We start from the raw sequence: 60,948 nt of genomic DNA on the forward strand, positions 1-60,948 counted from the left end.
GCTACAGATATGTATGGAAATACACTTTTGGAACAAAAAACTATAAAAAATAAGCAATATATAACAAGTATCATGCATAAACACTAAAATGGATAATAATGTATAACCAGACAAGTGCATTAAATTGAAATTGTTATAAAAGATGAGGTTTCTTACATGTTGTAATAGTCTATAGACATGAAAAGTGTTGGATGATGCAAAGGATGACGTTGTAGCACTCCTTTATTCGTTTTTTAGTCCAACAGTGTGAAAAACCAAGATTAAATGCAAGATTTTAGACTCTTGGCTGAGAGTTTTCCTTCATTTTTTCCGCCAGAACGGCAGCTATATCGAGTTTGTGAGTGAAAAGGGATTTTTTATGGAATATATCGACCATATCGATGGTATCGGTATGTATCGAGCCATATCGGCCAATATATCTCAATACCTATCGATATGTATTGATACGTATTAATGCACCCACGAACCCATTTATCAATCGTATTGATGGTATTGACTACATCGTATCGGCCGATACAATTCGATACGATTGGATAGTGTATTTAAAAATAAATTTAAAAGAGAGAGAGATGTATCAGTCTATATCATATTGGTACAGACCAATACTTTAAACCCTAGATAGAATTGTGTAACCAACGACAAATCTAAAGAAGAAATTAAAAACGAACTCTCCAACGAATGGTGTGTTCAAAATTACAGCTAACTTATGTAGCTAAACTACCATTACAAAATTTTAATAGAATTCTAAAACAACTAATTAACTAAAAGATAAATAAACAAATAAAACACCAAGAGATGCCCCACGATTCTGGTTTTAGTGACCAGAAAACACCTAGACCAATGGTCAGTTGAACCGTAAGGTTCCAAAAGAGGAACCATAGGCCACTTAGGTGGCCCGGTTGCCTTCTTCCTTTGACTATAGGTTTACTGAAACCTATTTGCATCACCACCTACGACCGATCTGCATTCTTCCCTAGGCAGCACCCCCCCCCCCTTTTTTCTCCATCACAAGCTACTGGAACATACAAACTAACAAGCTTCTCAGCCCCTGGTTTGTCAGGAAAATAGCCTAGACCTGGGCCTATGTTGCAGCCAATCAAATCCTTGGTACCTAATCTAGGATTAAGATTGGCTGACTGCACCATGAGATATTAGGTTTGCAGTGTTGCTTGATTGAGTTCGCAATAACAGTAGTACGCTTGGAATTTTCCTTTTTAATCCTCTTCTATTGCTTCTGGATTGATCGAAATTTCAGATTATCAATAGATCATACCCACAACTCCTAAGCATTTAGAGGAACCCTAGATATTAGTTTATTTAACTTATTCTTTCTTTCTGACACCCAACCAAACCCATAAATATTTTTTTGTCAGTCCACACCCCTGAGATACACTAACTTATTCTGCATCACATCCTTGGATCCAAATGAACATGAATGGCTTAGTTTTGGGGCACTAATATGGAAAAGGACCAAGGGATAACTTAAATGCAAAGGATAACTCTGGAAAGAAATTAAGGAAGAGGTTAGGCAGGAGGCCACTAGTGTTTTAAAACCTGACAGTCAAATACCAGATGGGGATCTGGATCAGTTGAAGGGGGGGGGAGGTTCAGAAAACTGACACAAGATGCTCTTATTACAGTTAAACCATGTATCAGTTGAAGGGGATAGGGAGAAAAAGAGGCAAGGGAGCAGGTATACAGCAACCATAGGAGTACTGAATAGTAATCCTCTACATCCAAATGAGATCCCAATTGATGTAGATCACAGTCCATATGTACCCGCAGGAACAAGCCCCAAAACCAGCCCAGCAAGGTTGTGGGATTCGACTGCTGTGAGAGGCAGCCTGATCTGATGATGTGACAAATTTTTATTGGTTCAATGGAGCATCACCTAAGGCAGCCCTAGCCCAGAGAGAAGCATGAAGAAGATAAGAGACCAAGACAGAATTTTTTTTTTAAAGTTACTGTTCACAGGAACGTACTCAAGTTACTGTTCACGTGAACAGTGAATTGGGGGCTGATATGGACAGTTGGTGTGAAGATTAGCTGCTGGATGTTGGTGGAATATTCTATTAGAAGCTGCTATTAACTTAGTTTCTATTTTTGTAATAGTTTCTTAGTTATTAAGTCTAGGTATCTAGTACTTTCTAATTTTGTTTCTTTCTTTTTAGTAGTAACTATTTTTACTAGTTTCTAATTTTGTTCCTTGCATATTGGCTGAACTATAAAGCCTAGTTTCTACTTTCATTAGGTTTCTATTTTTAGAAGTTACTATTTATTAAGTTTCTAATTCTGTAAGCTGACCTATTCCATTAGATAGGCAAACCCTCTTGTAATAGAAACAGACTTTGGGAGAATATCCTTGTTTCAACAGCTGAGATAGCCTACTATCCCTATCCCCCCTTCTCTGTATCCTCTTCTTCTTCTTCTTATCCTTTTTGGTTCTTCTTTCATATGTAAACAGAAAAGAAAAAGCAATAAAAGTTTCAATTGTTCAATTTGTTCATCCTGGGTGCAATCGATCTCCCGCTGGTTTTTCCGGTTCGAGGTCGACTCTTGCATTATTTATGTAGATAATTATAAAACAAGGTATCAAACAGAAAGGGTCCACCAGGCACACAAACATTCAATGTAGTTGGAGCATAGTGTTTTTGATCGCGTTAGTTATGAAAATGTTAGAGGGGGTTGAAAAAATCCTGAATTTTTCTTTTGGGACAGCAGATGGATTCTAACTCCTAACCATTGATCTGGCAACAATCAGATCTTCTACAGAAATCTAATCACCACTTAAATAACAAACAGAATTAGCAGGGGAGAGAATTGAAAATAGAATTTGAGAACTCACCTTTGCGTCCAAAACGACCTGCCCTACCAATCCTATGCAAGTACACCTCATAGTCAGGTTCAGATGTTCCATGCTTCACCGGAAGATCATAATTGACAACCAAATTAACCTATTCATAGAAACCATATCAGAACCTGAACATTTTGAACATCAACAGATGAAAGACAAACAATTTGAAAGATTGCAAAAGAGCATCACCTGTGCTTGATCGAAACCTCGGGCAAGAATATCAGTTGATATGAGGACTTTAGTTAAACCATCCTTAAACTCCTTGACTATCTTGTCCCTAACTTCTTGCGGAAGAGCACCTTGAATATTAGTGCATGGCCAACCGAATTCAACCAGTGACTTATGCAACATGTCGGCACTCTTTCTAGTACGGACAAATATAATGGTCTGCCCCAACTTCTCTCCCAATTCAAAGATTTTGTCCTTGATCACTAGTACCTTGGCACGTTCGCCTGGACAGTGCACCTTATACTGCTTCACTGCCTCCAGTGACAATTCTTCTTTCTTTACAAACAGTTGATTTCCATCTTTAACCACTCTCGATACAAAAATTTTTACCTCCTCATTGAAAGTAGCAGAGAAAAGAAGCACCTGAGGTAGAATGCAAATGAAACAAGTCAATAAGTGTCAAGTTGAGATGAGAACCCAGCATACAGAAAATAATTAATGCCACAACGATACGTGTTTCGATAAATAATAGGCAAAAGTTTCTCCGGACTGCACACCTAGTTGTGCAACATGAAAGGGATGTGACAAATCCAACCATCGGATATCTAGGAAATGTTCTCGATTGGCCTTGACCATGTGTAAAATTTCAGAGTAAAAGTCAATCATACAGCCTCACACGTATTGGCATATTGCAATTGTATTTTCAGCTGTCCATTCTTTTCAATAAGCTTCATGTTTCCACTGGATTTTCAACTCCGTTATTTTAAATTTTTGCTCTCTCAGAAACCTAATATTTGTTACTTTCTTTTTTTTTGGGTTCAACTTATCTACTTTTCATCAGCATTCTAATACTCCGGGGATTCGAGCACTTGTATATAATTTTTCCTAGCGCAAGAATGGGACTGAATAAGAATATGCAAGTAAGTGTACTTACTTAGCTTAGAATAACTAAGTGTTGTACACCAGCCTCGGCGAAACCCCTCTTCGTCGTAATGGGGGACCAAAGGGGAGCGCAGTGGATGGAGGGAGCTTCACTTACCAAGAGGAATGAATTCGAGTAGTAGCCAGGGAAGGAGTTCTTTGAAAAAGAATGCAGTAGAGCCCAAATGCGCGAGCAAGAGCTAGAAAGAGGCCCTAGCCCGTCAACTACAGCAAGAGCTCAGTAACTAATAGACAAGGATGGTGGGTGTAGTAAGGGGAAGGCCCTAGATCCGGGAAGGAAGAGTGAACAAAATGATCTAAACCAGTCAACAACCAACCAATAGTGAGAGCTATCTGTGCAAGAGCACAAAACATGGAGCAGTACTACTACGAATAGAGGTCGATAACTACGAATAAATATAAATTTCTAAATTTTTTTATTTTTTATAGTAGGGTTTCAAAAAATTGCGTACATAGTGCTGCGCTAGTCTGGGTTTCACAAAAGCATTCCTGAGCTGTACGGACCTTAAGAATAAAGGCTTCAAACATATTTCCAGTCTTCTGTGCCACTATTCACCCCACTGCCTGCCAGCACATTCAAAAGGTGCAGCAGACCATCAAACTTCCAGTCATTAAGACTTTAACATATAATGGTAGTCCACTCTATATTTGAACCACTGCAGCAAATATAATTGGCTAACATAGCATCAGTATGGAAAGATTAAAGAAACCATTTGAGCAGGTCTACACTAGAGGTTTATAATCATTCACCATAGCATTTTTGTTCCCTCACCTACCTGGAATAGTGGTAACTGATCCCTACAAAAGGAATTTTTGTTCCCTCCCCCTACCTGATATGGTGGTGTCTGATCCCTACAAAAGGAATTTTTGTTCCCTCCCCCTACCTGATATGGTGGTGTCTGATCCCTGGAGGAACAGAACTATATTGGCGAACTCAATGGTGCTAATTTTTTGATGCTTTATTTTTCCATTTCATCAATCTCCATTCGAGGTAATACATGACACATGTGAGAAGATGGCCTCATGGCCTTAGTATGGACACTGAGGTAAACCGTATTAAGAGCCTGATAATAGTTCATTTCTTAGGTAAAACTAAGTCTCCTCCCCCCCCCCCCCCCCTTCTCTCTTTCAAACAAAAAAATGAAGGGATAAGATGTCTTAGGAAAGCCCTTCATACTGCAACCAGTTTTCAAATCACCATGATTCTCTCGAGGTAAATTCTCTGTGGGTAAAATCCCTATTATTGATCCACAATGGTTAAACCACAAGCTATCACTGTTATTGACATCACATAGCTCCTTTTCATAGCCCAGTTCCATGGATACGCTATCCAAGTCATTGCCCATCAATACTAGATGCCAACCCCCTTTTCCACAAATTCCCTTGCTCTGTCCCTACTTCTCCAAAGTCATTTGCCAAAAATGTCTTTACTCATTGATGCGGGTGAAAACTGTTTATTCTTGGTATATCACTCATTAACCAGATTTTCCACAGACCCAAAACTTTCTTATGGTGCTTAATGCTCTGTTCATTTCGATGTAAAATGGACAGCAGAAATAAATAAAGAGCATAAATATCTAGTTATGGAGTTTGTTTCTTAGGAAGTAAAAATAAGGAACACAGAGTTTAATAGTGGATAAAGTCCAAATCTGTAAAATAATGTAAGGGAAGGAAAATAACTCCTTACTTTATTTTACTTCATAGCATTTTTCCTCAAAACAAATGGAAACTAAAAGGGAAATTTTAGACCAATCAACTAGGTAAATTTTGGCTTTATTTTTGCAGCTTTTCATATCAAGCCCTTCTGGATGAACTTTAACTCTCCTGTCACGATGATTGGGATTGGAAAGAGGGAAAGGGGGTAGATAGGATTATTAACAGCAGCTACGTTAGTTACTCTTGATGGAGAGATACCCAGATCTTCCATCCATCTCATATATGGTTCCCATTTTTCCAATCAACAGCTCCAAAAACTCGATCAGTTACAGTTAACACAAAGATAGTGAAAAGTCCAAACAAACAAAGGTAAGAGTTCCCACATGACACTGAAGGCATTGTAGACAGGATCTGAATTAGAATACTAGGCTTGGATGATTAATTCATCCCAAGCACATCGTTATTTATAAGAATAATGATACAGTAAAATATTTACATGAGCAATGTGGGATTAAACCACATACAAAAACAAATAAAATAATAAAGGGAAAAAGTCCAGAATACCCCCACGGTATTCTGGCCCATATATCTAACACTCCCCCTCAAGTTGGAGCATATATATCACGCATGCCCAACTTGACTAAGATAGGATGAAACAACTTGCTACTCAATCCCTTAGTGAACACATCAGCCAATTGATCAGTAGACTTCACAAAGGGAACACAAATGAGGCCAGCTTCAAGCTTCTCCTTGATGAAATGTCGGTCAACCTCCACGTGTTTAGTGCGATCATGCTGGACAGGGTTATGAGCAATGCTAATGGCAGCTTTATTGTCACAATAAAGCATCATGGGAAGATGGACAGCAACACCGATATCCTGCAATAATCCTCTAAGCCATAGAAGTTCACAAATGCCTTAGGCCATCGCACGAAACTCGGCTTCAGCACTGGACCTTGCCACAGCATTCTGCTTTTTGCTACACCATGTGACAAGGTTCCCACCCACAAAGAAACAATAGCCAAAGATAGATTTCCTGTCAGTAGAACTAGCCCAATCGGCATCAGTATAAGCCTCAATCTTAAGGTGACCATTGGGAGATAGAAGGATTCTCTTTCTTGGAGCAGGCTTCAAATACCTCAAAATACGACGGACCGCATCCATATGAGAGGAATAGGGATCATGCATGAACTGGCTCACCAAACTTACAGCAACTGCTATGTCAGGTCGTGTGTGAGAAAGGTAGATTAGTTTGCCCACTAACCGCTGATAACCACCCTTGTCAACAGGCTCACCCTCTTTCTCCCTAAGTTTTGTAGTAACTTCCATAGGAGTATCTGAAGGATGACAACCTAGCAGCCCTGTCTCAGTCAATAGATCAAGGACATATTTTCTTTGAAAAAGAAAGATGCCCTTTGAAGATCGAGCAACTTTTATCCCAAGAAAATATTTTAAAGGGCCAAAATCTTTGACCTCAAACTCATGGCCAAGGAGAAGCTTCAAATCCCTGATTGCAGCACCATCATTACCAGTGACCACAATATCATCCACATAGACTATGAGAAGAGTAACCTTGTCACCAACTCGTCTGATAAACAAAGTGTGATCAGCATTGCTCTGCTTGTAACCTGCTGAAATCATAGCCTTATGAAATCTGCCAAACCAGGCCCTAGGTGACTGCTTCAACCCATAAAAAGCACGCTTCAATTTATAGACCCTGCCCCTAGTCCTGTCATCAGAGAAGCCTGGTGGAATGTCCATATATACCTCCTCCTCAAGCTCCCCATGGAGGAAGGCATTCTTCACATCTAACTGCTGAAGATCCCACCCAAGATTTGCAGCACAAGATAATAACACCCTGATGGTGTTGAGCTTTGCCACTGGTGCAAAGGTCTCCTGATAGTCAACTCCATAAGTCTGAGTGAACCCCTTTGCAACTAAACGTGCCTTATACCTATCCACCGAACCATTAGCCTTCTGTTTGACCACGAAGACCCATTTACATCCCACTGGTTTTTTCCCTGGAAGAAGAGCCACAAGATCCCACGTATTATTTTTGTGTAGTGCTCTCATTTCTTCCAACGTTGCTGCCTTCCACTTTCCATCTGTAGATGCTTCTTGCCAATTTTTAGGAATCGAGATAAAGGAAAGAGAAGATACAAAAGCACGAAAAGAGGGAGAAAGAGAGCTATAAGAAACAAAATGAGATATGGGATGTAAAGTGCAAGTCCGAGTACCTTTGCGATGAGCAATAGGTAGGTCGGAAGAAGAGGGATTACCAGGAGATATAGGATCCGGGTCGAGAGCCGGCAATTGGATGGGTACTAGTGCTACAGTGGGTTGCAACTGCCCTCTGCTGGATCTACCCCTTGTATATGTGAGTATGTTGGAGTTGTCAATTCTCTTCTGAAATTCACCAATAGTGCTCTAGACTGGAGTCAGCTCCCCCTGGATAGGAACATTAACAACACTATTTTCTATGGTCTCCCCCTGTAAAAGATTCCCATCAGGTGAGGGAGGAACAGCCAGAAGACGTTGGGCATTAACCAAAGTAGGTTGGGCAGCATCCAAAAGAGGTTGGGCAGCAACCGTGGGTGGTCAAGAAGGTTGGGCAGCAGCCAGAGGAACCTCAGGTAGAGGAATCTCAAAAGACACATCTTCACTAGAACTCTCCCCCTGAAGAGGTGGTGAAGAATAATAAGAAAGGGACTCATGGAAAATAACATCCATACTAACCATGGTACGGCGGGAAGGGGGATGGTAACATTTATAACCTTTCTGGGTTGGAGAATAACCCAAGAAAATACAACGGAGCCCCCGAGGTTCAAGTTTGCCTGGAGATTTGGTATCTCTAGCATAAGACACACAACCAAACACCTTCGGAGGCACAATAAATGAGGAATTTCCCATTAAAATATCAGAGGGGCTACGGGAGTTAAGAACCCGAGAGGGTAGCCTATTGATGAGATAGGCCGCAGTCCGCATCCCCCCAACATTGAGATGGGACATTCCTCGCAAACATCAAAGCCCTGGCCATCTCTAACAAGTGGCGATTTTTCCTTTCTGCCACACCATTCTGGGCAGGGGTATCAACACAACTAGTTTGATGAATGATGCCATGATCAGCCAAATATTTTTGAAATTGTGATTTTGTATACTCTGTTCCATTATCACTTCTCAATACTTTGAGAGTAGCCTGGAACTGAGTTTGGACCATTTTTTGAAAGTGCTGAAAACATGAAAAAACCTGATTTTTTGTATGCAAAAGATACACCCAGGTGTTCCTAGAATGACAATCAATGAAAGAGACAAACCAACGATGACCAGAAATAGATGTTTTACGACTAGGGCCCCAAACATCAATATGCACCAATTGAAAACAAGAAGAACTCCTTTTATTTGAAATTGGATAAGTTGAACGTGTCTGTTTGGCCAAAACACAAGCCTCACAAAAAAAGTCATCCTTAGTACGAAGGGTGACCAAACTAGGAAATAAATGAGCTAAAATTCCTAAAGGGAGGTGACCTAACCTAGAGTGCCACTGGTAGAGTTCAGAAGAGACCATGGAGTTTTGGTGTAGCGGAGAAGGCAATGGTGGTGGAGAGAAGCGACCGTCATCAAGCAGGTACAGCCCACCGTGCACTTTACCCAATCCAATCGTCTTCCCAGATTCTAGATCTTGAAACACACAATGAGAAGGAAAGAAAATGACTTGCAGTTAAGATCACGAGTAATACTACTAATGGAAAGAAGGTTAGTAGTAAAGTTAGGAATGTGCAAAACAGAAGACAAGGGAAGAGACGAAGTGCAGTTGATGATTCCTTTTCCAGATATGGAAGAAAGGGAACCATCAGCCACCTTGACCTTGTCTTTCCCAAAAGTAGAAGAATATCTATGAAACAAACCAGAGGAACCGGTCATATAATCTGTAGCTCCAGAATCTATGATCCAAGGATGGGAAGCTACAGAAGCACAATGACCTTCAAATGGAATACATGACCGGGCAAAGTGTGAACCTGGAGGAGCAGAAGAACTGGCAGGAGCTGATGTAGTAGAGGCAGCAACAGCGGAAGACCTTAGCATACGTAGGAATGCCTGTAGATCATCCTGGGATAGACCAGTGTCAGTAACAGGGGCTGCAGTAACAGTCTCAGTCTGATGGGCCTTGGTCTTTGTCTTTGTCTTTGTCTTGGCAGCCCTTTTAGCTTCAAAGTCAGGCAGTTTCCCATGAAGTTTCTAGCACTTCTCTTTGGTGTGATAGGGTTTGTGACAGTGCTCACAAACAACAGTCCCTGTAGTAGAATCACCTAGAGAAGCAGTGCCACTAGGTGCAAGAGAGGCCGGGGCAGCAGCCTTGAGAGCTGATCTGTCAGTAATAGGAGGGTGCAACATGGCAGCCCTACGGTTTTCTTCAGAGGAGACAAGGTCATAGGATTGTTCAAGTGTGGGAAAAGGCTTGTGACCCTACACTTGAACCCGAATCTAATCATACTCCACATTTAACCCTGCCAGAAAATCATAAACTCGGATCTTATCCACATGTTTCTTATATAAAGCAATATCCGCAGCTGTACTTGGGTAAAAGTCAAAAAAGTGGTCCAGTTACTGCCAAAGGCTGCGTAAAGTAACATAGTATTTGGAGACTGTCAACTCTCCCTGAGTAGTGTGAAGGACCTTCTTCCTGATTTCATAGACCTGGGCATCATTGCCAAGCTGTTCGTAGGTTTCCTTGCAAGCAGCCCAAATTTCCGAGGCTGTGTCAAGGAGAAGAAAATTATGCTGCAGATCTGTAGTCATCGAACCGATTAGGTAGGACATAAGAACTCCATTGTTGGCAAGCCACTTGTCCTGAGCAGCTCCAATTTCAGTTGGCATAACACTGGTTCCAGTAATATGACCAGTAAGGCCACGGCTAGCAATGGCAAAGGAAGCAGACCTAGACCAAAGCAAGTAATTAGTGCCATCCAACTTGATTGGATTAGGAGGAAAGGTATGATAATCTGGCTTGCTTTGTCCATCACCAATAGAAGTAGCAGTCGAATCCATAGTGTCACCCATGAAGACAGGAGAGAACCCCAAATCGCAGAATGGGGCTGTAGTGAAGAGAAACCCAGAAAATCCTTCAAGTTAAGGGCTGAAAAAAGGATGAGAACCCTCTAGTAATGAAGGAATAAATGTCTCCAAAAATCAGCAACAATAGATAAGTAGAACCTTGAGATCAATTTTTTCAGGGTTTTGAAAAAAAACCCTGAAAGTGCTGAAATCGATAAGAGGAGAAGAAACCCAAACAATGAGTAGATGATGCTGAAATTGCAGTCGAATATGCCTTGAATAGGGGAGAATCACTCCTCAAAAAATCAGAATCAACTGACAGGTGGAACCCCAAGATCGACTATTGTCAGGGTTTTGAAAAACCCTGAGATTGTGAAAAAAAAATCGAACTTGAGGGGTCTTCAACTTGATGTAGATGCTGGATTACCAATCTGCCGCAGTTCCTGAGCTCCAAAAAGTGAACAAATCCCTTATAGTAGAGATGGAATCTGTCCAAGGAAGGCTGAAGTCTTCAATTTTCGCAGCAAAGAGGCAAAACACCCTATCGATCAGATCTGGGTATCATGGGAAGAGGTAAAAAAGGAGGGCAGCAACTGGATCAACAGATCACCTCATCAGTGCTGCCCTATGGGAAAAAGAAAAGCAAAACAAAGGGAAAAAGAGAAGAGAAGAGAGATCGAGAATTAGAGAGGGGAGGGGGATCGAGAATGGCAAAAAAGTTCTAATTCATAACCTGCTCTGATACCATGTAGACAGGATCTGAATTAGAATACTAGGCTTGGATGATTAATTCATCCCAAGCACATCGTTATTTATAAGAATAATGAAACAGTAAAATATTTACATGAGCAATGTGGGACTAAACCACATACAAAAACAAATAAAATAACAAAGGGAAAAAAGTCCAGAATACCCCCACGGTATTCTAGCCCATATATCTAATAGGCATCTAGCCAATTCTTCCAAGCACTTTAATCACTCCGCAAACAACATTTTTTCCCAGATTGTATCTGAGGCAACTTCAAGGCATCAATCTCAGATGCCTTAGCTGATGATGTGAAGCTCCACAAATATCAGTAACATCAGAAAAGTTGTTGGTGATGGTACAAAATCTGCCATTAGCATTCCAAATCCAACCAACATCCCACGTTCTACCTCTCTGTTAATTTAGCACATATACAACTTGAATAACCAATATAATTTTGATAAGGAGATTGGAATCATCCTTGCAAAGAACTTTACTTCAATTTGGGCAAACAAAAAGGGTGAAATAAAATAAAGCGACAACAATACAAGTTCCAGTCAAATAAATCAACGAATATAAGACACAAATGCCCCAAGGTACAATCTTCCACCAATATGTTTAAATGAATTGAACATAATGAAATTAAAGATAAGAAACAACAATATGCTTCTCAAATACTCAAGATGCTGCCTTGGTTAAGTTAATAATGAGTTTCTATTAAACCATAATATAGAAAAAGACACAGCATTTTAATTCAACAATTAACCCCTACTCTTAATGTTACAGAAAAATAGCTCCATAATGATTAACCCCTACTCTTAACATTAGAAAAATAACTCCATAGTACTGCAACAAACCTGGCAGTGAGCACTGTTTCTCTCAATATCCTTCATAATCCTTAAAGAATCATCCTGAAAGCCATCCTACAACCAAAAAAGAGAGTACTAAAAACAGTGAGAGAATAGTTAACTGTTAAATTATAAATAACTATGGCAAAGGATTATTCTCTGCTATTGGGAAACTGTAATCAGTTCTTACCTTACGTCCAAATATATCAAAATTGAAAATTTGAAAATCCTACATAGCAATTTTTCTCAACTTTCAAAGTTTAGAAGGGGCAGCATGAATTAGCTTCAGGGCTAAACAAAATAAGCTCGGACAAATATAAAATAAAAGAAAATACATGCATATCCCCACCAGAAGTTGAATGTGATAAAGACAAAACCTACACTTGCAAGTGGAAATAAGAATACCCTAGTAAGCTCCTCAATGCAATTTACCAAATATAGGAGTTAGTAAGTCACTGAAATGTCATTTCTCTCACATTGAATGGGAAATGTGAATTCAGATAAGGATTCCTCCACAGGAAACAGCGTAAATAGACGTTCCCACCATCAGATAGTCCCATTCATGTCAAATACATAATTACACATTGATACATACTTCTTTTTTTTGGGTGAATAAATAATTTATTACCAAAGAGAAAGAGGACTACAACAGCCACCGAAGAAGGGGAAAAAAGAAAAAAATGCACAAATAAACAAGCAGGCCAGCACCTCAAACAAGGAGGACAGAAGAGAGGAGGGAGGAAGACCCCAGGATACAACAATATGCCTGTTCCTTGGGGTGTTAATATAAGAGGAGGACACAGCCGAGAGCTTGGCTTTAATTTCAAAAGAAATGGAATCCCAAATCTGACAAAGAGGCCTAGAGTTGGTGGTCCATTTCCTGATATTGCGCTCCATCCAGATGTGGTTGATGGCAGCACAAAAGTCAGCTTTCCAAAAAAATCGCAGATCAAAGAACCAGCAAAAGTCATATCTACCCACATGGCCACATCCACTCCCTCGCAAAAGAAAGAATTCTCCGACTCCTTGGCCAGCATTTGGCAAGGACACCTTTCCAGATGAACGAGGAGAGGGGGCAGGCAAAGAAGAGGTGATATATACTTCTTACTTCAGCTTTCACTCCAATTAAGCCAGTCCTTGAGCAGTTGACATCCAACCATTACAAAAGGTTCACCACGAACTCAAGAATTCAGCAAAGTAGTGCTGGTAATTTGGGAAAGACAAATCCCTTTTTTAGGACATGCTTGTTGCTCAATCTCATGACAAAACACAAATCACCAATCAAGAAGATCAGTACTGGTCCATTGTAGTTAAACTCAAGTAAGATAACTTTGAATGATAATGGAATTTAATAGATTCAACAGAGAAACACAACAATCATCAAGTGGAATAAGTAATGCCGGGCCAAGGATATTCATGCTGAAGTTTGCAACAAGCATATTTATCACTACGAATGCCTTACCTATATATCTAAAAACAGTGAGTTCCCCACGATGCTAGTGTGGGGTTAATTTGCACACCACACCAATGGTAGTGCCGAGAATTGTATCATCCCCATGGGAGCCACATGGTCAGAGCAGGAGAGAAAAAATAATGAACCCCATGTGAGAGGGAAATAATACTCTGGCATCATGACGATTATTTTCCCCTATCCAAATGAAACCAACGGAACTCTCTGAATTCTGTAAATTTCTTGCATGCATCAACAAGGAAGGTAATTAGGTAAATGAGTTTGGGTAACCTGACCTCTTACGTTCCTTACAGCTCACTTTAACAAGTTCACGAAATCATAGTGGAAATCAGGTTTACCAATCTAATGTAAGATTTTACTGTTTATAATCAAAGAATGATCCTTATCACCATGATTATGAAACAAATAGTTTTGGGAGTGCTTGACCCACAAAGACAGTTTGCCATGAATCTGTAAAATGTTGTCCATAGCTGAGTTGCTCTTATTTCCACGCAGAATGATTTATTAAAGAATCAAAATTTTCTACAACTGGCGAGGGAATAGAGGCCAACATTATTCAAAGAACCACGTTAGAATAGATACACAAGTATAGCATTATAAATGAATCAAACTCCCAACTCGGTAAACATAAATGGAGTTGGGATAAATATATGGTATGATGATAAAACATGAGAAAATGTGAGTTGCGATAGAGAAGCAGATACGAGGAGACAAACTTAAAACTCTAAATAGGAAACAATTACTTATACATGTATCTCAAGCACTTAAAGTCCCAAAATGATCACTAAACCAGCAGAATAACGCATGGAGCTTGAAGCACCATAAGGTACAAAAAAAATTAGGAAGAGTCAAATGCTCAAGAGGTTATATTAATTAAAGAATTAAGATTTTGAAATATTTTTGAAACTCAATTATCAACAATTACCTGATCCAACATGTGATCAGCCTCGTCAAAAACAAGAATTTTCATATCCCTTGTGCTAAGTTTCTTTGCCGACATCCATTTCTTTATTGTACCTGGCGTACCAATCACAATTTGCGCAGTGATTGGTGGCCGTTTCGCAATGGGGATTTTATTAGTGCTATCCATGGGAACAGCACATTCAGAAGTTATCCCTGTATATTTCCCCATCTTCCGAAGAACTTCCAGGTTCTGCAACATGTAGTCTACCATTAAATTCTAAACCTAGATTATACTCAAAAACAAGTAGATAAGATAAAGTTAAAAACCAAAACCTGTATTGCCAATTCTCTTGTAGGACACACGCAAAGAGCCTGTGGTGCTTTCAGAGTTGGATTGACCCGACTCAACATCCCAAGCACAAAGCAAGTGGTCTTACCAGAACCATTGTGGGCTTGAGCAATTAGATTCTTATAGGGTGGAGTCAAAACCATTGGCAAACTAATTGCCTGAATCTTGCTAGGCCTCTCAAAATTCATGTCGACATATAATGCTTGCAGCAATTCATGCGACAGCTTCAAGTCCTCGAAAGTAGAAGCAGACGTATATGGTGTATCACCGGATGTAATCTATGTCAAAATTAAAACCCATTAAAATCAAACAAATTGTCAAGAGTCAAGACAGTTTAATTGGAGAACCACATTGGTTCTGCTACTAGAAACCTCGGTTAACACCTGCCTATAAATCATAAGGGTTCAAACAGAGAAGAAATCACTTACTGCTTTAATGTTTGAATCTTCTGGATCATCCAGAAACTTGTTGATATTCTTGTTCTCATCAATAGCTAGCGAAGCAATATTTAGCTCCTTCTCTCCGTACCCAGATGGGGCAGTTTCTGATTCTTCATCGTCTACTTCATCACCCCAACAACGTTTAACTTCCGGTGTATTCACTTTAGGCAGATTCTCGATTCTAGAAGCAGCCCCGTTCTTGTCGTCCGCCATTGAAGAGAAATCGTTGAGGTGAGAAAAGAAACTAAGACTGTGCTGCTACTCAATCACTGTAACAGTGAAGTTGGAACAATTGGTGAAAGAAAGAGAAAAAAAAAATACACAAACTTGAATTTAATGAATTCAGGGAAGAAGGAAGCGTGAAATATACGCTCAAGGAAGAAGAAGGAAGCGTGAAATATACGAAGAAAGGTGGTTCATGGTCGCAAAGCTGAGGCAGGGATTGAGATATCGGTATCGGTTTCCGCCGATATGGATCCGGATCAATTGGTCGGTTATACCCCTAGTTTTCAGTTTTCAAGTACACGTCCCCCCTAGAATGCACCCGATATTCCTCGTACCCCCCTAGCGGCTCAATATTTCGTGTACCACCCCTCAATATTCCAGGTAACACCCCTGCTTTACACCCCAAATGCCACATAGGTCCAATCCGTTAAATACCACCGTTAGATGACAATTTTTTGATCGTTTTACCCTTTGCTTCAATTTTTTAAATCTGAAAAGACCTAATTGCCCTCACTTATATATTACCTTAACCTAATTTGAAAAGACTGTTTTACCCCTAAATAATTTGTTCCTAAAAACCCCAAAATGCCCTCATCTTCCCCAAATCATCATCTTTTTTTACATACCCACCACCACCACCATGCTTCGATTTTCCCAACCGTAAAGCTTTGTACACTTCGGTGATGGAGAGGAAAATCTCCTCCACCTCCACCAAGAGATGGCTCTCTTCATGGAGAAAACCCTTTTCTAACCCACATAAGAAAGTTAAAGAAAGTCTGCAAATATAGGGATGTTTAAGGTAGAAATTCAAACCCTAACCATCTCAGCAAGAAGCAGTGTCATGAGGGAAAATGAGAAGGACATGAAAACGTTAGGAAGAAAGAAAGCTTAACCTGCAAATAGTGAAGTTGATTAGCTGAAATAGAATACATAAATCAAAGATTTAAGCGAACACTAGTGAGAAAAAATCAATTAAACCGATTCTCATAGACAACAAACTGCGAGAGAGAGAGAGAGAAATCCGTACCTAATGGTAACTGTGGATGCAAGAAATCCCGCCAATTTGTCTGCTCGGCTTGAATTGTCTACCCAGCGTCAAGGGTTATCGTACTCCTCTCTCTCTTGCGTTTTCTTCTCAAGTCGTACCAGAGAGGAGTAAGAGGGTTTTGGAAGATGGACGGTTTTCAAAAATTTCAGATTTGGACTAGGGTTTGGATTGAAGGGCCTCGAAGGCTTTTTTGTTTTGATCACAGAAGAAGAAGGTGAAGGAAGAAAGTCCTTAGTGGTGGTGGAGGTGGAGGTGGAGGAGATTTTCCTCTCCATCACCGAAGTGTACAAAGCTTTATGGTTGGGAAAATTGAAGCATGGTGGTGGGGGCGGTGGTGGTGGTGGGTATGTAAAAGAAGGTAATGGGCATTTTGGGGCTTTTAGGAACAAATTATTTAGGGGTTAAATAGTCTTTTCAAATTAGGTTAAGGTAATATATAAGTGAGGGCAATTAGGTCTTTTCATTTATGAAAATAAAACGAAGGTTAAATTGGTCATTTTCAATTAGTTTAGGGCAACAAATAAGTGAGGGTATTTAAGTCTTTTCAGATTTAAGAAATTGAAGCAAAGGGTAAAACGGTCAAAAAATTATCATCTAGCGGTGGTATTTAACGGATTGGACCTATGTGGCATTTAGGGTGTAAAGCAAGGGTGGTACCTGGAATATTGAGGGGTGGTACGCGGAATATTGAGCCGCTTAGGGGGATACGAGGAATATTGGATGCATTCTAGGAAGGTACGTGTACTTTACCCAAAAAACATTGGGTTTTTTTACGAATTTACTGTTGATTTGATAGCAATACATATATCGATATCAGCCTCCACGGATACCAATCGATCAAGCCAATCTCATACCGATACGGCGATACCTCATTCTATGGGTAAGGATGCTCCCTTTTGGTTTTGTGGTTCGGTTTCGATTCAGTTCAAAATACAACATGTGTAAATCGATACCAAACCTAAACCGATTAAGAATGTCTTGTGCAATTCAATCAGAATTGAACCGGATTGATTCGGTTTTTATTTGGTTCTTTATTCGGTTTCTTTAGTCGGTGTTAAACAAACTATATGTACACGGGAGAAAGAAGGCCACCAGGTCGCACAACATACGCCGCTCCTATGCTTAGACACAAGGGCAGCATAACAATCGCCTGCACCCCGCGTAAAGATGGAAATGACCATCTTTCCATCCTTAGTGAAAACTATGATAAAAATCGACTGATTGATCCAGATCAATATCGGTAGTCTATGCACCACTGCCTCCCACGGTTCCTTCTTCCCTAAACCAGTTTGTTTTTTCACCTCATAAACTTCTCTTCAATGGTGGACCACAAGAATAGGGTTGTTGCTGGAATTGAGAATTTACCTAAGATGAATCCGCCAAAAATTAAACATTCTTAGGGTGACGAAGTAGACGTTGAAGAATTAGAATTGCCCCATCTGGTCCAAAGACGATCCTAAGGAGCTAAATATTCTTCTCTGTTTGATCCCTTGTGATTTATAGGTGGTTTGATCCCTTATAATTTATAGGTGGGTGTTAACTAAGGTTTCAAGCAGCTGTAATAATGGGTTTCTCCAATTAAAGTATCTTGATCATGGGCTATAATTTTCAGATAGTGTTGCGACAAGATCTGTTCCGAGCTCTCTTGGGTCCGAGCTGACCTGCACAGAAGAACATAAGAGGCTAAGGAGTGTCGGCCTGAGCCGGTGGAATAGCTCCATTGCCTAAATTAGATATCGCTCAACAGATAATCTCCAAGTAGAGAAAAGATGAGCCACTTTACCTGTATGGTATCTGACTATTTATAGGGTTGAGCTTATAGACCGTCATAGGTGTTTACTCTATGTTAGATCGTTGTTCTGATCTCCAAGTGTATAGGTGGAGCTCCTCTGGTGCGGACACCTGTCCCTAAGAATCATGCGGATGGCATGACCTTAAGTCATGCAAGATGCATGACATAGGTGAAGTGATTCCATCCTTAGCTTATTGACTAATCTGGAGTCGTGATAAGATCGGCTCGGTTATGGCATGACCGATCCGATCATATATAGGCGGGCCTTCGTAGAATCTTACTGATGTTGTTCAATTCTGACTTGCACTTTGTTGTTTTTAGCTCGGCTTTAGTTCGGCTCTAGTTCGGCTCGGGTCGGCCTTACATCGGGTTTACCTAGAGTTTGATAGTTGTAATGAACTAGATGGATGATTTGAGGGTCGGCTCATGTAAGATCAGGTCGACCCAGCATCTGACAGGTATGAAGAGCTAGGTGGATGTTCTGAGATAGTTCAGATCAACTCATGTCAGAGCTAGGTGGATGATTTGAGACAATTTGGGTCGGCTTCATCCCAGATGTTGCCACAGGTCATCATCTCACTGGTCGATAATAATTTGGTTATCACATAGGTTACATCTGGGATACACCATATATGTATGTTTCTATTTTTGAGGACTTGTTGAACTGTCACATGAATTGTATGTTGACGTGAATTTTGAGAGGCCTAGCAAGATTCATGCAATTAGTTTGCCAATGATTTTGACTCCACCCTAAAAGGATCTAGTTGCTCAAGCCCACAATGATTTAGATAGATGGAATTACTCGATCTGTATCAATGTCGATGTCGGCAATGCTAAATCTAAGGCGATCATGTATCAGTGGATTAGGACGAACCAAGAGTAAACAGGTAAAAAAATGATGAAAATCAGGGGCAAATCTGTTTGATACTTGCGATTTCGCATCGATATCAGTCAAGACCAATCCCATATCCAACACTGATTCCTAAAATAGTGAATTTGCCATTTCAGATCAAGTTTTTCGATACAAAAAACAAAGCCAAAGATCTTTGGTCTATATAGTTCATAAAATTTGATCAAAATCAAACAAATTTAGAAATCCATTCGATTGATGAGGTGCAGTCACTGTTGGGAGGATTGTTCATAAAAGCATATCCTGATGCTTCTTTTTTTTTGGTCCAACATAATATTCTATGGTGATTCATGGTGCACTAACTAGAAATTGCCAGTTAAGGCTTTGAATTAAGAGCTGGAGAAAAAATGTAAATGAAATATAGAGACAAAAAGAAAATAACCGAGTTTCCCTCTACCCATGGTTAATAAGTATCCCGCGTCAACCACTTTTTAAGTATTTGTCGTATCAGAACATTAAATCTAGGTCATTGAAATAAAACACATGCACTTTTATGATATATAATGTAATTGTACTCTATACTACTATATATATATACTATGCATTGGGCTCCTCTGTAGCGCGACACAGTGTGTGGTGCACATCCAACGGCCATGTGTGCTCGGGCATGTAGCCCAATACTCTGCCTATGTGTTGGGCTGCGTGCCCGAGCACACAGGGCTGTCGGATGGTACACTATACACTAGCGAGGGAGGACCCTGGCGTAATGGTAAGGTTGCTCCATTGTGACCTAGTAAAGGGCATACCATGTATTTTTTGGAGATTTTTCTTAAATGTTTTGTATTTTAAGTGCAAAAGACCAAATTGCCCTTTTGGGGGCAAAATTGAAAAATATATTTGAACTATTTTCAAGGACATTATTCCTCAAACCAAAGCATTAAGATTTATTCTATCATATCCACCAAAAAAAAAAAATAAATTTGGATTTGGACCTCCGGCTTTTCAGAAATATCAAAGACAGCGTGCACCATCACATATAAAATTTTCAGAGTTGTTTAAAAACTCTAAGTTTTTTTTTTTTAAATAAGATTTAATATAAAACATCTAGTTTTGCACCTATATACAAGAAAATAAAAAACTTACGCTTGATGCGTGGGAGAAACTAGGCTCAGTTTGTGTGCTTCCGATTTGTTGAAATCTGCTACTGGGCCGCTGAAAGTGGCTTGGAAAGTTATTCCGTTGTGTTATTCTGATGTCTCTAATAATATCTGATGTATGTTTATAGTTTCTACACTTAGAAAGTAACAAAAATGAAAGCCCAGCCGTTACTTAACGGTGGATTGTGAGGGCCTGTGCCCATATCTTTAACCCGGATTTAGGGGCGTTACACCGCATATCGCCACGAAGCTCTCTTTGAGTATTTTCCATCCATATGATGACGATGACCGAAATTTGCCAAGAAGAAAAAATAGGGACAAGCAGCCATATGAGCTCACAAGTCTCTTTTAAGGATCGAGGACTCTGTAAAATGATGTTTCACACCGATTGGGGTTCAAACAATATCATATCTTTATGAATATTCACATTTGAGCTTACAATAGCCAAACAAGGCTTTTTGAAGAGTTTTAAACCAAATCAGGGATTTAGATACCGATAAAAGTACCATAGCAAAATGGTCATTTTCGTAAATGATGTCGGATTTTGATGAAATTTACACACATGTAAAAATGTGTAAATAAGACTATTCTAGGAGTTTTGGCTCCTATCTGGAAAGGTTCGGGGTAGGAATAGGCTAAAGAAAACATGACAATTTTTGCAATCCAGTAGTGTCACGTGAGTCAGTTGGGCCTTGATCATCATCGTTGAGAAGTTCTCCCAATGTGTCAAAAATGCAGTGTCTACATAAATCTTGAGGCTAGTCTACCAAAATGTCATAAGCCAAGGTATACCAATATGGATTGTTTTAGGCTTTTGGTCATAATGTAATAAGTGCTTTTGGTATGAGAATCACCTTACATGGGATTTTATGAGATATATAGGTTACATAAAAAATGAGGGCGTCCTCAATGCAACAATAAAGTTTTTCTATTGCGACCTAGTAGTCATGAGTTTGAGTCGGGAAACAACCTATTCACATAGCGGGATTAAGGCTACATACATTATGACCCTCCCAAACACAGTGGCGAGAGCCTCGTGCATTGGGTCCACCTTTTTTTTACAAAGTTCATAGAAAATCTTAAGTCTATAGATGGCTCTGAATATGGTATTTGATGAATGTCTCCTATGAAGATATAGACCGATTGTTAGAATGGTACAGTTCAAACAAATTTGGTCTTACACAAGGCACATGATCACCATCGAGTTGTTACTTGCTGCCTTAGATGGAAGGTTAAGAACATTGACCGACTATGAAGAATTGCTACAAACCATTCTTCATACTTACACAATACACAACCAGGATAAATAATCCATAAATATAAAATATGGGAGAATGTTCTTTGTGCCGTAGCGTAGGCTGTGCTCAGGCACATGGGCTTGCCACTCAGAGGGGCAGGGTGGTCATTGCACCCACCCCCATGTGCCTTGGAGCAGCCTGCGCTACGGCATAGAGAACAACGCCCCATAAAATATATACCCATGGTTTAGTTATCACCCAAACCCAAATAGACATTTCCTCAACAACTTATATTCTTGCTAAAAGGTGCCTATAGCTTTTCCCTATCACATGTTTGGTAAGAGTGTTAATTGGTCCGGATCCGGTTATTCGGGCCAGTTCTAGTTTAATTTATGTTTGTGACAAGGTGCAAATCAAAACCGAACTAGTTATGAACAAACCAAAATCAAAATCGTTTTGTATTCGGTCCGGTTTTACCAGTTTCTATTTAGTTTTCATTATTAGGTTTACAAATCGGTTTTACATGTAGTCTGTAGTGCCGATTTTGGAAAATGGTTTGCAATTCCGATTTGTAATGTGTTTAATTTCAGTTCACATTCGGTTTACATAGAGTTTAGAGCACTGGTTTACATTCAGTTTCACCTTTGTACCATTTAATTCGATTTCTTTTCCAGTTAATTTGAAAGCATGAACAAATAAAACAGGATTCAACAAAACTAATTTCTGATTTGTAATGATTGTAACAAGTGGGATTTCCTTTGGAGCTGTAAAGATGGGCAATTTGACTCTCCTCCGGTCGTGGCAGGAGTTGGAGGATCCAGTGTAGCAAAAACACCCACAAACAAGGGTAGTTTTGGTCATTTCACAAGTGGGCCCTGTGAAATTACCTTACCCCCTACTTTTGGGTGATTTTGCTAGGCTGGACCATCCTACTCCTGCTAGAGTTCGGTTCTTTTGCATGTACCAACAGATGAACGTACATGTGAGAACTAGTCACATTTTATTTTATTTTTTTCATAAAAACCCCTCTTCTGTTTGTACATGGCAAAAATAGGACAGGTGGTTGGCTCTCACAAGTATGTTCACCTGTTGGTACGTGTAGATGATCCATTCTCCTCCCGCCACGGCTGGAGGACAGAAGGAGAGCCAGATCCACATATGAGATGAACGGCATGAACGGTTGATAATGAGGAAGCTACCAACCACAATAACTCTTAGTTGCACCGTGTATTTCCCCCTTGGTTGGGTTGCTCATGGAGTCATAGTCATCATCTGCTAATCCCTCAAGGTCACTCCAAAACTAACTCCCACTCTTCCCGCCATTTTGTTTGTCGTTAGCCGTCTCTCGCTCTCTCTAGCTTCTCACCCCTTCGACTCTGTGTGTGTAAAGCTGCGAAAATGCTGTGGGTCGACAAGTACCGACCGAAAACCTTAGACAAGATCATGGTTCACGAAGATATCGCTCTGAATATCAAGAAGCTTGTAACTTTATATCCCCCATCCTTCTTTTCTTGAAATTTTTTTTTGGTATCCCTTAATTTAGTTTCTCATTTTGGTTTTCGTTTGTAGGTCACTGAGCAGGATTGCCCACATCTGCTGTTCTATGGACCTCCTGGTTCTGGAAAGAAAACCCTAATCATGGCTCTACTCAGACAAATGTTTGGCACCAGTGCTGAGAAGGTTCGATTCCCTCTTGGTTCTTCACTGCCTTTTTCTGTCTTTGGCGTTTTATTTGTTCCATTGATTGGTGTTGTTGATGTTGACCGCAGGTGAAGATAGAGAATAAGACATGGAAGATCGATGTAAGATACTTATCTTTTTTCTGTGATTGTTTCTGCATTGACAAGATGTGTAATTTATTCTTCAATGTAGTGAGTGGGTGTGATCAGTATCTACCTTTCAGTAATGAACTGATAATATTAAAATTCTTCATGAATGAGGAATATTTGAGTGATTGAAGAGGTTATATTTGTGTGTGTGTGTATGGAGAGGCTGCATGTTTGATCCTGCTAAACTATCAAGTTTTCACCCAAAAAGTACCGCAAAAGTGAGTCGTGTTTGAAGACAAGTTTCACATAATTTTAGAATCTCCTGAAAGAAATTGGTCCATTTGGAAATTCAAATGTTTTCATGATATAACTTTAGATCAACATAACTGGGAACTCTTTATATTTTGGATTAAAGTCATCTCTTAATCATTTATTTAGGTATGAAATTATTTAAAAAAAAAATGCTTGGCTCATGCTTCATATTGTGCCTTTAGGCAATTGGAATACCTGGTTTTGCCTTAGCATTTCGAAACACTGACTTACAACCAAATGTACTAATTAATTGTTGGCTGAAATGTTCGAAATTCTTTAAACATGTGGTTATTAGGGGTGTGTGTTAAATATTAATAAATGTAATCTTTTTTTTCCCCCAGGCTGGAAGCAGAACTCTTGATCTAGAGCTGACTACATTATCAAGCACCCACCATGTCGAACTAAATCCTAGTGATGCAGGTTTTCAGGATAGATACATTGTTCAAGAGATCATCAAAGAAATGGCAAAGAATAGACCAATTGATACCAAAGGGAAGAAGGGGTTCAAAGGTAAAAACTTATTGTGTTAATTGCAAGTGTAAGATGTCAGCCATTAAGTTTAGGGATGAATAAATGATCTGTATTAGTTGATCATATCACTGTCATTACCACAGGTTAATGTTAGATGTCGGTACAGTAAGTAATATATAGTGATATGACAATCTGAAAGTATTTTTTCTCCTTCCACTTTCTTATTCCTTGCAAGTCCTGCATTATTTTTGGATTAGCAATCAACAGTCAACTGTTTGTGATGATGATTCAAATCGTCCCACCAAGACACTATAAAATCATTAGTCAAGTGTTAAACAAGAATCATGAGGACACAATTAAATGATTTGACCGATGCAGGGGGTGTTGCCTCTTAAATGAGAGGTCTTGATCTAGGGTCTTATACTATTCGATCAAATACTATTAGCTCTTAATTTACAGAAACAGTATAGTGCTGTTCCGTGGTACTGGTGTAGTCCAACTATTATAACTAGGCAGTTCATGGGGCGGTTAACAATTTGACCGACGCTGATACTTTTTGGCCCAGTGCTCATGAATTTCCCAGTCATTCTTTGAAGGTCCATGAAAAGAGGTTTGTGTGTGCATTTTTCGTGTCAAATGTAAGTATATAGCCAAATAAATATGTAAAGTGCTTCTTGAAAGCTCACCTGAAATTAGGACAAGTAAAACACCTCATCTTGAAAGTATAGGTTCAGATCCTGTTTTGCAATGCCAGAATTTCTAGCTCTATGTCTTTTGTTAAATCATAACTCATCAATGTATATTCTCACTATGTCAAACCAGGTTGAGGATGTCTGCCTGGTTGCTTCTTTAATACATATTATTACATTAGACACATCAGAATAACAGCAAACTGCTTTTTTGGTTGACTATCAATGTAGTCGTATTTACATTATGTTAATGCATTCATGCGTTTGTGCATTTATATATTTTTCTTTCTAATCACAGTATTAGTGCTGAATGAGGTTGACAAGCTCTCAAGGGAAGCCCAGCATTCACTCCGAAGAACAATGGAGAAATATAGTTCATCATGCCGGTTAATTCTATGCTGCAACAGTTCCTCGAAGGTCACTGAGGCAGTTCGCTCTCGTTGTTTAAATTTGAGGATAAATGCTCCAAGAGATGAGCAGGTTGGTAGGTTATTATTTTCGTCTACTCGTATTGCGTTGGAAAAATGATGCAATCCTTATGAATTGGTCATTGCACTATGGATACTGTATAGCTTTTGTTCATAGCATTTTTAGATACACTATTGGCTGATTTTCTCCGAATTGATACCACGTAAGATTTTTCTGAATTGAATTATTTATTTTTAATTGAATGATTTATCTTTTTTATTTTTATTTTTATGTCAATTATTTGGGTTTTGCTTTTCAATTTCATTTGTTCTTGTCAGTATTAATACAATTTTGTTATTTCATAATTTACTGTTATTTTTTTTTCTTTCTATATCTTAACTCAGAGTCTATTTTTTAATCTTTTTCTTTCTTTCTTGTTCTTTACTCTGTATTGCTTAGTATGTTTTAATTTAAGGTATATTTTCTAATCTTCCTCTCATTCTTTTCATTATTTAATGATGGAGAGAAAGTAATGCTGGGATTTTTGAAGCTAAGGGGGATGTGGGCAAGGTAGGAAGGGAGTCAATGAGGTTGATTTCAGGTTTGTTGTAACAGAATTCAAGGGGGTAAATATATTGTGTATATGGGATAGTTGGTATGATATTTTAAGTGTGTAAAGGGGTTATTTGCTTTTTGTAATTTTTTGTTAAGATGGAGGAAAATTTTCTTTTATTTTTGGGTGGGTTGGTGGGGGTAGAGAGTCCTTTAGGGGACTCATTGCAACCATCATGAGTGTGCAAGTCAATATTTTGCTTATATTAATGCCAATCTTACGCCTCTTTTTTCCTTTGAAAACTGAAAGTTTTGGATACTTGCAAAGTTAATTATTATTATTATTTTTTTAAGTATTGTATTTGTAAAAATTTTGTTTGTTTTTCACTTTTTCTATGACAGGCATAAGTGAAACTTGTGTTAGAAGTAGAATCTGTAGAATTGTCAGACAATAAGGTGAATCATGTAATCAGACATACGATGCCAGAACAACAATCCCAACTCAATCCATATGACTTGCAAAACAGACTAACAAGGATCTGAAATTGCAAAGAGAGAGATCAGATGTCAATAGCACCTGTAGAATTGCCGGACAAGAAAGTGAATCCTCATGGTATCTGTGTCAGATGTAGTATTTCTGACAAAAATCGTGCCTCAATCTGTATGAGTTGAAGAAACCCTGACAAGGATCTGAAATTTCTAAATGCGTAGATCTGATGTCAATACGATCTAACCAGTAACCACTAAAATTTTAATCCATTTGGAGGTAGAAAGTGACTTAAGTCTGGAAAAATAGGTTGAACTTGATATTGTAATTTGTAACTCTTGAACAATCCAGGAGAAAAGGTCTAAGTCAGCCCCAATTATCTTCATATGAGTCCACTTCTCCACTTTGCAGTGTTTAATTTATGGGTTGTATCTGTTGGCTTGATCATGGAAATTAAATATAGACCGCTGGTCATACACTTGCTATTGCTCTATATTTCTAGCACTTTTTTATTTTTTAATGGAGTGGTTGGTGTCTCACTCTGCCAGATTATTAGGGTACTGGAATTTATTGGCAAGAAGGAAGGCCTACAACTTCCACCTGGATTCGCTGCCCGTATAGCGGCTCAATCAAACCGGAGTTTAAGAAGGGCCATAATGTCATTTGAAACTTGTCGGGTTCAACAGTTAAGTTTTGTAACACTTCTGATTTTTAGAAGCATCATGCATTATGTACTTTTTCACTGCTCACTGTAGTGTCCCAGTTTTCCTGATGCTCAGTTTATTCTGTAGGTATCCTTTCACAAGTAATCAAATAATACCACCCATGGATTGGGAGCAATATATTTCTGAAATAGCATCTGACATAATGCAAGAGCAGAGCCCTAAAAGGTTTGTCACTTAAGCATGTTATCTGTTGATGAACTTATTCATATTTGATTGTTTGACATTCCACCGGCAATATGTTTAATTAGGCTCTTTTTACAAAATGGCGGTTTGGAACACAAATTGGATCAGACTGGATAGGCTGGTAACTGGTTAAATAGGTCTAATGTTTCGGCTGGAAAATATATATGAACTTGGTTAGAATGGGATTGCCAATTTATTTTGATTTCCTAGTTGCACAATGTGGCTGCTGGGCATGTGTCTAGTTCATAGTTATCAAGGCGTCACCTAGGCTTCCAGGCTTCTTGGTCGCCATGGACGCCTAGGCGGGCGCCTTGGCCCGCCTTGCTGGTGTTGCCTTGAATTTGGACCCTCTCCAATGCCTCGGTCGCCTTGCCGCCTTGATAACTATGGTCTAGTTGGTCAACTTGGGATTGGGGTGGGGGAGGGGGAGGGGGCTGAGGGGTAATAATTGTTTCTCTCATTGGGACTTTCTCCCAGACTCTTTGACCGTTTAATGAACTGCACATTTTCAAGGACTTATACAACCATCAATGGGCTGACTTACATTTTTGAGGACTCACATAACCATCAATGAACTGACTTTTTGGCAGAAATAAAATCTTCTAAGACTTCATATTATAGTTGTTACTAACTAGATAATGTTTCTCAAATTCTGCTGACATGCATTAATTACTTTTGATCCTTCTTTGACTAAGACTTGGACTGGATAAATTAGAACTCGTTTTGGGTGAACCAGAAACACCCAGACCTGGTTGGTCTTGCCTGAAATAACTGAACCTGGTTCAACTGAACCAGAACTTGGTTCCTCCCTTCTTGGGACGGTAGTGCTTGGAGTAGAACGTCTCTACATTAGTTTCCCCTCTCTGTTTTAGTTTCTTCTTTCCTATTTTTCAGTCCATGTCAGCATTATCTAATTTATAAATACATGTAAAGGCTAAGTGCCTCCGGACGATTTTGATTATTGAATATAATTTGGGATTGTGTTTGAGTAGAGATTGTAGTCTCTCTCCTCTCCCCCTCTCCAACAATTTGGGTTTCCCCCTTCTTCCCCATCCTTGCAATCTCCCTTCTCTCTCTCTCTCTCTCTCTATATATATATATATATATATATATATATATATATATACATTATTTATTTATTTATAAAATGAATTTTGAATTTAGGATGGGAAAGTTGAATGCATTGAGATCATTGAATTCAGGTACTTAGGTTCTATCATGAATAAGGAAGGTGATGCAGGTTCATCATAGATATTGGCTTATTTATTTAGAAATAGGCCTAGGGTTGGGTTATATACATGTTGGGCCTTTGTTCCCAAGGGTTTTCTATGTATTAGGCCACTTTAATGAGCCTAAACTAGGGGTACATAGGTTGCATACGGGATTAGCCCAATACTTAGTTTATTTTTATGTTTTCTAATTGAACCGGTTCAAATTGGTTGCATCCAATTGGTTCAATTTAAGTGATCATGTGACTTGGTTAAGTGGTCATGTGACAACTTAAGTGGTCATGTGATGTAAGTTGGGCTGGATTAGGACTCTATAAGTTCACCCATGTTTTGAGTCTATTTCCTTTAGTATTTTAGTTTCCTAGTCAATTTAAAATACCTAATAGGTTAGGGATAAGATTAGGCCATTCCTTTTTAGTGTCTTAAGTCTATTTTTGAGTCTTCTATATAAGTTTGTAAGGGAGGCCAACATTGTACACGAATTTGATTAATGAAAAAAGCTTTTGCTTGTTGGCTGCCATTGTTGCTAGTCCTGTGCTCCTTGTGAGTGTTCATCCTTGTGGTTCTATCAAGGTGGAAAGGGACTGTTGGAATCCGGTTGACTCCTTACTCCGTGACGGCTGGGAGGATCTTCTTCAAATTCGAAGGTGGCTTTATCCTTCTGGCTGTCGAAGCTTGCTTGCCGGTGGAATCTCGATAAGTTTGGCCAAAATTCTTCTTCTAATCCTCTAATCCTTTCCCCCAATTGATCCCCTTTATTTTTGGTTTGAATCCCATAAACCCTAGATCTTGCTGTCCAGCCATATTTAACCATTAGACTTACTTCAAATTGAAACCACAGCCTCTCCTTAACACCCCCTACACTCGACCCAAGCTGCTGCCCATATTTGTCTTTCAAAACCCTAAATGTGACCTGGGCAGCCTCTAATCCTTTCAAATTTAGGGTTTTGAAAGACAAATATGGGCAGCAGCTTGGGTCGAGTGTAGGGAGTGTTAAGGAGAGGCTGTGGTTTGAATTTGAAGTAATTCTAATGGTTAAATATGGCTGGGCAGCAAGATCTAGGGTTTAATGGAGTTAGGGTTTATGGGATTCAAACCAAAATAAAGGGGATCAATTGGGGGAAAGGATTAGTGGATTAGAAGAAGAATTTTGGCGTCAAACTTACTGGAGATTCCACTGGCAGCAAGCTTCGACAGTTGTGAAGGGTAAAGCCACCTTCGAATTTGAAGAAGATCCTCCAAGCCGTCACGGCGTAAGGAGTCAACTGGATTCTACCAGTCCCTTTCCACCTTGATAGAACCACAAGGATGCACACTCACAAGGAGCACAGGAGCAGCCAACAAGCAAAAGCTTTTTTCATTAATCAAATTCGTGTACAATGCTGGCCTCCCTTACAAACTTATATAGAAGACTCAAAAATAGACTTAGACACTAAAAAGGAATGACCTAATCCTATCCCTAACCTATTAGGTATTTTAAATTGACTAGGAAACTAAAATACTAAAGGAAATAGACTCAAAACATGGGTGGACTTATAGAGTCCTAATCCAGCCTAACTTACATCACATGACCACTTAAGTTGTCACATGACCACTTAACCAAGTCACATGATCACTTAAATTGAACCAATTGGATGCAACCAATTTGAACCGGTTCAATTAGAAAACATAAAAATAAACTAAGTATTGGGCTAATCCCGTATGCAACCTATGTACTCCTAGTTTAGGCTCATTAAAGTGGCCTAATACATAGAAAACCCTTGGGAACAAAGGCCCAACATGTATATAACCCAACCCTAGGCCTATTTCTAAAGAAATAAGCCAATATCTATGATGAACCTGCATCAACTCTCCCCAACTTGAAAAAATTCGTCCTCGAATTTTGCAGTGATGAGGGGGGAATCAACATGTGATCGTGCTTTGACCATCCCCAAACAAAATTCCGATGAGGTAGGAACATTGGGGATAAAGTCTTGATGCGTGGAGCTTTCTCTTGAAGAACCATGGTGGCATAACAAACTCTATGTGTTCTGCTGCGAATCAGGGCCATCAATGTCTCGTCCATAGAGCCTTCAATGTTAGCAACCTTCTCATCTAATGCATGAGACACAAGCTCCACCTCTTCAAGAGCATCATCTTGAATGTCGATGATTTCTTATGGAGTGTTCTCAACCACCACTTCATCTTCCATATCCTCAGCCTTGTATACTTTGCTCTCTTCAGTGCAGGCCTCTTCAGTAGTTTCTTCTACCATTGTGTTTTGGACCTCCACATCAATTTGATGGTTGAGCTTCTCAACCATGATCTCAACTATTGGTGCAACTTGGTCTACTTGAATTTCTTTAGCTATAGGTTCTTGAATCTCTTCAACACAAACCGCCTTAGTAGAATCTTCTGTTGGTGCATCCGCCATTGGTGAAACTTCAAACACAATCGATGCCACTTGCATTTGAGTTGACATGTTCGGCAGTCCCTGTGGCTGTACAGTCGATGTGGTCACCTTTGGTTGTAACCCTTTTAGAGTAAACAAATGGTATAGACGGTGCCGATCAGGTAGGACACATGAGTTGTTTTCAGGTTCAATCCAACCTTGTCGCTCATCCAACCAATTACAACCTACTGCAATAAAACTCTTTGAATGTGGTACCGGTTGACACCAAGCACCATCATGGTGTGAAGAACACCCAAATTTAACACAGACTTTACCTGTAGGCATGATGCAAATCTCTCCTGATTGGGACAACATATCCACCACGGATTGTTAAATAATGTTGTTACGTCGCCTCTCATCAACAACTAATATGGATGTGCTCCCATTGGATAGACAAACTCGGGTCTTGAAAACGAAGGGAGGTGGGTTTTTCGAGGCTTGGTTGGAGCTTCCCTCCGCCATAACTTTGATACCAATTAATGTAGTCCTAGATAGGTAGGAGACCTACTAGGAGCCAAACAACAGGATCAAATAACAAAAGGGGTTGCTAGTTTGAATGGATAGCACTAGGATTTAGGTCAATTCCTAGAGTTAGGGTAGGATAATGGGAATATAGTTTATACGATTAAACTAGGCAGGTTTTGGGGAGTTTAGAAAGCTAGATTTGGTTAGGTTTAGATGAGAATCCAAAATTCCAGAAATTAAGGTTAGGGTTTCAGATTTTGGGTTTTAGAAATTAGGTAAAATTTAGGATTTTGAAAGACAAATATGGCAACAGCTTGGGTCGAGTGTAGGAGGTGTTAAGGAGAGGCTGTGGTTTGAATTTGAAGTAATTCTAATGGTTAAATATGGCTGGACAGCAAGATCTAGGGTTTAATGGAGTTAGGGTTTATGGGATTCAAACAAAAAATAAAGGGGATCAATTGGGGGAAAGGATTATTGGATTAGAAGAAGAATTTTGGCGTCAAACTTACTGGAGATTCCACTGGCAGCAAGCTTCGACAGTTGTGAAGGATAAAGCTACCTTCGAATTTGAAGAAGATCCTCCCAGCCGTCACAGCGTAAGGAGTCAATCGGATTCCATCAGTCCCTTTTCACCTTGATAGAACCACAAGGATGCACACTCTCAAGGAGCACAGGAGTAGCAACAATGGCAGCCAACAAGCAAAAGCTTTTTTCATTAATCAAATTCGTGTACAATGCTGGCCTCCCTTACAAACTTATATAGAAGACTCAAAAATAGACTTAGACACTAAAAAGGAATGGCCTAATCCTATCCCTAACCTATTAGGTATTTTAAATTGACTAGGGAACTAAAATACTAAAGGAAATAGACTCAAAACATGGGTGGATTTATAGAGTCCTAATCCAGCCCAACTTACATCACATGACCACTTAAGTTGTCACATGACCACTTAACCAAGTCACATGATCACTTAAATTGAACCAATTGGATGCAACCAATTTGAACCGGTTCAATTAGAAAACATAAAAATGAACTAAGTATTGGGCTAATCCCGTATGCAACCTATGTACCCCTAGTTTAGGCTTATTAAAGTGGCCTAATACATAGAAAACCCTTGGGAACAAAGGCCCAACATGTATATAACCCAACTCTAGGCTTATTTCTAAAGAAATAAGCCAATATTTATGATGAACCTGCATCAGAAGGAGAAATAGCGGATGATGTTACACAAAAAATTAGAGTAGGGTGGATGAAGTGGAGGGGTTCTAGAAACAACCTCTCTGTGAAAGCAGGGGTAAGGCTGCGTACATTAAGACCCTCCCCAGACTCCGCAGTGGTGGGAGCCTGATGTAAATAAGTCACTTAGAGGCCTTATTTTATTGAAAATAAGCTTTGGGTTGGGTTATATATGTGTTGGGCTTTTGATCCCATGGGTTTATTTTGTAATGGACCAATTTAATGGGCCTAAAATATGGGTAGAAAATAGGAAAACGGGATTTACTACCTTTGTTTAGTTAGAGTCCTATTTTGAGTTTGTTTTCTTAATTATTTCACTTTCGTAGTCAATTTAGGCATGAAAGAAGAACTTGCGAGATCTCGAGCGAGATTCGGTTTTTTCCATGGTCGAGACGAGATGTATGGCGAGTTAAAAAATTACAATATCTCGGGCGAAATCTCGGTCGATTCGCCTACCAACCTAGGGTCTAAAGTGAAACTCATATTTGGACTTTGTTTTTGCAAAATCTGATAGTGCCATTGTGTTTAAATGACCTATAATAGACTGCGTATCAAGTTTTAGACCCAAACTAGGTCTAAAACCCACCGAAACCAGCCTTCGAGTTGGAGAAAAAAATTTACCCAACTCGCTCGAGATCTCGAGCCAACTCGGAAATATGGCAGGTCTAAATCTGTACTCGAGACGAGTTCTCGTTCCTTGAATTTATGTTAACTTATTAGTTAAGGATAGGGTTAGGCCTTTCCTTTTTAGAGTCTAAGTCTATTTTTGAGTCTTCTATATAAATTATAAGGGAGGTCAGCATTGAACACGAATTTGATTAATGAAATATTGGCTTTAGCCTTTGTTAAAAATCCTGAGATAGGTTAGGTGAGATGCCCAGGGTGAGCTGAGATAACCATCCCCTTCCCTAACCCTCTCCATCGATCTCCAATCAAGCTCCATTCAAGTTTCAATTCTGCCATAGCCGATCTCTTGAAGAAACATGTTTAGTTGCTGAAATTTCTTTGCAAGGTTTAAGATATTTTCAAACAACAAGTAAGTCTGAAATTGAAGTTCTGCAATTATTCTTCTTCTCTTCTAGAAGGTCACATGCAAGGTGATTCTTGCGAGAATTCCGCCCAGCCAAATCTAATCGTTAGAACCTGCTGAAATTTTGATTAAATCTTCCTCAAACCCTAAGAGAGACTCGATCCATATTTCATTACCATCCACCCAGCCGAGTCTGAAATTATCCTTTTACCCTTCAATCCTATTTCTACTAGGAATCCTCAATAACTTCAGATTTAGTCGTCTGATTTAACTATAACTTTTAGCATTTCTTCTCTCCCTTATAATCTACTCTCCTGACTTAACCCTAGCGTCAAATTCTAGATTCCATCAAACCCTAACCCTAATTTCACAATTTCTCATATTTTAACCTAGCCGATTTCCCTAATCCCTAGCAGATCCTGGTTATTGGTTCTAGTTGGTCTCCTACCAATCTAGAATTCCATTAGAGCCTTGTGAACTGGGTACGCCTTTTTTTTTTTGGATGAAGTGGAGGGGTACGTCCGGAGTGTTTTGTGATCGACATATTCCTTTAAAACTCAAAGGAAAATTTTATAGGACAGTTATATGGTTAACAATGATGTATGGAGTTGAATGCTGACCAGTGTAGAAACAACATATAAACAAACTTATTGTAGCTGAATTGAGGATGTTGAGATGGATGAGTGGTAAAACTAGAAAAGATAAGAGAAGGAATGAACAAATTAGAGTTAATCTAGTAGTAGCCTCCGCTACATGATAATTGATAAATTGCGAGAAAGTTGTTTGAGGTGGCATAGACATGTGCAACGGAGGCATTTGAGTGCGCTAGTATGGAGGGGGGGGATTTGATTCAGTTTGAAGCATAGTTATCAGGGCGGCAAGGCGACCAAGGCGTTTGAGGGCCTTCCTAAGCGCCTTGGCGATATAGCAGCCGCAAGGCGTCGCCACGGCGAACAAGGCGTTCTAGTGTTCTTTTTATATATAACCATCTTATTTAGCACAAATAGCATATTAAAAGTTATACAATTCTACTTATATGCTAAATAAATATTAAAGAATCATTAGCAGCAGTCATTAAACTCATTACAATGAAGTCGACAATCCATCCATAAAACAGTAAAATGAAATCAACAATCAAGGAATTACATAATCATATAATCATAACATTACAAAATTAGTGAAATACAGAATCAAATATTCTCAGATTACATAATCATATAATCAGAAAATGATAAAATTACATGACTTATAATAACAGTTGCACAATTTGATTTGAATAACAAAATCACATACCACAGAATTACAGCCACTGGCCACACCACCAGCAGCCACCACTACTGCCACCAACATAGAAGAAGGAAGATGAGAAGAAAAAGGAGGGGAAAAAACGCAACAGAGCAAGAACATTGAAGGTTTCAGAAATTTTAAAAGGGCATATGCCTTTGTTTCTGAAAAATCTGAAGATCATTGATTGTCTTCAGAGAAATGTAGCAGGGAAAGGGGAACCAACAGAATCAATTTTGCAACAAACAGTTGACAATCGAAAGAGGAACAAAGAATACTTAAGAAAAGTGTCGCAGGGAAAGGGGAAGAAGAAGACGATCCAGTTCCTCCGATTATTCATTCGATTCTGTTACCTGATTCCTTTCTTCTTCAGAGAAGTGTCGCAGAGAAAGGGGAAAAAGTAGAAGAAGAATATTTCTTCATCACCGTCTGTCACCGGAGTAGGGTTCAAGGTCACGAGTCATCATCATCGAAGGAAATGGCGCTGGAGTCGCTGGGCAAGAGCTGGCATTGCTGGAGCAGGAGGTCGAAGGTTTTATTTTCTCCTTTAAAGAAGAAGAAGAAGAAGAAGAAGAAGAAAATGGAAAATAGAAGAAAAGAAACTTACCGGGAGAAGATTCGAGGTCGCAGTCCCTCACCGGAGCAGAGTTCGTGATCGTGATTCGTCATCATTGAAGGCACTGGAGTCGTCGAACAGGAGCAGGAGTCTCTGGAGCAGGAAGTCGAGTGTTGAAGTCGAGGGTTTCATTTTGGATCTTTCGATTTTGTTTGCTTTAGGTGATTCTATGTAACACAATGTACAAAACTAAGGTATACAAGCCAATGAAAATCTAAGAAATGAAACAAAATTCTACATATTTTTATTTTGTTTTGTTTTTAAATGATTTTGTGTATCACAGTGTATGAAAATCATATACACAAAACCAATAAAAATATAAGAAATAGAATAAAATGAAAATGAAAATAATAAAATAATAAATAACGCCTTACCAGCAAGGCGACTGATCGCCTTGACCCTTGAAGACGCCAAGGCGACGCCTTGATAAGTATGGTTTGAAGGAGCTAACAGAGCCCAGGGTAGGCCTAAAATGACTCTAAGAGAAGTGGTGAGGAAAGACAGCTTAGGACTAATAACAGGTATGACTCTAAATAGAGCTGATTGGAGAAAAAGGATCCATGTAGTCGGCCCCATTTAGTTGGGATAAGGCTGAGTTGTTGTGCTTCATGACTATAACATGTACAGAGTCCATATAAGATGCTGCCCACACAACTCAAAATTATAGAGTTAAAAAACTACCTCTGTAATAAGTCTGTTTGTAGTTAACATACTGTAGGTAATTTTGATATTAACTGGGTACTAGAGGGATGGAACTGGATTTAAGTAGTGGAGAAGTGATACAAATGGTATTAAGACTTAGAAACCAATAAATGGCGTTCTATTCCTCAAAAAAAAAAAAAAAAAAATTCTGACTAAACTTCCTCTATATATGTAGTATGTGTCTGTGATTCTGTACACTATTGAGTATACATCTATGAAGTCTCTAACTAAGTAGATTTTTTTAATAACTCTGTTTCAGGCTGTTTTTGGTTCGAGGGAAGCTATATGAACTATTGGGTAATTGTATTCCTCCAGTAATTATTTTGAAGGTAAAATTCCATATTCTTCTCATAATATGCCTTGTAAGTTTGGTAAACTTCAATTAAAAAAATTGCTACATTGTCAATTTTCAGAGACTACTTTCGGAATTATTGAAGAAGTTGGATGCTGAACTGAAACATGAGGTCTGCCATTGGGCTGCATATTATGTAAGTTCATCATTGTTTTCTAAGTTGAGACATCTATAATTTTTTTGTACCTCTTGTTGTAAGGTGAACAATAAAGAACAAAAGAAATAATAAGGGAAAGGAAAGAAGAATAGTTGCCCACAGTTAGAGATAACTCTGCTTCAGGTGGGTGTGGGGGAACTGGGAAGGGACACAAGGCCCACAATACAAAGAAACCCTAATAACTCCCTTCTCAGCAAGTAAATGTACAAAAGGGTTTGCTGATCTAGGGAGTTCAATGGAATCAGGAATACTTTGGTTACTCTGTCTATTAATCTGTTCTCTCTCCCTGGCTTCCTGGTTTATGTGGCATAAATGTGCATGCGTATTTATCAGCCAATGGTTCCCTCAAGGAAACTAACTGAATCATATAATATTATAATCTGCTCTATAAACTTCTATTTGGATCTCCCAAACCAGCCTGCGACTCCTACAACCCTGAACCCAAGGAAAAAAAAGGAGACTCTGCCTCCCTCCAAACAGACAGCGACACACCTGGAACATTAATTTAACACAACATTCACTCTCTACCCCTGCCTCTATCCCTTATTCCCCGTCTCTCGAAGCAAACCACCTTTTGTTGTTTCATTTTTGCAATCTTCTAAAGACATGCAAATCTTCATCCTTTGCCTCCAAGATAGTGGTAACCTCCACAATGGCTTCACTAAGTTTGTCCAAGTTGCTTTTTGGTCTCAACTTACATTTAATCTATTTGATTGGTGTCGTTACTTCTCATTGACACTGATTAAGGTGTGGTTAGCCTTATATGTCCCTTTTTTTGTTTCTGTTACTAGTTTCACTTCTTACAATACTTGTGTAAATGCTGACTGAGTGTACTGTGTCTAATGGTTTACCTCCAGGAACATAGAATGCGTCTTGGGCAGAAAGCAATATTTCACATTGAAGGTACTTAACACATTTTCTTTAGTAGTTCTTTATAACATCCGATGTTTTATATTTGGCTGCAGCATTTACGATACAAGACTTATGTTAGTTTGTCCTCTTAAATTCTAGCTGTTATGGAGCTTGTTGCAATTTCTCTTTTTTAGTCAGAAATTAATCATTCTGCCAACTCTCACCTAATTGGGTTATATGTTGAATCTCCAAAATCATTGTTAACAAAACAGGAATTTCGTGAATGGCTTGAATGATCAATGAGATCGGTCAAGCTCTCTATTTATAATAATAATAATAAAAGAGATTACAAAGGAAATACTGTTCACAATACTATTTATGACACTGTTCACGTACAGCCCAAATTACAATTCTACCCTTGTTCAAAAGTACATAAATAAAGCATAAATAAAATACCAAAAATACCCTTATGATATCGGGTAACACATCTCAACACTCCCCCTCAAGTTGGGGCATAGATATCACACATGCCCAACTTGATTGGACTAGGATAAAACAACTTCCCACTCAACCCTTTGGTGAAGACATCAGCCAGTTGATCTTCAGACTTCACAAAAGGGATACAAATCTGCCCACTCTCTAACTTCTCCTTGATGAAGTGTCTGTCAATCTCCACATGTTTGGTACGGTCATGCTGCACTGGATTGTGGGCAATGCTAATTGCTGCTTTGTTGTCACAGTACAACATCATTGGAAGATGAATAGAACCACGGACATCAAGGAGTAAACTCTGAAGCCACAGTAACTCACATATGCCTTGGGCCATAGCACGAAATTCAGCTTCAGCACTAGATCTTGCCACAACATTTTGCTTTTTACTCCGCCATGTGACCAGATTTCCTCCAACAAAAGTACAATAGCCGGAGGTAGATTTCCTGTCAGGTTTACCACCCCAGTCAGCATCTGTGTAAGCCTCAATGCGAAGATGGTCATGAGGAGACAAAAGGATCCCCTTTCCTGGAGCTGACTTCAAGTAATGGAGAATACGAAGAACAACAGTCATGTGAGTAGAATAAGGATCATGCATGAACTGGTTCACAAGACTCACGACAATGGCAATATCTGGTCTGGTGTGGGAGAGATAAATCAGCTTGCCCACCAATCGTTGATATCTGCCGTTATCAACAGGTTCACCATCCTTCTCTTGCAGACGGGTAGTAGCTTCTAAGGGAGTGTCACAAGGATGACAATCAAGCAAACCAGTCTCTGATAGTAAATCTAGAAGATACTTTCTCTGGGAGAGAAAGATGCCTTTTGGAGAACGGGCAACTTCAATCCCAAGAAAATATCTTAGCTGTCTTAGATCTTTTATGTCAAATTCCCGTCCCAAGAAAGCCTTCAGGTGAGAAACTTCATCTGTATCATTACCATCACAACTATGTCATCAACATAAACTATGAGAAGAGTGACCTTTTCTCCCTTTCGCTTGATGAACAGAGTGTGATCAGCATTACTCTGTTTGTATCCACAGGAGACCATGGCTTTATGAAACCTACCAAACCATGCCCGTGGAGATTACTTCAACCCATAGAGTGCCCGTTTGAGCCTACAAACTTTCCCATGGGTCTTGTCAGAGGAGAAACCCGGAGGAACATCCATATAAACCTCCTCTTCCAACTCCCCATGAAGAAATGCATTTTTTACATCCAACTACTATAGGTCCCAGCCAAAGTTGACAGCACAAGACAATAAGACCCGGACAGTGTTCAACTTTGCAACAGGAGTCGATCCCATAAGTCTGAGTGAAGCCTCTGGCCACAAGCCTGGCTTTATATCTATCCACTGTTCCATCTGGCTTTTGCTTGACAACAAATACCCATTTGCACCCGATTGGTTTCTTACCCGAATGAAGAACAACTAGCTCCCATGTCTCATTTTTAAGTAAGGCCGTCATTTCTTCCATCATGGCTGCTTTCCACTTTGGATATGCAATCGCCTCCTGCCATTTCTGAGGAATAGAAACAGAGGAAAGAGAAGAAACAAATGCACGATAGGAAGGAGATAAAACATCATAGGAAACAACATTGGAGATGGGGTGTTGGGTGCATGACCTAACGCCTTTATGAACAGCGATAGATAAGTCAAGGGAAGGATCCTTACCAGATAATGTAGCAGGGTCTGGATCTGGATCAAGTGCAGACGATTGTGGAGGTGGTATGGTGGTGGTGGTAGTCTCAACTTGTCCTGTGCGCTCCCGGGTATATACCTTATCAATAGGGATTTGACTGACTGGTCTACGCTCCCCCTGAATAGGAACCACTGTAGGAGCTGAAGTTACAGAGGGCTCCCCCTGGATAGAAGCCGGAAGAATAGCAAACACATCTTCAAAAACCTGATCCTGCTCCCCCTGAAGAGGTGTCTGGGAATAATATGACAAGGACTCATGGAAGACAATATCCATGGAGACAAAAGTACGACGAGAAGGTGGATGGTAACACTTGTATCCTTTTTGGGTTGCAGAATAGCCCAGAAAAATACACCGAATACTCCGTGGATCAAATTTCCCAGGAGGATGATGATTGCGGACATAGCAAACACAACCAAAAACTTTGGGGGGAACCACAAAGAAGGAGGAACCCTGGAGGAGATCAATGGGGGAACGACCATTAAGGACACGGGTAGGCACACGGTTGATGAGATAAGCAGCGGTAAGAATGGCATCACCCCAGAGTGAGAAGGAACCCGCCATGCAAACATAATGGCCCAGGCTCCTCAAGGATATGTCTATTTTTCCTTTCAAAGAACCCCATTCAGGCGGTGTGTCAACACGTGGTCCGATGGACAATACCATGTGCAGCCAAATAAAGTTGGAACCGACCCTCCATGTACTCTCTACCATTATCACTGCGTAAAATGCGCAAGGTGGCATTGAATTGGGTCTGAACCATACGATGAAATAGCTGAAAACAACGGAAGATCTCACTTTTATGGCTTATCATGTACACCCAAGTGGCATGAGTATAACAATCAATAAACGAGACAAACCATCGATGACCAGAAAGGGAAGTACAACGGGCAGGGCCCCACACATCAGAATGAACCAAAGCAAAAGGAGACTCACTTCTTTTATTTAATGAAGAATAACTGGAACGAGTCTGTTTGGCCAAAACACAAGCCTCACATAAAAACTCATTCCTATTACAATGCTCAATCAAGTGCGGAAACAAAAGAGACAAAGTACTAAGGGATGGGTGACCAAACCGATAGTGCCAGAGATGAAGGTCAGGGGACGAGGTGGACTGTAAATGATGAGCTGTAGAGGAAGCCGAATGCAAAGTAGAAGGCTGACCCGGGTCAAGTAAGTAGAGACCACCCTGCATCTTATCACCCCCAATCGTGCGCCTCGTCTCCAGATCCTGTATGACACAATGAGAAGGGAAAAAAGTCAGTTTGCAGTTCAGATCTCTAGTTAGACTACTAATAGAGAGAAGGTTGGTAGAAAAGGATGGAACATGCAAAACAGATTTTAATGAAAGGGTAGGTGAGCAGCATATGGAACCCTTCCCATTAATAGGAGAAAGGGAACCATTAGCTACTCGAACACTGTCTTTGCCAGAAGATGGAGAATAAAGATGAAATACATGGGAGGAGCCAGTCATGTGGTCAGTGGCACCGGAATCTATAATCCAAGGACTGGATACAGCCGATGCACACAGACTATTGATTGGAGTACCTGAGGCAAAATTAGAACCAGGAGGGGCAGCAGGTGCAGATGCCGTAGTGGAGGCAGCGGAAGAGGCCTGTAGCATGCGACGGAAAGCTAGGAGCTCATCCTGAGTAAGCCCAATGTCAGATGAAGGGGCAGCAGCAGCAGTAGTAGGAGAATCAGCCATATGAGCCTTGGGCTTAAACTTCCCACGGGCTTTCTTTTCCTCAAAATCAGCAGGCTTCCCATGGAGCTTCCAGCATTGAGCCTTAGTATGATAGAGCCTGTTGCAGTGTTCACACTTGACAGGACCTTTAGGGATAGCAGTACCACCATCAGTAGTGGTAAGAGAAGGAGTACTGGAAGCAACCTGCAAGGTGGATCGATCAACAGTAGAGGAATGCAGCATAGCAGCCTGACGAGATTCCTCATTATGAACCAAGGCAAAGGCCTGCTCTAGGGATGGAAAAGGGGACTGCCCAAGTACTTGCACCCGAATAGGATCAAACTCCATATTTAGTCCAGCCAAAAAATCATAGACACGTATTGTGTCAACGTGTTTGCAATAGGCAGCGGATCGATGAGCGAGAGGGCTGATAGTCGGAGTAATGATCCAATTGCTGCCACATGTTCTTGAGGGCAGCATAGCATTTGGAGACAGAGAACTCCTATTGGGTAGTGGCATTAGCCTTCTTTCTAATCTCATAGACCTGTGCATCATTCCCCGTGCGACTATAAGTCTCTTTGGCACCATTCCAGATAGTATGGGCGGTGTCCAGTAGAAGAAAATTGTCTGAAATATCCCCTTGCATAGAATGGATCAAGTAGGACATCACCATCGGATCATTAGATAACCACTTGTTGAGCTGAGAACCCTCTTCCACTGGTTTAGTTGTTGTCCCAAGAAGATGGCCAGTGAGGCCACGGCCAGCTACTGTCAAATAGGTAGACCGAGACCACTTCAGGTAGTTAGAGCCATCAAGTTTGATTGGGGCAGCAAGGGGAAGAAAATCAGTCCGGGGCTGGCCATCAATGCCAGAAGAGGCCGAAGAAGAATCTGAACCAGTCATTGCAGTAGGTAACCAATCTTCTATGAAGCAGCAAACAACCAAAAAATATCCAAAAAAAAAAAAATTCTGGAATCGACCCCCAATAGAAGAGAGCTGTATTGGAGCAAAAAATCTCAGATATGTAGGCTGGGAATGATGTCGAATGAAGGCAGCAAGGGTGCCAATCAGATGCAGCAGGAACCAGCAGCCCAACCCCAAGATCGATTAATGTCCGGGTTTTGAAAAAAACCCTGAGAAGAGAGATCGATAAGGGGCTGGGGTCTTCAACCAATCTGATGAAGGGAATAGGGGCTGAGAACAATATCAAATAAAGATCCCACAATAGAAGATGCAGCCGAAATAGATGTAGAGGCCTGATCTCCAAAAAAAAATAGGAATCTTCAAATCGCAGACAGTTCTTCAGCTCCACTCGATCCAAAAAAGAGGCATAAAAAAGGAGGTATGTTGGGGCAGCAGGTAGATCATTACGATCACCTCAGTAGTGCTGCCCTGATGCGAGAAGAAGAACCAAAAGAAAGGAAGAAAGTAGAAGGGAAGAAGCTCGATGGAGGGAAGGAGAAAAAAAAAATTGAAGGGAGGGAGGTGGGTTTTGAAAACCTTGATCAGAGTGTATTTGGCTTTGATGCCATGTTAACAAAACAGGAATTTCATGAATGGCTTGAATGATCAATGAGATCAGTCAAGCTCTCTATTTATAATAATAATAATAATAAAAGAGATTACAAAGGAAACACTGCTCATGACATTGTTCACGTGAACAGTGTCACAGCCCAAATTACAATTCTACCCTTGTTCAAGAGTACATAAATAAAGCATAAATAAAATACCAAAAATACCCTTATAATATCGGGTAACACATCTCAACAATCATGTTATCAGGTCACAGCATGTCATTCTTTATAACTATTTTTGGCACAATGTGGTCATGTTTTTCTGGAAGGTTATGCAAAAGCTCAAAAAAATTGGTCCTTCTAGTTAGTCTAGTTCAGTATACTCAAAATATTATCCTAAATCTGTTCCAAATCTTGTGTTTTTTTTTTGGGGGGGGGGGGAGGGGGGTTGAGAGAGAATGGGCAGAGCATAATTTTTAAGCAATACAAAGGGAAAAAAAAGAATTATCAGAAGGAAAATTGCATTAACGTAGGAGTCATTCCTTTTGGTGAGACTTGCAGGTACCTACCAACTATAAACTATAACTCAAAAGGCATTTTTTATGACTGGTAGCTCCCTCCAGCTGGGTATCGAAAACATCCATGGGGCTCTGTAACACAGTAACTATCTCATTGCTGTAATTACTCCTGGAAGCCCAAAATGAGTACTGTATTGGTCTCGCTCCATGTTTGATGAAATTTCAATACGAGGGTTGAAGAATTTTCCTGATTTCCTTTGGAAGCTTATTCCTTTCCTACGACATAGATTTTTTTCTGATATTAACTGCATTGGTAGAGTCATATTGAGTATTCACATGATATAGGTTTTTGAGGATCTCAAGCTACAAGCCTGTAAGCATGGAACCTCATGGATGGAGTTTTTGATAATATTATTGTAAAATTTAGTTAAAGCCTCCCTCTCCATTCCACTGTGAAACATTTTCCATCTCCTATGGGTGCATCCTTGCTAGTTCCCAGTTGGCTCTTCAATGTGCTTGCTGTGAACCCAACAGAGTCCTCATTATGACTGAGTGAGGCATTGTAATTCTACAACTTTGTCCAGGATTGATATTCTCTACATGCTAGGATGCTCAGATTGATGCATCAAGTTTGTGCAAAATAATCTTGTTGATACAAGATTTCTCTCGAAGACAAAAGACAACTGTTGCAGTTGTTTGGTACCCTGCCAGTATGTTGCAGGTGTCCCAGGAGCTCATGGGATTTGACTCTCCTGTCTTTACCAAGCACATTAAGGCGCCCCTTTTTACTCCTCGCCTCGTCCCCCCTCTTGTAGCTCCTTGTGGAGTAATGTTGTGTACTCCCTGGGGGTGATAGGTAGTATAGGACAGGTTATCCCCCCCTCCCCCTGAAAAAAATGAAAGAAAAATACGAGACTACACTCAATGGTGGCTGTTGAGAAAATCTTATATTTATTTTGCCTAACATTGAGAGGATCTCCTTTCCTCTGAAATATTTTCATCCTTTCCAAGAACCATTTCGGCTCCTATCCAGCTCCAGAAATGCTTCTTGTTATACTGGATTATTTCATAGTTGTTAAGGTGCCTAGGCGAACCAAGGCGGTTGAGGGGGCTAAAAAACAAGGTGACACCAAGGCGACCAAGGCGTCACCAGAAATCAAGGCGTGAGCAAGGCGCCTGGATGCCTTGACAACTATGGATTATTTTGGGACTAGTTGCACAAATTTTCAATTTGTTTTAAGACTTGTGACTGATTTATTTCTAGTGGCAGCAGTGCATTGAAATGAGGACTACTTCTAACTACAGACCAATTGATCTTTATAAGTTTTGAATTTGTGCTTTCTGAGTACTGGGGATATTAAATCAGATTGGTCCAGATGACCTTGAGCTTTTTTAAATCTAATAAACTCTTAGCTTACAGCATTTGTGTTCAGTTCTGAAGTTATCTCATCTGAAATAAATGGTCAAATGTGGCTCAGACAGTAGTTTACATCCCTCCAAATTGATGTAAGATCCCATAGCAACTAGTTGGAATGCTTCATCTATCTGAAAGAGTAGTTGATTCCTGAAATTTGTATCGTAACCGAGCTATGTTTAGTCTGTTTCACATCTATATCAACATCATTGCTCATGATGGGCAACAATTCAAATTTCGAATTTCAAAATCTCCAGTACCAGGCAGATTAGTTGGCTCTGAATTTAGGCAGAAATTGGGTTTCAGTTAACTAAGCCAGAACAATTTAGTTCAACAGTTTGAGAACTCTGAAATAAGGGTGCCAAAAGCCCCTAAAAGTGCTGTGTTGTTCATATGAGGGGTTTTTTGTTTTGTTTGGGGGGGGGGGGGTGGTTGTGTCTGTGTGTTAACGAAGGGGAGATTTATTTAAGTAGAAGTACCATCCATGTAAAGAATGAAACTAACCACTAAGACTAAGGATTAAAAGAGCGAAATCGGGATCCAGATTGGAATCTGTCTGTATTGGCCTACTTTGGAATTGGCTTGGATCGGCAACATAATAATAAATAAAAAAAGGACGGTTTCTCTGGTTCTCCCTCTTCCTCTCTCTCTCCTTCCCTTCCCCTCTTGCCATCACTGCGCCGCCTCCCTGCAAGTCCTCGACTCTCTCTCTCCGGCTCCACTGCCCTCTCCCGCTGCAAGGCTACAACACCCCACCGTGGCCTCACACCCTCTCTGTTGCTCTCTCTCCCACTAACACCCCTGCCTCACCTGTCTGTTTCGGGCTTAGGGCTGATAGACGGTTCCATCAATTTAAAGAGTTGATCGACAACTAGGCAACAGATTAAATCAAGGTACGATTTAATCAAATGGTGAGGCACACAAGCACACACGATAGAGATTGGGCTTGTATGGTATGCCGCGATTGAAGCCCTCCTCAGCCTTTGTGTCCCTTCGCATAGAGCCCCCACCTCGCCACCTCCAGGCTTCCTCGAGCCCCCATCATGGTTCCCTTAATTGCAGTATGATTCTAGCCCTTTTGGGTTTTTTTTTTCTTCCTGGTGTTGGGATCTGTGGTGGATTAGTCAGTACTTAGGTTTTGGCTGCGGAATCATTTCAGCAGTACGGTGAGACGCCATGGCTGGCAACTTCCTGTTCACACTTTCTTTAGTGCTTTAGTTTTGCTCCCTTTCTCTCCAGATTCCCCTCCCCATCCCCTGGCACAGGCGGCAATCCCACTCCCTTCTCCTTCTCGGTTATTCCAGAAGCCTCACATGAGGCTTCCGCGTAAACATTTTTTTTTTTTGAGGGAGGACGGGGGGGAAGAACGCTGACCGGTCTCGTGGTTCCTGTGCCCAGACACAGGAGCTTTTGAAAAGACTGCTCAACCCCCTGTGAAATCGAAAATCCCACCCAAACCAATGTTTTGTGTGCACTCTCATTGGCTCTCGTGCTGGTGCAGGGGCTACATGACTGGTTAGTGTTCTGATTCTTCCATCAACCCCAAAAAAAAAAAAAAAAAAAAAACTGCAATAGCCAGACATGTATGTGTCCACTTCATGCAAATGTTCTATTCTCCTTTCTTTCACCCTTCCATATATCCACATCCCTTTATTTTTGTTTCACGACCTATAATCAGATTGATTTTTTCTTTATGCAAAATACTTTTCTGTTGCTACAACGATATGATCGATACATCATATAATGACTGCTTCCTTGGATCCAGATAATACGAAGTAATGAGCTGGTTATTAGTTCATACTATGGGCAGGTCCTTTTTTTGAATTCTAGCCCTACCCCCACCCCCCCAAAAAAAAAAACGACGAGTCGTGACTATGACAAATCATCCAGTAATATTTAGGCTGTTCCTAAAAACAGGCCCTATGGGCAAGGTTTAAAAAATCTGAATTGAATCGGCGGAATCAGCTGATTTGAATCAGAATCGTGCCTGAACCCAAGTACTTCAATTATCCACAGGAAAAACTGAAGCGGTCGAAAATGCAGACAGGTTATGTTTTTTAACCAGCAAAAATTCAGTAACCCAGCAGGCTAGATCCACAAGATTCTTGAGCCAAAAACTTCAAAATTTGAGATCTAAGGATATTTACTCTCCTTGTCCCCTTTTCTGGGTGGAGTAGTTGATTCTGGCCACTTCTGTTGTATTCAGATTGGAATCACCTTAGAATCCCGGCAGGCTGGTCCTGTTCCTGAGTCTGCTTTTTAATATAGGCTGCTAAAATTTGAATGGTTAGATTACAGTAGCTAGGTTTCTAGTTAGCTTTCATACCAAGGAGTTCTTAAACTGATGTAAACCCAAAATACTTGCACATAATTTCTTATTTAAAATATTCTCAGAAAGGAGGATTCCTCACCACCACCACCACCCCTTGGTTAAAAAGGAAGATTTCTTTACCCATGGGAGGTGGCTGCTCTGCTAAAAAGCTTCATTAGAATGTAAAATGGTCGCACATGGTTCTGTTATCACCTAGGTATATTTGCTATATCAATCAACTAGCCAGTTAGTCCATATATTTAGAATTGCTCTCATAATTTGTTCGATCCTGTTAGCAAAATCTTCATTGTACATCCCTTTCCCAATGTGACATTACTAATTGGCTATGTTGGCGTTTGAATTGGTGTGCAAATTGTGTATCATTTTATTTTTCTCTGATTGTATTTATTATTGATGTGATGTACATTGCAGCATTTGTGGCCAAATTTATGAGCATCTATAAAGGATTCCTCATTGCAACATTCGGGTGAAGAGTAAGAAGACCCAAAAATTCTGCCCCGGACTTTCAAATTCAAATATCTTATGCATCCAATATCATATGTACTTTGTGCCATTGGCAAGTTTCCTTTGATATATCTCTAATTGTGACAATTTCTCTCCCTTGCATTTGGAAGAGCAGTGTCTCTAAGATTGGAATCGATCTTTTCTATTGTTGGTTCATCCACTTGATACATCTTTACAACTAAAGTTCCATACTCCCTGCTTTTCAAAGTTTATTTTTGTTTTTTTTTCTTTCTTTCTTTCTCTACTAGAGGAATCTGTGATGACTCCCACATGTTATTTTTCCTACACTGAATGCTCTGCTCCATTTCCAAGGGCTCAAGGGGTGACATATCGGTGCTTGTAAATTGCTTTAATTTTACTTGGTCTGATCCTGTCCTTACCTGCTCTCCCCATTTTCTCTTCTTTGCCTCCCCGCACCCCATCCCTTCCCCCCCCCCCCCCCCAAAAAAAAAATCAAAATAAATAAATGTATAAAAAAAAAGAAACATAATTCAGAACCCATTCTCTCTTTCATGTTATATAAGTTTGTGGCAATACTAATAGCATTTGCCTGAAATTTATGGTTTTTCTCGGGTCTAGAAAGCTCTAAGTAAACCCCCTTTTATTTAGATGACCTTGAAAGTATAATAATTAGATGGAAACGGTTCTCCTTCAGCCATGGAAAGGAGAATCCCTTGGCCAAGGAATTTGGATGGTGTTCAAAGGCTATCAAGAACAGTAAAGTGGGGTATCATCGACTTCGTACGATGGGTGTAGTTTTAGAAAACTCCCCTAATCAGATTTCCCCTTTTTCACCTTAAAAACCACCAAGGAGTCCTTGAGGATTGATCAATCTCATGCGAGTAACAGGAGTTACTTAAAAAACTAACACAGCTGTCTAAAATTCCGCAAATTGTTCTCTTCATTCTTACAAGATTATGCCAACTCCTTGAAAACTACCAAGTTTAGGACAACTTCAATTGACCTCTGAAGGAGGAGAAGAGAATCATTATATTATCTCTGCAAAATAACAAAAATTGGTGGAAATGGTTTTCCTCCAGCTGTGACTGGAGCTGGAAGGTCCAGCCCCGCTAAATGACAGCAAAAACAGGGGTGGGCTGGTCATTTTACAGGTGGGTTCACCTGGGGCCCACATGTGAAATGACCAAACCCCCTGTTTTTGGGGTGGTTTCCGAGCGCTGGACCCTCCAGCTCCCGCCACGGCTGGAGGAGAGCCAGATCCAAAATTGGTACCCATCACCGAGAAAAAAGAAGGGGGAAAGTAGAATCTACACTATAGTTGCATTGCCACAGGACAGTTGAGCCAAGTTCGGTTTGGGGAACCGGCACAAGGCAATACTACTGGTATACTCTCCATATGTGGTGGAACTTCCTGTCTTCTTATGATGATGATGATGATGATCCGGTGATCTCAACGTATTCCGATCGTTGTCATCTGGTACATCAACATGTATGATGGAATGCCCTGTACTGTGGCACCTTGAAAATCTCTGAACTACCATCTCTTCCCCACCTTCTTGTCCTCCTCCATCTAAACTAGTCATTGTACCACCACCCTCATGGCTATCTCCCCCCTCCACCACCACCACCACCACCTCATTCCCATGCTCTTCATCTTCCTTTGAGGTGGACAAAATATTATTGTCTTCTCTGATTGTTGCCTCGCTAATCTCTTGCTGCTGCTGCTGCTGGTCATGATTCTGATTCTGATCCGGTGTTGGTGATGGTGGTGGTGGATTCGTGTCTTCATTATTGTTTTCCACTGGAGGAAGGGGGCTTCTCCGGCAAATTGGGCATGTGGTATGGTTTTCAAACCATTGGTCTATGCATTCTGTATGGAAGACATGGTTGCAAATAGTCAATAGCCGAAGCTCATCATTGTCTTCAAATTCAGATAAACACACAGCACATTCAAGAACAATCTTATTGTCCTGGATATTCTTCACTGAGGAATAAACAAGGGTAGGGAATGTAGCAATGATTGAAGGGTCAAGGCCAGTATTAGCAGCAGGATTTGGATTTGGTTCTACGGTGGCATTCCCGGAATGGGTAAGCCGAAAATTCGACAAATGCACTAGGTATCCCATAAAGAATCGGCAGAGGTAGATGGAGAAGAAGCTTGCAAAGAAGAAAACAAGAATGACAATAGTGAGAGTTGCTGTTAATGATGGTGCAGCGTAATGTGAATGTGATTGATGAGGTGAATAATTGGGTGGTGCTGTGAAATCAAAATTTGTCGACATTGCCTGAAATCATCAGCTTTAGATAATAGGCCGGCCGGATCTTATAAGATTCTCCGGCCTTTGAGTTTGCATGGAATAAAACAGAAGCAGAAAAACGGAAAAATAATAAGAAGAAGAAGAAGCAGAAGCTATGTTTGAGGAGAAAATGAAGTTCGTCAAAGAACAAGCAAGTACTCTTGCATGGCATTTGTTGGTTTGCGCTTCTTTATTTTTGCCTTTTTCTTTTCTTCTTCTCTCTCTTTTTAGAATTTAGCAAATTTATATGCTAACATGGCATTTGTTCGTTTCTCCTTTGCGGTGATGACCAAAGTCCTTGAGCGAGTCGCTTGTGAGAGGAAAACCAGAGAAATTATAAAAAAAAAATAAATTTGGGCAAGAGAATGCTAATTGGTCGTGTGATCTCGGCACCAGCATGGTAATGAAAGTACGTATAGAGATATTGGTTTGGATGTGATTTGCAATTCCATCGAGACTAAACGGTCTTTTTACGCACAAAGACATGAGTTTGTGTTTATGCATAGAACCATGCTGACCAATAAGTGTTCCTTTTGTCACAAACTGAAGGAGGTTGACAATTAAGTCCTCATGTCAATTCTTTTCATTTAAAATATTTCATTTTTTTTAGAAAATACTTATTGACCACTTGCCCACCAAAATAGGATTCTGTTTCGGAAATTATGATAGTCCTAGCCTAAAATAGAATTTTGTTTGGTAAATTAATGGTTTTCCTTCTACCTCAGTGGTAGGCGGCTAGACTGTTGGGACTAGCGTAAGTCCAGGTAAGGTCTAGAGTTTGACCCTCCTACCCCCGCCCTCTCACCCATCTTGAAATAGTAGTAGCAGTAGTAATATAGTAGTGTAGTAATAAGTGGGTCTCCGTCTGGCTCTGACAAGGGGCCTAGCACAAAAAAGAAAGACAGAGAAAAAGAAAATTGCTTAGTCATGTACCCCTGAAATGACTCCCTTGTCTTTCTACAAAATGAAAAAATCCCCTTAATCAATGCCCCTGTGTGTGCTCTCATTGAACTCCACGTTGGTCTAGGGGTCACGCAATTAGGAAGCAAAACCTTCCTTCAAAAAAATTGATGGGTTTTGAAAATGGAAAAATGGTTTTCTAACTCCGTTTTATTATCTTTGCTTGAAGGCTCCTCCTTTCCAAAACGCATGAAGAAATATAAATATATAATGTTATCATCCACACTAATGTAGTAGTTGTTCTACTGGAAAATCTATCCACAAAGTACCTTTCTGATAAGAATTTGTGGGGGGAAGCCATTCTCTCCATGGTTTTAGTGCACGGTATCGGAACGGGTATCGGTCAACCTAGAAATTGATACGATATCGGCGTGGGCCAACATGTATATCTTTCCCCCATCTTTAAAATAAATCATATGGTAGCTTTGTTAGCACTCTTCTTAAACATGTCCATAGACATACTTTTTCAACTTAACCCAACTTTGCTACATGTCAATATCTAGGGGCACACCATTGTCTCTAAGGAACTTGGCAAAATAGTCCCGTAACTTTGGGAGAAGGGATGCCTCCTCATAAAGGGGGTCAGAGGGACCAGGCCTATGCAATTGTTTACCAAAAACACAGGTCTCCACAAAGTTGTAAGACAATGTATGGGGGCTTACGCCTGCCCAGTGCCAGAAAGTCAAGAAAGTTGGCGACCTGATGATAGGGGAGCCGGCAATCGAAGCCTCGGTGTAAGGCGACTGTAACTATAACAGTTTTAAGGTAGCGAAATTCCTTATCGGGTAAATTTCTACTTGCATGAAAGGCATAACGATCTGACATTGCCTCGCTCGATGAAATAGACATGTTTGTGAAGATAAGGACTACCTAGACATGGACAGAAAGATCTTATGAAGCTTTGCTGTTTCCTAGGATTGGCTTGAAAATTGTCAGGAAGTCACAATTGAAGACATGATGAAAAGAGACTTACACATGGTGGAGGCATATGATTGAAATGGATTGCTCAGATTGATATGACCAATCTAGAGTATACTCCATCTATTTTGATAAACCCAAATTCACACCAACCAATCAGAGGCCGTCACATGTCCCGTCCCAAGAAGGTGGACCATGACAGGACCAGTGAAGGATCAAACACGGGCGCAGACCGCATGGCCCTCCACGGGCGCCGATCCGCATGACCACCCTCGAGCGGCCATCCGTATGACCACCCTACAGGAGTGACCTCGACAAACACAGGCGTAGACCCTGGTCTAAGATCAAGATACCACCGCCGCCATCAACAAGACATGCATCATCTTCAGACTCTAGACCACCGCCTATTAGCTGTACAGTCCCATACAGATACAAACACCAGGCACCTTATCAGACAACGTATTAGCGTCTATCCGCTAGGTACATCAGCCCTACAAGGACACTACCACCTGTAGGGGACAACCAATCAAGGAAGAACCCTGCTACCTAGGGACTCTATCAACTACGAAGGATTACTCATTATCGACTGGGACTCTCCACACCGCTACACTCCACTATAAAAGCAGAGGTACTCCACCCCATCAACCCATCTTGAATTCTATCATTCATCTATTTGCTCAGAGAGATCTAACTTAGGTATCGAAGAGTCTTAGGCCGGAACCACACCGGTTCTCCTTTGTCACCCTAGTCCTTTTGCAGGTTATAGCACTCGAGGGACCACCAACGATTTCCTGACGTTCATATTTAATGGCCAAAATAACCAAATCAGCCAATGCAAAAACTTATACAAACAATAAAATATAAAAATAGGGAAAAAGAACTTTGTCCCGCCTCTATTGATGTTTTTGTGTGCACTCTCATTGGCCCCGTACTGATGCAAGAGCCACGCTTCAAGATAGAGAACACGTTCCCATAAAAGTTGAATCATTAGATTAATTGATGGGAGGTACAGTGTGAGCCAATTAATAAACTCAAATTGGAACTATATAGAATAAATTCAAGTGGACAATTGCATATGAAATTCAAATGCTCCTTGAATTACCGCATTTTAAAATAGTTAGGGGTTCAATCCACTAGAAACCGATTGGGTTGTATCTTGATCTATGAATAGGATTACGGTTCACAATGATCTAGTTGGCCCTCTAAGTTTTTTATTTAGGAGAAAAAGATATCTACTTGGTGGTGTTTCCTACGCCCTCTCACAAGACACCGTGAGATGATGCCTCTGCCCCCTGGATAGATACCCAAGCGTGCTTACCCATTGGCCCAAATGTTTGTGTAGAGACTAGAGACCATGCAACCAAGTAGAGATCTCGAGTTCGGTTCCTCTGCACATACCAACAGATGAACGTACATGTGAGAGCCAACCACCTGTCTTATTTTTGTCATTTACAAGGGGAGGAGAGGTTTTTACGGAAACAAAATTAAAATGTGATTGGGTCTGAGATGTATGTTCACCTGTTGGTACATGCAGTTGATCCATTCTCGAGATCTCTTGCCCTTTTTTTAATGTTTAATTTAAACTTCAAAATTCAAAGGTCATTTTACTCACTGCACTGTCTAAATGACACCACTATAGGTGTACTCAAAATTTCGACAACTGCTTTTTTATTGCCCCTTATTCCTAAAAGCTCTTTATATTAGGAGTAAAAGAGATTTTCAATAATAATTAGAAGGTAACTTATTATTAGGTGTCATTGTCTTTTGCTTTGAATATACATGTGAAATGATATAATTTATCCTCGTGAAATATTTTATACTAAAAGAGCAAAAAAGTAAAGTTACAAATTATTTGATATCTTTATTTTTCCCTCATTATTCATCCTTTTGGGGGTTTGTGGGGGGGGGGGGGGGGAGTTTGAGAGAAGCTGGTTAAGAGCTTGAGAGTCCAGACTAAACAATTTCTCAATTAACAGTTTTATTTCCCTAGCCATGTCCTATCATTAGGTCAATTCTCTCTCCAAAATATACAATACAAATAGGAAATGAGATTCATCCACTGCAGAAAATTCCTGTGTGCAGTGATATCTTTGCCATGGCAACTTTCTCAAACTTCGTGTACACAGATATGTCAAACTCAGCCCATTTGGTCTCTTCAGATGCAAAAAAGCAGGAATGACTGACACACACAGAAAAGGTCAGCCTTCCAAAGAATTTCAAACCACTAAAAAAATACGAGAAGAATCCAATGTGTTAGGATCCTCTGCATCACTCAACCCTGAATGACCCTGTATCAAGCTTCATTTTGATTATAAGGACTGATGTGACTATCTCAACCCTTGATTGTATGAATGAATTTCAAGATAGACCACATGTCAAATTTTCGGGCTCCAAGCCACCTTAAATGTATTTTTCTTTGTATTTCCAACAGTATAAAATTGATCTTGTTCTCAACAAACTTTCCAACCTTCACCATGAGGCATAAAGAGTTCCATTTGGACTGAAAACTTGACACCTGAGTTGGGGAGGTGCCACTTGCAAAATTTTCATCCCATCTGAATTATCAAATGTCATTTATAGAGCCCTGATATAGGCTGATACAAGGTTAGGGTGGCACAGAGGATCTGAATGTGAATCCAAAACACACTATCCATAAGTTGAGATTGGTTACAAAAGTTGACTTGTGGCTTACCTAGAAGATAGCCCAAATAGCTAGAATGATCAAATCAGCCATCTAAATATCCGAAGAAACCACCTGTCAAGGGAACTTTTCCTCTCATGGATGGAGGAAACATCCCCCCCCCCCCCTCCCCAAATATACACATCCAATAACAATGAAATATTTTAAATGTATTACTTGTAATGGTTCACAGGAAACTTTCTATATCCAGAACATTAGATGGTTATGGAAGTGAAGCAGTAAAATATTTAAAGTTCTTCCATGGCACAATTCAAGTGAAAGATATGGTTTTTTATGCAATACAGCAATATAACAGTACAGTTTTGCATATTTACAAGCACCCCTACAGGTTTAGGATGGGTTTGTTCAGTTTACCATCGAATAGCCTCCTCTGTTAGTATAGAAGATGTGAAATGCAGCTTCTCAGCAGCTGTGATTCCTTAGGAATGATGCAGGACGCAAAATGATGAAGAGACATAAGACAGCAAGTTCAGGGAAGACATGCTTGTCCAAATATAACAATCAATCTGTCTGAAAGAGGTCTAGATAAATTAATGTGTGTCAAGTAGGTAACCTGAAGCACCCAGAGCAGGTTTGGAGGAGACACAAGATGGCAAAACTTCAAGAACATTTTTTTTTGGATGAAACTTTCTACGACATTTTGACATGCAATGAACAAGTTTAAAACCATCTGGATCTTGCTCATTTTGCAATCGTGAATCAAAGGGGTCTACCTTTAAACAAAGAAAGAAAAACAGAGTAGGAAACAGAAAAGAAATCAGGTAGAACAGTGGGAGAGACAAAGGGATAGGATTTGGGATTTTATTTACAGCCAAGAAATTATAATTTTCTGCCACTACATAAGAATGTATTACCAAGGACGCTCTTGTTTCTGTAAGTCTTTTTTACTTTTTTTTGGGTGGGGTGGGGATGGACAGAAGCATTTGATCATCTACAATTTCCCAAAAATGAACAATAAAATAATAGTAACATATGTAAATATGTTTCCAATTGAGCCAAGGTATCAGAAATCAAAACACCATGAAATTCCATGTAAGCATATAAACGATAAGAAAGAGATCTGAGATCTAGAATTACTCTTAAAATTTACTAGTATTACAGTGATGAAGATTTTGGTTTAAAAAACTAGGACAATATGGTATTTCAACTGTGATTAATAAAGACATCAGGTTACAAAGTGATTGCAGCTCCAAACTTTCTGATCCTGAAAGTTGAAGTCTTAAAGCTACTAAACAATTGGAGCTAAGACAAGAACTCAAATGATACTGCATAGACAAAAAAAGTGTACCCTCAAACCAGAACTAGAGCCGCACAGCTCATTAAATCCCAATAGTTTGGAATGTTGGATGATTCAAACTATCTTCTCCTGAGTATAACTTTTCAGTCCACATCAATTAGTCTAAAAAATGTTCTGTGCAATTGCCAATTACTCGAGCATTTTTTCCATCTATCGAGCTGGTTCCCACTCATAATCATCAATCCAATCACCATATATCCTGCTGATCTTGTCTGGGCCCTTCCATTTCTGAAGAGGCCTCTGCCCTTGCCTTTGGCTTAAAGCCAAAGACCTCTGTGATGGAACTCCCATGTGATAAACATCTGTATGAGGAATTGATGTAATAGATGCTACCACTGTATCTGTCTGGGTTTTTGAAGACACTCTTACTTGCTTTGAGTCAGGAGGGGCTGTAGAGTCTCCACCTTCCATATCCACAAGTCCTCCGCCATACCTGTGCAACTCTGTTTCCAAAGATTGAATTGTAGTAAAATTGGGGGTTCAAGTGGGATCCCTTACACCTAAAATTTGTAGCAGAACAACACATTTGATGAACATATAAAAATACGGTCAAACTAAGTGAACATTATGTCTTACAATGGGGTTTCCCTTTTTTTTTTTTTTTTTTAATAAACTTCATTAGTTGTTTTTCTTGACTTCAAATAACTATTAAAAGGTGCTCTTCTCCAGTTACCTTGTATGTGTTAGGATTCCGTACTTTAATAAGTTTGTCTACTTTATGAAATCACCATCAAATGACTTAGAAATTGGTATACAACCACCCAATTTGCAAGGTGCTCTTAAAAGAGCATCCCAGTGCACAAGGCTCCTGCTATTGCAAGGTGCTCTTTCCGCTAGTGAATTAGGTAGCTATGCTACATAGCACCTACAAACAGCAACTAGCCAATCAACCTGAACGGCTCACCTCTTCAACGGGTTATAGCCACAAAATAAAATCAACTTAATAATCATAAACTCAAAAGAATGGCCTGCTTCAACAGTAATCAAATCTTATCCTTTTCAACATTAGCTTAAATCATAAGAAAAATGTCATTTAAAAAATCACAAGATAGTGAAGCTTTTGGCAATAGCCCACCCAAAACATGGGCAGTCCAGGTTATAGAGCAGGTCATAACAAGCATATATTATGTTGACAGACCCAGGTGCATTGACTTGAATAAATTTTTTTAGTTAATTCACCATTTTTTTTGTTGTTGTTTTTTGGGGATGGTGGTGGTAAGTACTGCAGTATTGCTCAACGAGTATCCCACCCAAGGGAAGCAATAACAAATCTAAGCCCTTGAGCTGTACAGCAAATGGGATTTTTTTAAATGACAGTTGAGATCAGTAGGATAGAGCTAACATGATAAGTGGTTCCTTGGTTGCTCTTCCATAATAGCAGAAGATTAAGCAATGCTTTTCTTTTTGACATGGACACATTGCATATTCATTTTAAGCAAACATCTGCAGGCTACTTAATTAGCAAACTCAGTTGTCTAACGAAACAAATAACGTTTATGGAAGATCATAATGTAAGAATTCTCTTCTCAAGAAACGAATTCATTCACACAAGTGAAATAGAAAAAAGGTAATTGGTAGACAAGATCATACCGCTTAAGCCATGAGCAAAGTGGCACTTGCTTCCAAATGGGCAGTACCCAGTCGTCTCCCACTTGTTACAGATCCTAGTTTTCCAATTTGAAGGCTTCTGATTCTGTCCATTCCCATTGTTACCATATCCACCACCAACAGTTGGACCCAAACTGATGGCCACACTCTCTCGAGCTTTAGACTGTTCATCATGGAGGAAAGTGCAATTATCTCCATATGGACACCCCTCTTCAGTGTAGAACTTCTTACAATGCCTCCCTTTATAAGATCTCTGACTCTCTCCACTCCCACCAGAAATAATAGTTGGAATCTGGTGTTCTTCCCTGGGTTCTGAAGACACACCTCGTTCCTCCTCCTGGGCTGCCACAATTTCCTGCCAATTGGGAGGAGGCTTACGAAGTTCTTCAATCCCATGAGCAAAGTTGCAGTTAGTGATGTAAGGGCAAGTCCCTGCACGAAACTTGCAGCAGAGTTTAGTCTTGAAGAACATCTTCCCAATCGCTTTGGATCGATCACGATCTCTGCTTAACCCACTTCCTTGGGAATCTCCTCTGGTTTTCTTGTTCGGAGGTTCGCTCCCAGATCGAGTTTGAGACTGTCTCCCATCATAATTCGAGTTCGAAGGAGTGTCAGCAGATGCATCTCCAATCCAAGCTCCGTAATCATCCTCAGTAGCCCAAATTGCTTGGTCACCTAACCCAGGAATCCAATTGTCTCCACCACCACCAATTTGCCCAACATCTCCACCGTAATCCATGACAGGAGAAACCCACCAGCCTAATCTATTTTAGATTAAAAAAAAGAAGGAAATATTTTGAACCAAATACAAAGAACTCAGCCTCGAAAACCCACAAATTGAAACGAATTCAAATAATGGAAATATACGGAGAAGAGCAGATTTATGAAACCCTGGATTCATCAATTCAAGCAAATTCCCAAATGGGTCTTTCACAGATACCTAATTAAACTCAACAATAAACAGGTTGAACTAATTTTTTTTGCTAAAATATTAATCTCATTTAAGCAAGAAAAACAACAACAGCTTCAAACGGGGTAAGATCCTTTAAATCTAATATATTACACCAAAGATCACCAATTTTTACTCTTACACTGATTTACAACAACAAAATTCCTCCAAAAACAAGAAGAGTAGATAAAATTCAGAAAAAAAAAAAGAAAAGAAATACAAGAGCTAGAACCCAATAAATAAAAGAAATTTCGGGATCGAATCGAAGCAAAAGTGGGTAAGAACCTCACATACTAAAAAAGAAGAGTATCTAGAGATTTGGATAGTAATGACAGGTTTGATTTGAGAAGGAATAAACGAAGACACTCTGTAAGGGTGGAGAGTGAGAGAAAAAAACCTGTAGTGCCCATTAGAGAGAACAACAGGAAAGGTAAAGAGTAAAAGTTTGTATTAGGCATTTAGTTGCCTCTCTCTCTCTCTCTTCTCTCTCTTCTCTCTCGCCAAGTAAAAGGAGTAGAGGATAAAAAATCATTTTTTGCTTTTTCCTTTCTTCGTTCTCTGTGTCTGTATATGTGTGTGTGTGAAGCTTAGACATGGAGTAATTTTGGCATTTTCTGGATGTATTGGATGGTTTGGATGTCCTCTTTGTGTATCCTTTCTTTCCTTTTTGGCTAATCAATCTTTTTTTTTTGGGTAAAGTTTTGGCTAATCAATGAAGAAGGGGAAAGAAGCTCCAGAATAAATTCTTCTCCATGCCTCGCAGTTTGGGCTTGAGAGATCGACACGTGGAAGATGCGATATCCATCGATGCAAAAAGAAAGAAAAAAGAAACTAGGTTAATCGAGCTTGCATCTTTGGATGAACATCTTCCACGTATTGAGCTCTCAGACTTGAACTACAAGGCACAGATGAAAGAATTGCAGAGAATTTTAATTCGGAAGCTCACCAATCCAGTTTTACACGTGGCATCTGAGATGGCATCCAAAATCTAAGTTTTGTTTTTTTTTTCTGCCATGTCATTCTCTTTCCAAGTGGCAAGCTTCATTTCATTGAGTTCAATTCTCTCCATGTACGTCCGGGTGAATGTACAATGTGAGAGTGAGAGTCAACCACATGTCCCATTTTTGCCATTTACAAGGGGAAGAGGGGTATTTATGGAAACAAAAGGAACATGTGGTTGCCTCTTTGATGTACGTTCACCTGCATGTACGTGTAGATGATAAATTCTCTCATTTCATAAGCCTCCATGAAAAGGAAATAGGCCTAGTGTCATTGAATCGGGTGCTTGGAGAACGAGTGGATCATTTGGACCGCACATGCAAGCGCATATGCAGGCAGGATTTTTGCCTTTTTATGGGGGCACTGTGGTACTTTCGCATGCTTCTGTGTCTAGGCACAGGAACCACGTGGGCCGTACAATCAAGTAAAGTTCTATTCTCTATTTAGGATAATTCTTAGGAGGCAATTTACAATGTTTCGGATGGGAGCGTGCAGTTTCGATTTTGAGCTGACTATTGTGGTCAGTGGTAATCTTCTCCCCTAAGTCATGCCTTGGTCATAGTCTCACAAACATAGAAAGAGCATGAATCACTCGCAGAATATAAAAGGGTTAAATACGCGTACCCGCCTGTAATGCACCCAATATTCCTCGTACCCCCCTAAGCTTCTGATAAGTCCACGTACCACCCCTGCTTTACCCCCCTAATGCCATTTAAGTCCACACCAAGTATTAAATACTAAAAAATTACCAAACTACCCTTTCTTCTATCTTTTCTATAATTTGAAAAGACCAAATTGCCTTGACCTATTTGCTAAATTTTGAAAAGACCAAAATGCCCTCATCTTCCCCAAATCATCATCTTCTTTTACATACCCACCACCGCCACCCGCCATTAACATCATCACAACATAACCGATCCATCATCCCATCTATTATTCATCTTACTTCATCTTCTACTTATTAGCCAAAGATATTGTCAAACTGCAACTTCCTTTATTTTATCTTCTACATCAATCTTGTAATGTCAAAGATCAAAGCTGACACCATAACAAACCTTAATGGGAGACTTCAGAATCAGGATTGGCAGCACCGAATAAAACGCTGGTTATAAAGGGGGAAAAATTGAAAATAAACGGAAACCCTAGAAATTTAGCCAAACTGAAAGACAATCCTAACCTAAACAAAATTAGTTACACATTCAATCGACTGTTGCATCTAATGTTCACAAAACTATATAATCCTAACCCTAGATAAGCTTCGAGAATTGCATCTATAGATCACAAAAAAAGGATTAACATGTATCATCCATGACTGGAAAGATAAGAGTAAAATCCGAAAGATCACAGACCTTTCCAGATGAAGTATTGGATGCCATTTTCGATGTCGAGCACCTTTCAATAATTCATAATTCCTT

The 60,948-nt window shown here is 39.9% G+C and overlaps 3 protein-coding genes and 1 long non-coding RNA gene across 7 annotated transcripts in view; 2 read left to right on the forward strand and 2 right to left on the reverse strand.

The window, feature by feature from the left end:
• The window catches only part of LOC122646181 (DEAD-box ATP-dependent RNA helicase 38-like), a 21,841-nt gene extending 6,132 nt beyond the window's left edge, over positions 1-15,709 (reverse strand). The window contains exons 1-6 of one of the 2 annotated variants that reach the window (XM_043839675.1): positions 15,416-15,709; positions 14,972-15,265; positions 14,661-14,888; positions 12,274-12,339; positions 3,044-3,445; positions 2,846-2,954 (exon numbers count right to left, since the gene is read on the reverse strand). In XM_043839675.1, the coding sequence (XP_043695610.1) occupies positions 2,846-2,954; positions 3,044-3,445; positions 12,274-12,339; positions 14,661-14,888; positions 14,972-15,265; positions 15,416-15,640 (1,324 nt within the window). In that variant the 5' untranslated portion in view covers positions 15,641-15,709. Of the gene's footprint in view, positions 1-2,845; positions 2,955-3,043; positions 3,446-12,273; positions 12,340-14,660; positions 14,889-14,971; positions 15,266-15,412 lie in introns of both variants that reach the window. The other variant, XM_043839676.1, reaches the window with a different exon arrangement.
• Positions 15,710-23,086: 7,377 nt separating this feature from the next.
• Positions 23,087-47,993, forward strand: LOC122646182 (replication factor C subunit 3). Of its 2 annotated transcripts, none has more exons than XM_043839677.1 (11): positions 23,087-23,219; positions 23,307-23,417; positions 23,507-23,539; positions 24,160-24,328; positions 25,277-25,458; positions 26,974-27,110; positions 27,217-27,315; positions 36,587-36,656; positions 36,741-36,820; positions 37,669-37,739; positions 47,751-47,993. In XM_043839677.1, the coding sequence occupies exons 1-11, from the start codon at positions 23,136-23,138 to the stop codon at positions 47,807-47,809; spliced, it is 1,095 nt and encodes a 364-aa protein (XP_043695612.1). In that variant the 5' UTR covers positions 23,087-23,135; the 3' UTR covers positions 47,810-47,993. The 2 variants fall into 2 exon arrangements, with proteins under 2 accessions (XP_043695612.1, XP_043695613.1); XM_043839678.1 differs by having other exon boundaries at positions 36,741-36,815; positions 37,694-37,739.
• Positions 47,994-55,806: 7,813 nt separating this feature from the next.
• Positions 55,807-58,983, reverse strand: LOC122646494 (zinc finger CCCH domain-containing protein 56-like). 2 transcript variants are annotated; one of them, XR_006330629.1, is made up of 3 exons: positions 57,568-58,983; positions 56,058-56,420; positions 55,970-55,981 (listed from the first exon to the last, which is right to left on the reverse strand). XR_006330629.1 is itself a non-coding variant. In XM_043840065.1 (2 exons), exons 1-2 carry the CDS (start codon positions 58,322-58,324, stop codon positions 56,128-56,130), a joined length of 1,050 nt encoding a protein of 349 aa, XP_043696000.1. In that variant the 5' UTR covers positions 58,325-58,527; the 3' UTR covers positions 55,807-56,127. The 2 variants fall into 2 exon arrangements, 1 of the variants encoding a protein (XP_043696000.1); XM_043840065.1 differs by having other exon boundaries at positions 55,807-56,420; positions 57,568-58,527.
• Positions 56,593-56,907, forward strand: LOC122646495. The gene is made up of 2 exons (XR_006330630.1): positions 56,593-56,750; positions 56,799-56,907. It is a non-coding gene; the product is annotated as an uncharacterized LOC122646495 (long non-coding RNA).
• Positions 58,984-60,948: the final 1,965 nt, after the last annotated feature.

This window comes from Telopea speciosissima, chromosome 11 (assembly GCF_018873765.1).
Source record: "Telopea speciosissima isolate NSW1024214 ecotype Mountain lineage chromosome 11, Tspe_v1, whole genome shotgun sequence".
Lineage (NCBI taxonomy): Eukaryota > Viridiplantae > Streptophyta > Magnoliopsida > Proteales > Proteaceae > Telopea > Telopea speciosissima.

What these genes read in the sequence shown, in the direction of transcription:
- LOC122646182 (XM_043839677.1), top strand. Translation starts at nt 23,136, where the DNA reads ATGCTGTGGGTCGACAAGTACCGACCGAAAACCTTAGACAAGATCATG. An exon ending in AGGGAAGAAGGGGTTCAAAG is followed by an intron (nt 24,329 to 25,276) that starts GTAAAAACTTAT and finishes TTCTAATCACAG; the next exon opens with TATTAGTGCTGAATGAGGTT. An exon ending in ATGCTCCAAGAGATGAGCAG is followed by an intron (nt 25,459 to 26,973) that starts GTTGGTAGGTTA and finishes TCACTCTGCCAG; the next exon opens with ATTATTAGGGTACTGGAATT.
- LOC122646494 (XM_043840065.1), bottom strand. Translation starts at nt 58,324, where the DNA reads ATGGATTACGGTGGAGATGTTGGGCAAATTGGTGGTGGTGGAGACAAT. An exon ending in CTTTGCTCATGGCTTAAGCG is followed by an intron (nt 56,421 to 57,567) that starts GTATGATCTTGT and finishes CTTTGGAAACAG; the next exon opens with AGTTGCACAGGTATGGCGGA.